This window comes from Rattus norvegicus, chromosome 8 (assembly GCF_036323735.1).
Source record: "Rattus norvegicus strain BN/NHsdMcwi chromosome 8, GRCr8, whole genome shotgun sequence".
NCBI lineage: Eukaryota > Metazoa > Chordata > Mammalia > Rodentia > Muridae > Rattus > Rattus norvegicus.
In genome coordinates this window covers 60,904,495-60,965,442 of record NC_086026.1, presented here as the reverse complement: position 1 = coordinate 60,965,442, position 60,948 = coordinate 60,904,495, and the positions used below count along the sequence as shown (strand labels likewise).

At 41.1% G+C, this 60,948-nt stretch overlaps 1 long non-coding RNA gene and 1 other non-coding gene across 2 annotated transcripts; one reads left to right on the top strand and one right to left on the bottom strand.

The window, feature by feature from the left end:
* Positions 1-14,330: 14,330 nt before the first annotated feature.
* Positions 14,331-20,160, bottom strand: LOC134480050 (uncharacterized). Its single transcript, XR_010054179.1, has 2 exons — positions 17,727-20,160; positions 14,331-14,651 (listed from the first exon to the last, which is right to left on the bottom strand). It is a non-coding gene; the product is annotated as an uncharacterized LOC134480050 (long non-coding RNA).
* Positions 20,161-38,308: 18,148 nt separating this feature from the next.
* LOC120094544 (U4 spliceosomal RNA) lies at positions 38,309-38,444 on the top strand. Its single transcript, XR_005488824.2, has one exon. It is a non-coding gene; the product is annotated as a U4 spliceosomal RNA (small nuclear RNA).
* The last annotated feature ends 22,504 nt before the right edge of the window (positions 38,445-60,948 follow it).

Here is a 60,948-nt window from a genome sequence, read left to right as displayed (position 1 = left end):
CATTTGAGGTGTTTTCTTTCTCTTTTCTCTCAGCCATACCCACAGAAAATTTCTGAACTACCCCTTAAAACTTTCCTGCCCCTATTCATGAACAGGGGAGATGTGTATTCTTGGTGTTGCCTCCAAAACGTAAACCTAAGTTACATTTGACTCAGCAGTTCTATTCCTAAGTATACACTTTCAACAGTTTGAAAACAATGACTCTAACACAGTGGTTCTCAACCTTCCCAATGCTGCCCACGTTTAACACAGTTTCTCATGCTGCAGTGACTCTAAAAGGTAAGATTATTTTCAGTGCTACTTTGTAACTGTAATTTTGCTACTGTAAATGTCTGTGTTCTTTGATGGTCTTAGGCAACCCCTGGTGAAAAAGTTGTTTGAGTCAAGTGGTTTTGACCCACAGTGAGAACCATTTCTTCAACAGTTACATGTGCACCAGCATTCTTTTTTTTTTTTTAATTGAATATTTTTTTTATTTACATTTCAAATGTTATCCCCTTTCCTGGTTTCCCCCCTATCCCATCCCCCTCCCCTTCTTCTATTGAGGGTGTTTCCCCCCACCCATCCACCCATCCCTTCCTGCCCCCCCCACATTCCCCTAAATGGGGTGGTCCAGCCTTGGGAGGACCCAGGACTTCACCTCCCGTTGGTGCCCAAGAAGGCCATCCTCTGCTACATATGCAGCTGCAGCCTTGAGATCCTTTGTTCTTTTTTTTCTTCTTCTTTTTTTTCCTTTTTTTTAAATTTTATTTTATTTTTTTTATTAACTTAAGTATTTCTTATTTACATTTCGAATGTTATTCCCTTTCCCGGTTTCTGGGCAAACATCCTCCTAATCCCTCCCCCTCCACTTCGTTACGGGTGTTCCCCTCCCCACCCTTCCCCCATTGCTGCCCTCCCCCCAACAATCTAGTTCACTGGGGGTTCAGTCTTAGCAGGACCCAGGGCTTCCCCTTCCACTGGTGCTCTTACTAGGATATTCATTGCTACCTATGAGGTCAGAGTCCAGGGTCAGTCCATGTATAGTCTTTAGGTAGTGGCTTAGTCCCTGGAAGCTCTAGTTGCTTGGCATTGTTGTTCATAAGGGGTCTCGAGCCCCTTCAAGCTTTTCCAGTCCTTTCTCTGATTCCTTCAATGGGGGTCCCGTTCTCAGTTCAGTGGTTTGCTGCTGGCATTCGCCTATGTATTTGCAGTATTCTGGCTGTGTCTCTCAGGAGCGATCTACATCCGGCTCCTGTCAGCCTGCACTTCTTTGCTTCATCCATCTTGTCTAATTGGATGGCTGTATATGTATGGGCCACATGTGGGGCAGGCTCTGAATGGGTGTTCCTTCTGTGTCTGTTTTAATCTTTGCCTCTCTATTCCCTGCCAAGGATATTCTTGTTCCCTCTTAAAGAAGGAGTGAAGCATTCACATTGTGATCATCCATCTTGAGTTTCATGTGTTCTGTGCATCTAGGGTAATTCAAGCATTCGGGCTAATAGCCACTTATCAATGAGTGCATACCATGTATGTCTTTCTGTGATTGGGTTACCTCACTCAGGATGATATTTTCCAGTTCCAACCATTTGTCTATGAATTTCATAAAGGCATTGTTTTTGATAGCTGAGTAATATTCCATTGTGTAGATGTACCACATTTTCTGTATCCATTCCTCTGTTAAAGGGCATCTGGGTTCTTTCCAGCTTCTGGCTATTATAAATAAGGCTGCTATGAACATAGTGGAGCACGTGTCCTTTTTATATGTTGGGGCACCTTGTGGGTATATGCCCAAGAGAGGTATAGCTGGATCCTCAGGCAGTTCAATGTCTAATTTTCCGAGGAACCTCCAGACTGATTTCCAGAAGGGTTGTACCAGTCTGCAATCCCACCAACAATGGAGGAGTGTTCCTCTTTCTCCACACCCTCGCCAGCATTTGTGGTCACCTGAGTTTTTGATCTTAGCCATTCTCACTGGTGTGAGGTGAAATCTCAGGGTTGTTTTGATTTGCATTTCCCTTATGACTAAAGGTGCACCAGCATTCTTAGCAACATTGTTCAAATATAAACGCGGTAATGCATATAATGGAATACTATTTGGTCACTCCAAGGAGCGGACTTTTGATGTACGCTGTGCAGCATACATCATGTTGAGTATCAGATGCAACCTGCAGGTCTCCCAGATCTTCCTGCCTGGGGTGCATTCTTGTTCCTGTCTGAACTCTACTCAAGCTTTCCCCATGCCCTCCAATTATGTATAGCAAAGAGATCACTGGATGATGCAGAGGCTGCTTTGAGGAGTCCGAGTGACAGCAGAAAGTCTTGTGATGGAGATGCTCACAAGACAGATCAAGATCAGGCATGAGGCTTTATCCACCTTCCTTTGGTTGTAATCTCATAAGAGGCTCTTTGCACAATGAACATAATCCCAGTCTAAGAGGTTTTAGGGAATAGGGGGAAAAGGATCTAGAGAAAGGAAAAAGAAAGAAAGATGCAAAAAAAAAATAAAAAGAAAGAAAGATGCTAAAAGAGGAGATGCTTGAAACCAAAGCTAGAAAAATAATCTGGGGCAAGATTGTGGAGGATTGTGGATTCTAATAGCAAGGAAGACGTTGATTTTCTAGGAAATGTGGAAGGAGACTGACTCTGTGGGGTCCCTATCATATGTTAAGTAGACTGCATACACATCACACATGATCTTCAGTGATGCCAAGGAGTAGCATTAGGACCTTTTAAAGAATTGGATTATGTACATGTGTGTGAGTCTATGGGACTATGACTGCCAGGGTTCATGGATGCCAGAGGCATTGGATTCCCCTGGAGCTGGGGTTATTAATAGCTTATAGTAGGAGAATTAGAATTTGAACCCAAATATGATGGATTCCTAACCCTGATCAGACTTTAAATATGGAATATCAGCAGTACCACAGTAATACTCATATCTAGTCACTTAGTGGGACGTAACTTTGCAGGATGGAGCTAGAGCATTGGCTGTTAAACACTGTAGTAAACATTTGTCATTCTGTCACAGATTTCAAGACACTTCCAAAGACTTGAATTTTTATGCTTGTTACATAAATGAACAGCTTGGCACTAAGAGGTACTTATCAAAGTCCATATAGCTCAGAAACACAAGAGCCAGCATCAAGTGTATGAGCCAAAGCCCATAATTTTCATCACTAGATCTGATGGTTTTCTTTTTGATTTTCATGACCATAAATTGGGATGCATCCATTTTCATGGAACATGAGACTTTAGGTATCCTATTTGGCTTTCTTGCAGGCCAAAGGCTTAGTGTAATCATTAAATATATCTATAATCCTATATCTATCTCTATCTCTATACACATGTATACACACATATATGTGTAAGATATACATATACATGTATGTATGGATATGTATACATACATGTATTTGCATATATATGTGTATATATATACACACATCTTACAAAAGCAACTTGGTTGTTTAACAAGAAACAGAAAAAGTTAGAAGAAATGTGTTTTCTATGACATTTTAGGTTACATCATGAACCAGACAATATTAATTTACCAATCATTTACCTCCACTGTGACTCATTTTCTTGCCTATTCTTCAGGGGAAAGCCCTATCTGTGACACTTCTCTCTCCTACAGCATGTCTGTTAGTTCACTCTACATACTTGTGATACAGTTCTCTGTAGAGGTTTATGGAAGAGACTCCTTCCAATATTACTCCTCTAATTCAGGGCTGTGTGATATCCTCTCTCTCTTAAATTACAAATGAAGGGGTAAGGGGGTGATCAGAGGGTGAGAGAACACTTGCTTGACAAGCATGAAGACCTGATTTCAGACCTCTCCCCTCTCCCAGAGCTCACATGAAAAGCCAAGTATGGCTGGCCCTGACAGTTACCCCAGCATTAGGGTTTGCGGAGACAAGGAGATCCCCAGAACTCACTGGCCTCACAGTCTCACCAAAATTGTAAGGTCCTTGTCCTGTGAGAGACTCTGTCTTAAGGCGGTATGGCAGAGAGTCTTAGAAGAAAGCCATCAATGTCTTGCTCTGGCCTTTGCATGCATGGGAATACCATACACTGTGTGTGAGTGTGTGAGCGTGTGTGTGTGTGTGTGTGTGTGTGTGTGTGTGTGTGTGTGTGTGTGAGAGAGAGAGAGAGAAAGAGAGAGAAAGTGTGTGTGTGTCTGTGTCTGTGTGTGTGTATGTGAGAGAGAGATTACCCCCACACATACCTTATACACATCCATACCCCATAAATAGATTAATAACAACTAAAGAAACAACCTTTGCTATAGAAAATGAAAGAAAACAATACTGGTAATTTGCAAAAGTGCTTATTACTTTAAAAATAGTAACAAATTAAAAGGAAGTTCGATGAAAATTTAGGTGAAGACATTCAGAAAAAGTGTTTCACTTTACAGCATATTTTAGAAAGCATGTCATATGCAACACTACTCCCTTAAGATCCTCTAGGAGAGTATAGAGTTTCGTAGTCAAGTATGTTTTGGAAAGTCTGCTCAAGTGACATTGTATGTTATTAAATGTGTATATGAGAAGCTTTGATAAACTCTGCAGTTTAAAGAAAATCTGCTTAATCTTTACTTAGTCTTTTTCTGTCTTACCATAATTAATGTGTTAATTCCACCTCATCAGGGGTGGGGATGGGGGAAAAGGGGGTTGCCCTCCCTTAATTACTGCTTCACCATTGGTTTTCCCCTTGGTTCACAGAACATTCGAGTCTTTTACATCTTTTTTATTTAATGCTTTTTCAAAAGTATTTTTAAAAGAGCAATTTTAGGTCCAGAGTAAACAAAGGGAAGGGTATAGAGATGTCCCTACTGTCACATTTACACCATCCCCCATTATCAGCATCCTTCGCCAACGGTGCCTTGGCTATTACAGATGAGCAGACCACAACCTGTAGTTTACACTGGGGCTCATTCTTTGTGTTAAGCATTGATTTCCTGTGTCTCTATTGCAGTGTTTCTCAATCTGTGGGTCTCAACCCCCCCCCCAGGGGTCATATCTATATTTACATTATAATTCATAACAGCAGAAAAATTACAGTTATGAAGCAACAAAAATAATATTATGCTTAGGGGTCGTCACAACACCAGGAACTGTGTTAAATGTTTGCAGTATTAGGAAGGTAGAGATCAATGACTCTATTGGTTTTGTTTTCAATTCCATTGATTTTTGTATAAACTCTTATTCTTTCTTCTCTCTGATTAATTTGGGTTTAATTATACTTACAACTATAGCCTCATTAGGCAAAAGTATACTTTCCATTTTAGATCCCCCCTCTTCCTTTTATCAGAGTGAAACACAATAAGTTGAATTTACTGCACCCCACAAATTTTTGTAGCTGTTTTTCACTTTTAATTAATTAAAGATATCTTAAAATTTCTAGTGAGACTTGCTCCTTGACTCACGTATCATTTAGAAATGTGTTGTTTAATTGGACTTGGCTCTTTTTCTATTGTTGGTTTACTCCACTGCAGACCTGAGGACAGTTTGCGTGTCTTCTAGACTTATACGTTTGTTAAGGTGTGTTTTTCGGCTCTGAGTGTAGCCTGTCTTGGTTAGTGTCCCATGTGAGAACTGGATGTTTCCAGTTGCTGGATGGTGTAGTCCAGGGATGTTTATTATTTCAGTCTGGTGGACTGACGGTGTTGCTGGACTCAATCATGCACTCACTGATTTTCACTTCAGAAAGGGAAGTGTTGAAGCTATGATATACTTAGATTATTTTCTTCTCGAAGCTGTATTTATCATTATCATCATCATCATCATCATCTTCTTCTTCCTCCTCTTCTTCCTCCTCTTCTTCCTCTTCATCTTCCTCCTCTTCCTCTTCTTCTTCTTCCTCTTCTTCCTCCTCTTCTTCCTCTTCCTCTTCCTCCTCTTCCTCCTCCTCCTCCTCTTCTTCTTCTTCCTCTTCTTCTTCCTCCTCCTCCTCCTCCTCTTCCTCTTCTTCTTCTTCCTCTTCTTCTTCCTCCTCCTCCTCCTCCTCCTCTTCCTCTTCCTCTTCCTCTTCCTCTTCCTCTTCCTCTTCCTCTTCTTCTTCTTCTTCTTCTTCTTCTTCTTCTTCTTCTTCTTCTTCTTCTTCTTCTTCTCATCATCATTGCCACATAATAGTTTGGTGTCCTGCTTTTAGGTACATATCTATTAAATTTTGTTTTGTCTTCTGGAAAAATGATTCCTTTATTGTAACACAATATCCTTCCAATTAACCTTGAATATCCCCAATAGCTTTCTTTGCTTTGCAGTTTGCTTCATCTGAAATCAGCATGGTCATTCATGTTTCCTCTGACTGGCATTGACTTGATCTAGTTTTCTTCATCTATTAATTTTTAACCTGTATGTGTTTTATTTGTTTGTTTGTTTTTTCTAGGCATTTGAGACTGACATGGAACTCTCAGCCCTCCTGCCTCAGTCTCCTGAAGACCAGTGTCATCGCTTACAGCACGGTCCTCTGTAGGCTATGTATAGTGTGTCTTATCTTCTGGACAGTCTGATGGCATCATTCAGTTACTGCATTTGCCTTTTTTCTCTTTTCTCTCGGAGTTGTGCTTTTAAAAATGTCTTAAGCATCTTTCTATACTTACAGTTACTTTTCAAATTAATTTGTAAATAACACCATATTGATTGCTTTATGGCAGTAATAGTGCTAACGAGGAAATAACCCCAACACCTCCTCCTGTCTGCTTCCCTTCAGGTAACTGCATCAGTGTAGACAGCAGTGTTTTGATAATTAAATATAAAAAGTGTCTTTGCTTACTTTTCCTTTGATGGTTGATTAGAAATTAGTAATTTCTGGGAAGGGGATTAAAAAACTTTATCCGAACTGCTTTATCTTATAAAATCAGTGTATACAGTTTTTACAAGACTAATCTTTCTCAAATGAAGAAAAATAGAAGTTAGCTTGTTAAATCTTCATAGTAATTCTATAAATAAAATCTTATTTCTTCTCCTACCTAGTTTCCTACTTCTAAAAACTGTTAGCAAAAGATTTTTAAAAATCTCTAGAAATTCATTAAAACAAATCACCTTTGTGAATAGGCATGTATTACTTCTCTTCAGAAGGAAAATTAAATTTTAAAATAAAATTTGTCCTAAATTCTAAATTGTAATAGTTGAACATTTGATAGACACTAAATGTAGAAAATGTTCAGTGGCAACGTGGAGAGATGTGTCTGGATCTGGAGAGAAAGCTAGACCAATGAGCACTCACAGATGCTCTGGACCAGGGTTTTTCCTCTCCTTTAGTCTTCCACGGTATCTGTACAGGGCAGGTAGTAAGGGCACTCCTGCTTTCAGAAGTTGGGAAGCTAAGATTTTATGGTTCTGAGCCTCTTGCCATGATTCTAACTTGGGCTGCATGACCCTGAAGCTCACGATATGCCCCCTCTCGTGCAGTCTCACAATAATTCTGAGGTGGATTCCTCCTTCGAAGATCTAAAAACAGATGAAAATAATAAAGACAAATTTGTTTTCCCACATTACAATTCGGGAATAGATGAAAGCCGGGCCTGCCTGATTCTCCTGCCCAGGAGGTTGCAGCCTGCCATTCTCCAGCGCGTTAGTGTGCGGTCCCAGGCTGTCACAGGGACAGCCTTCCATAATCACTTAATAATTCACTTGAGTTTGATTGTTTTCTTCTGTAGTCACCTTTTCCTTGGAAAACATGCTGTATAGGAGAAAGAAAAAACAAAACAAAACAAACAAAAAAACCAAAAACCAAACAAACCAAAAAAAAAAAAAAAAGCCAAAAAAACACGGAGTCCTACGACTTTCACTGCCCAGTTCAATTTTATGATCTAGTAAAACACACCTGGGGCCATTTCACTCCACATCAGCGTTGAACTTTGTAGCTACAGTTTATGGTTCCGCGCGCGCACTTTCCAGAAAGAAACGAAATTGGAGAAGGGCAGGGAGTACTAGGTCTTTCACAACACCACCAAACATTATTTTTCGACTTCATTCTGCAGCGGGAGACAGCTTTTCCAGAGGAAAACAAAATAAAACAAATGTAATGAGTTCTAGCTTGTATATCTCACGAAGCCTTCCATTCACTTCAGTTTCCCCCACATCTTCTCCCCTCCCCCCACACTTACTTTAAACTCCACAAAGAAAACAGATCTGGAGATGCTCTCCCTTATGGGTCAATGGAACAATAGCCAAGTGCTTGTGATTACTAATGAGGAAGCAGAGCACACAGAGTTGATATACCAACATGGAAATTTCGCAAAGCCCGAACCCTATATGAAGAACCTACAGGCAATTAATGACTATAAAGGAAAGAGAATCCATCTTCTCTAGTGACCAGTCCCCTGAGAGCTTACCCAATCCAAGTGATCTGCCCCAAACACTAAATGGACTCAGCAGACTGTAGATACAGATGTTTATATATAATATATATATGTGTGAAGATAATAATTAAAGAAGTCACGAATTGAGAGAGAATATGGGGCACAGAGTCATGAATATGAGGAGGTGGGGAAGGTGAGATGGAAATGATGTGATACAGTACTCATGTACGAAATTCTCCAAAAAAATCTAAAAAAAAAAAAAATAGAGAGTATCCCTGGAAAGGCATTTGGATAGAGTGTGAAATTAAACGATTTTGTTATATTTACAAAACTATATAAGACATAGAGTCAGGGTGCTTCTGAGATGATCAAATCTGGGAATATTGGTTTTATTTTTATGAAAGAGGCCAAAATATGACTTAGAAATAAATACTTTAACTTTATTCCACCTACTAACTACCACCTTAAAGTAACAGCCAGAGAGAAAACTGCCCACCATTGTAGGGATTCATTCTGTGGTTTTCTAGAGGGAGACTTTCAACCTCTAAGACTCATAAAGATGCAGACAGCAGAAACACTGAAGTGCATTTCTGGAATTTTAAACCCACAAGATTTTCATTGTTTCAGAGAAATGGTTCCATTTGGATTGTCCAGTGTTGGTCCAGTCATCAACACCAAACTGCTAATGACCAAAGGGCAACTATTGTCTGAGCTAGTGATAATAGCTCGTTCGATAATACCGCTAGAGTTTCTTTGCTAATTTATTACTTTTGAGTTAACTTAAAAACGTATCCACTACCCCAGTGAACACTGATGGCTGTCTTCAGGAGGGTAACTCCTCTGGGTTTATAGCTTTGAAAACAGACCCTTCTCTGGATAGCAATTAACCTCGAATCTGTCTACCTCATTACCTTTTATACCTATAAGAAGGCTGGACCAGCAGAAACTGGCCTCTGAATGGAGATATTTTATAGATGACTAAAAATATGAATCCTAAAAACTGTTTTTTTTTTCAAACTGACCATGGCCTGCAGGATGGCTTGGTGGGTAAAAGTGCTTTGCTGTAGACTCATGACTTGAGTTTTATCCCTTGGATCTGATATGTTGGAAAGAGAGAAATGAGTTCCAAAGATTGTTCTATTATGGGAAATATGTTTTACACAAACATGCACGCGTGTGCACGCACACACAAACAGGCACACAAACACAAAATTTAAAAAAGAGCCAAGAAGATAAAAAAAATCACAGAGTGTCTATGAGGGAGAGAACATTTTGTAGTCACTATATATTTCTGACATTTTTAATCTACTATATTGGATCTAATAGATTTAAGTGCCTAGAATTTAAAATTTAGTAACTTACTAATCTTTGAGTTTAAAATGTTTAAAGAGTGTCTTTTAAAAAAATCTAGGCTTATGAGTATGTAAAGAAAAATATTTCTAAGAACCATTAGCAGAAAGCAGAGAAATGGCATTTGGGTCAAAGAATGAACTGACCTGCTTCCTGGAGCCAGCCTTTTAAGTGTGTAAACACTGACAGATTACTTAACGACACCAAAATTCTATTCAAATATATTTAGCACTTAACCTCAGGGTTTATTGAGCTGCTATACACGAGATGAATGTGGGTAAATGTGCGTTATATAATGAACAACATCCTCACAAGTGACCTTTATTATTATTACCTAAAGTTTAATATAGAGGAGGGTGTTCCAGAAACTTGAGATCTGTGTTGGAGCTACAAGTTAATTCTCGAGTGCTTGATGCTCTAAGCCTTGTGATAGCCCTGTCTAAACCCCAGAAGGGAGAAGACAAGGGTAAGGGAGAAAGGAGGGATCCTTCTAGTCATCTTTCCAATGCCGTACAAAAAGCCCTTACACAAACCAGAGATTATGAACATAAAGGTGAAATGATAGGAATCCATTCCCCTGCAAATTAAACCTGAGAATGCTTGGCTTTCCTATGTGAGCTGATGGTTAAAACACTTGATGTCATCTTCAGTGACAAAATGCTGTAATGTTAAATTACTGGCAGGTGTTACACCTCAGGAAGTGGAGGCAGATGAGAGACGAAAACGCCTGTGTTGACATACAGAAATGTTTAAGCAATCATCAAGGAATAGAGAGAAATAAAATATACATGAACACTTAAAGGGGTCTTTAGCATATTAAATTTCACAGAAATGTGCTTAAGCATGTGGCATTGCTTAAGGGCTAGGCTCACCAGGTCAGGCGATCAGGAGGAGCCTTTTGTTTGCATACTGTGTGTGGCAAAGAAGGAGAGAAATGTACATTCATTTATGGAGGAAGACATCGTAGCTCTACTAAAGCAGTTATGCATGTTCTTTTAAGTCTTTGTGTGGAAAGAAATATTAGGTACAATATACATCGAATCCAACGACAAGGTGAGAAAAGGTTTTGTAGAAAGGAAATGTCAAGTGAAGAAACATATTCAACACATCACAGGCTATTGCTATAGGCACACTGTTGCATTGGGGGGGGGGACGCTAAGAAGAGACAAAATAAAATTCCAGCTGACACTGCATTTTTATGTTATCTTGACAAGAGCATCAGCAGGACTTAGCTTAACCAAACATTGGCACTCTTCCCAAATGCTAATGAAATATAAGTAGAAGAAACTGGAGAATTCTGGACTTAAGTATTTCATTGGCTGAAGCTTTACATGTGTAGCTTGTTCTGTACTGGAGCACATACAGACACAGAAGTATCTCCCTGTGTGTGCACATTCCAGGAACTGTCAATTAACTTGTATGTCTTTAAGCCTTTAGATCAGGGTTGGAACAGGAAGGAGACGAGAGATGGGGAAGTGGAGAGGGGTGCAGAAGGAAAGACAAGGGAGAGGTGGAAGGAGAGAGAATGAGAGGAAAGAAGGGTGGAAGAGAGGACAGAAGAGTCTTGCACAAACACATCTGGTTTGTCAAATCTTCCAGTATTACGCAAAGAACTGACCCAAGACTGTAAGGCAATAAAGGCTGGGCCTTTAATCAATTTTACTAAGAAATAACATACAATGGAAAAGAAGCATGCCAAGATGCATTAAACCCTCTTTCGTAGTTTATTGTGCAAACTGATTGTAATGCCCTTTAATGACTATTGCAGATGAACAACCTGATGACTAAGAGACTCTATAAGTGAAGGACTCAGCATAATTAAATTTCAAAAACATAATTTAGATTAAATCCTCATTAATAAAGACGATGTACTCGTTGGTCACATGACACAGAGAAACCAATCTGCAGCTGAGCCCTAGGGTTCTTCCCTACTGGCTAGCTTTCACAGTGCTAGAAGGTATTATGTAGACTTCCTGGTTTAAAAAAAAAAGGCATCAACAACTTGGTCTAGCTATGAATATTGCAAGCTGCAGTAGTGCTCTTCAGGCAAGATGTGCTTTCTAGTGAAATAGTGGCATGGACATTATGGAGTAACCAACCACTTTCTGATTGGATTTGAAGCCTGCTGGGCAGGAAGGAACTTATACCTTTTTCTGAAAACCGGGTCAAGAGATCATGGCTTGGGATTTATAGACCCCAAAGGGAAATCTATTATTGTTTTATAGAATGGTCATGTTGTCAAACTGCTTTACAAATATTCTCATTTATATGCATAGACTCGTACCGCCCTGACCTTCACCAGAGAATCTTCTTACCTCAGCAGGCAATGGCTCAGAAACCAAGTGACCAAAGTGCTGAGAATAGGTGATGTTTGACTGGCTTGGGGACATCTGGGAAAATGGGTGGGAAGAACGTAAGATCTAGAGTATGGGAAGATATTCAGTAGCATCATGACTTCGGCTGACAATAGTGCCCCCTACTCAGGAACTCACTGCAGCTGTGCTTATCTGCATAAAATCCACACAAGATTAGACATATCAACATTTCATCATGTATGGGGGGGAGTGTCCATGGAGACCCACACCTTCCTAGTCGACTACTGACAGTTAATGATTGTTGGGGGAGGGGTAGCATTTTCTACCAGAAAATGGCCTCCTGCTCATGCACAGATAAGAAACTTTAACTAAACTCAGTGAGTCCCACAAGAAAAGAAGACGTGGAAGTAGGAGGGAAAATATTTGGACACCAGAGGGAGAGGGAGGAAGATGAGAAGGGAATGGGGTATAAAATGTATTATGTAAACACATGAATCTGTCAAACAATAAGAGTTTCCCACATGGCAAGTGGAATCCATTACAGAAGAGGCCATCTTGGCTATACTGTTGTAGTGTATGTAAGTTATTTTCATACAAACTGGTCTGAATGCCTCGGATAGTTGTGTGCCAGTTACATTCTTCACGGTAACATAAAGATACCCGTCTTCAGAACAATAGCTTAGGTATATACCCAATAAAATGGTGGTCTGTTCTGTTAAAGATTTTCCTATTTATAAGCCTATCTGGTACATCATATAGTCAGATTCTAGCCCATTTTCTTGAAAAAAAAAGTTATAAAGATAGATGATCTTTTAGAGGATTCCTGCTTAAAGATTTCAGGTCTGGAAGTGGGGAAAGGAGAAGAAACCTTATTATTACATTCTTCTTCCAGCGACGCTAACCATAAGTGACTCTTAATGTGTAGAGACATCACTTCGCACGGATGGCTAATGAGCAGATACTCATCTCTCGACTTCGGTGTTTTCCATGAAACATATTAAAGTATATAATATAGTTTGATCACGTGTACTCCTTCTCCATTTTCCTCTTTTATCCCCTTCCCTGGCTCTTAGCCTCTCAGCCTGGAGTCGTAAGGTTTCTAGTGGTCCTCACACTCGTTGTCAGCTCTTTGCAACAGCACCATCGGTCTTCCAATCTCTCAAAGGCCTACGTGTGGCTCATACCTTAATGTGAGGGCATTGACGCAGAAGGGTATGTTACTGCTTCTTCTAAAGTGTCTTTCCAATATGTGTCCTTTCTTCCCGTGTGCTCCACTCTTATTCCCCTCATTATCCTAGGTCAGCTTTTATTATTAGTTTAACAATTTATCCTGCGACAATTTCATACATACATACATACATATTTCTAGCTGGTTCTCACATTCTTCTTTGCATGTTATAAGTACCCAAGCGTCCACTTGCAGTAGCCTTATATCCCCAGGAATAAATTAGAATTTGTTAGATTTGTGTGCAGCAGGTTAAACAGAAGATGCTCGCAGGAGCACATCGATGCAGTGAAGGGGGCAGAAGAGCAGACAACGTTGTAGGCTTGTGCTACAGCTGCAACAGAGGCCTCTAGACTCAATCAGAAATTCTGGTCTTCAGTGATGTCCACAGATGAGACAATAGAACTGGGCCCATGTAGCTATACTCAGATTAGAACTGTATGTGGATGTGCCTGGGGCCTGAAGAAAGGGGAATAACTTTGCACAAGTATCTCTCTTCATTGCAGCATGAACATGAGAACAGAGACATGGCTGTGCTTCTTTATAGGAAACACTCATGGTTATTGAAATATATATATTCTAAAACATATATGTCCTCAGATCCTGTTGCTTCATATAAGGTGTTTATATTTATACCATCTGGAAAGTTGCATAGGATTTTGATTGGTCTTTTTCTTTCTGGAAGCTTACAGGAGGAAGGTATGAGGTGTCTTGTATAGGCTTTGCCCTTACAGCTGACATGTAGGTGTTGTATAAAAATAATTTCCTGAGAATACACATACATCTCCTCACCACAGATACAGAGACATGTATAGGTAGGTACTATAGAAGTTTGACATGGTGAACCAACGAGGAGCCAATGTATTGAGGTTAATTACAGGGGTGTGGATGAGGGGTTATTCACACGTGCAGACGTGACTCAAAGCTGCATCATCAAAGCCCATGCGAGCTGGAAACCTGGAGCACACTGCACAACTTGCTCGCATCCCAGCAGGCTGGAGAGTGCCCATTCCAAGAGACGCAGTTGGTCCAACCCTCTTCTAGGCGGCTCTGTTTGCTTCTGCTTCTTTCAGCCAATTTCAGTACATCGAACAGCACTGAAGTATAACAACACTGGCCCTTGAAATCATTGTATTAATAACATTACTGAGTTAGTTATGCGGTTTTTATTTTGTTTGTAGGTAATGATGGAAAAGAAAATACTGGAAAAGTGTGTAACAGTGCAGCAGAGTTCTGTGAAGATGAGTCAGTCAGTCTGTTTGAGGCGCTATTTCCTCCACAGAATAGCTGGCTTGGCTTTGGTCAGCTGAGATGGTATTTTTAGAAAACAAAATTAGCCTGACAGCTGTGGCCTACTCTGCTCGGGCATCCCCTTTCCCAGGGTGCCGGTTATATCGGGATCCCATGTGCTTCCACGGCTAGTGCCGCCTTCCAGTACATAATCTCCTGGTGTCAAGGGGCTTAGCCTTAATACCTTGAGGGATATGAAAGCAAAAGGAGAGATTATTAAGGAAAAGGTTTGGGATCAGGGGAAATGGGCAAAGAGGAATATAATATGAGGTACCTATAAACTATAGTCCAGGTATGTGACTATATACTCATCCCAGATTCATTCTTTGTATAGTTAACATACAGTAATAAAATGGAGGATGAACCTTAAACAGAACTGAATTATATATGTAATATATTATAATTAACATATTATAATATATTATAATATATATGCCACAATTTACTGAAGACCATATACCATTATACCAATTATACCAGTTCTAAAAGCTACTCAGCTAGTAAACATTGGGAGTTTGCAGTGGAAACCAAGTCAACTCAAATAACCCCAAGTAAGTGTGCCTTTTCATTTTATCACAAAAGAGCACTATAGCAGACTCAGAATAGTTTCTCAAGGAAGAATGCATGCCACACCTGCCTTCTCCCTAGCTACACTCTCAAAACGTGGGACCTGTGGCTGTAATCCCACCATGCAGCCAATTCTATGAGATCCTATCCGATATGAAGAGTGTATGTGCCAAAATATTTAAAGGGAAAACGCTATTTCTAGAAACACTCTTTTTTTTTTTTTTGGTTCTTTTTTTCGGAGCTGGGGACTGAACCCAGGGCCTTGCGCTTCCTAGGTAAGCGCTCTACCACTGAGCTAAATACCCAGCCCCTAGAAACACTCTTGAAGATTGCATTAGGTCTTTTCTTGACCAGATTGCATTGATTGTTAAGATTATATTCATACATCACTAAATTTGAAGACATAAAGACACAAGACAGTTCCTCATTTGGGAGTTTATAAACTAGCGAGAGAGGAACATATATAAGCAATTGAAATTCATATGACAAAAGAAATAACATCCAGCACATTCCAGCGTCCTAGGGATTGAAATGATTGTATTTAGGTCATTAAGGTTTTCTGGGAGTAGCTCTTTAGCCTGGCTAAGTGTGGGGAGATAGGAGAAGCACATATATAAAGATCTGTACCCACAGATGATGGTCAACGCTTCCCATGGAACATACTATGGGCCAGTGATTTTACATACGACACCTCAACTGATCCTTACATCAAGTACACAGAGTGTATTTTAATTCCCTAATTTACTGAAGGTCATATGTCTATAGCTGTTATAAAAGCTACTCAGATAAAAGACATTCACAGTCTGCATTGGAAACCAAGCCAACTCAAATCACCCTAAACTCTTATGCTTGTAGCTACACCGCATATTTAATGTGCTCTGTTAAGGTTTTATACACTTCCTGAAAAACCCCAACTTTCATTTTATACTGCATTTGGTCCTCAGTCTGGAAAGTGAGATCTCTATTAGTTATTGTTATACATATTTTGTGAATAGATATACATGTAACCAGTATGATAGATAACTTTGACAGAGAGAGAAAATAAAGAAATTTCAAAGAAATGGTGTATTTTTCTTGCCTTAGAAATTTTGACTACTTTTTCAGTTTTTTTATTATAGTAAATTACACAGAACATAATTCACCTTACTCATTAACCAGCTTTAGTTGTACAGCTCAGGAGAGTGGGTGCATTTCTAGCACCATGTAACTGTGGTACCTTTTGACTCTGTACTCACTGAACAGTAAATGGCCATCCATTTTATTAAAGCTGGACCTCACACTGTAGCTCATCCCAGTTTCAAATTTGTAGTATTCTTCCTGGATCAGACTACAGATATTACTGGTTTGAGTCATTATACCCAACCCCTTGGAATCAAAAGCTATTTCAATAAACACACATATAAGTGTTATAGTCTAAAGATGATATAGTCAAATAATATAAAAATATCAAACACTTTAAACCCTGCCCAATGGATATTCTAGCTACGATATTTAAATTTGTGGAATGGATCCTAACTCTTTCCTTTCTGTATGTTCTTTTCAAGATTCAAGTCAAACACGCATTGCTGTAGTTGGTGTGTGTATGTGTGTGTGTACGTGTATGTGTACGTGTGTGTAAGTGAATGTTACATGTGTGTATGTATGTGTGTACGTGTATATGAACATGTGTGCATGCATGTACATGTATGTATACATGTGTGTACAGGTGTGATTGTGTGTATATGTATGTGCACATGTGTGCATGTGTGTACATGTATGTGTACATGTGTGTATGTGTGTGTTGGCCATTAATACACTGCTAAATAGAGCTGAATAAATGCCCCAGAGGACTATCCCCTTACTTTGTTGAAGTCCTTTGACAAGGGACTCAGACAAATATGATATCCTCAGGAAAGTCAGTAACCACAAGATGTGCTTTGAAAACAAATCTCAAGGACTGGTGGCCTTCCTACAGGCATCACCAGCTCTAATCAAAGATTCATCAGTTTGCTTGGAGGTAGGTGAATGTTTCATCCTGTTGGTGTCTCTGGAGTCATCTTGCTCAGAGGCAGACTTATTAAATCAAAATGAATTAAACACAGACTAGGAACCATAAATATTGCTGCATTAGAAAAGCGCGGTTAACTCTCTCCTTCTTACCTTGCCATTGCTTTCTTACAGTAATGGGACTCCTAACCTGAGAATAATTTATTAGTTCTTAGGAACACAGAGAGGGGGAGAAATCGCATTTGCCTCCGAGTCTTCGATGCAAAGGGCTATCAAGGAGAAAGTGGTTGTGACAGATTTAAATAGGTAGACCAAGAAGCAGAGAGAAGGAACAGGGGCAATAAGGAACACTTGAGTCTATTTCTTCATTGTTCTCATCATATCTTGGCAAATATGATGAACAAACCAGGCTAAGGGCTGAGCTCCCAGGCAGATTTTGGAGCCCTCTTTAAAGACATTCAAATACGTCTAACTGGCTAATTGTGTTTTTAATCTGGTATGAGGCAAGGATGTTTTGAATCTGAGTTTTCATCTAATATGCTTGGAACATTAAAATGAAGAGAACAAAAACCATGCATGAGACTCTTCCGGGACTTCAGTCATTAAGAGACGTAGCAACTGGGATTCCAACAACAAAGAATGGAGTCCTCGGCCGATCACTACTGAAACCCACCCTCGTCTTCCATGGAAGGTCATTTTTTCTTACCTGTGTCCTTTAGATTGTATCTGAAGACTATGAGTGAGTAAGAGTTGATGGTGTTATGCTAGAGTGGCTAGATAAGAAGATAAATGAATCTGGGCAGGAGGTACAGAGGACAGAGGTGTAGACGTGATAGGCCTAGAGTCTCCATGTTCATGAACTGACTGTTTATCTACCTACCTACTTATCTTTTATTTCTATAATTTCTAAAATTTCTATTCTTTATTTCTAACATCTCTACATCAATCTACCTACCTATAATCTCTCTTGTCATCTATCTATCTATCTATCTATCTATCTATCTATCTATCTATCATCTATCTATCTATCATCTATCTATCTATCATCTATCATCTATCTATCTATCTATCTATCTATCATCTATCTATCTATCATCTATCTATCTCTTATCTATCTATCTATCATCTATTTATCTATCTATCATCTATCTATCTATCATCTATCTATCTATCATCTATCATCTATCTATCTATCTATCATCTATCTATCTATCATCTATCTATCTCTTATCTATCTATCTATCTATCATCTATTTATCTATCTATCATCTATCTATCTATCATCTATCTATCAATCTATCTATCATCTATCTATCTATATCTATCTATCATCTATCTATCTATCTATCTATCTCTTATCTATCTATCTATCTATCTATCATCTATCTATCTATCATCTATCTATCTATCTATCATCTATCTATCTATCATCTATCTATCTATCTATCATCTATCTATCTATCATCTATCTATCATCTATCTATCTATCATCTATCTATCTATCATCTATCTATCTCTTATCTATCTATCTATCATCTATCTATCATCTATCTATCTATCTCTTATCTATCTATCTATCTATCTATCATCTATCTATCTATCTATCTATCTATCTATCTATCTATCTATCTATCTGTGGAACTAATATTTCAGACTCTGGTTCTACAGCTTCCGTGTCATCCTCGGTCTTCCACCTACCACGGATCCAGACTAAGCTCCCTGTGGCGGTTTCCTTGGCTATACTTTGGGTGGCACCTCTCAAACCATTCAGAATCTTGGTATAACCTCTGAGGCTTGATTGGTGACAACATAATGTGGAACTAGGGCAGGCATCTGAGGTTCAGCCAGTTCTTGAAAGTCCATCTCTTTGAAAACACAGACTTCAATCCTCATCAGAGAAGCTTCTTCTCACAGAAGTTGAGAACCAACACCGAGACAGTAGAGAGTGAGATTCTTCGGAATGCTCAGTCCTCAATGGGATATCTTCATCAAAGCCCTCCCTTCAAGCCTCAGGGATCTATGCAGAAGAGGAGACAGAAAGAGTGAAGGGACAGAGGTGGTAGATGACGCCAAGAAAACTGTCTTCCACACACAGAAGGCAAGGGCACATATCAATTTGTAGATACGATGACCCCATGAGACTTGCACAAGTTCTAGCCAGATGGGGTCCTATCACTGTGAGGGGTAAGTGGATACAGAGTCTCACTCCTAACTAACAATATACTTGCAATTGCTACGAACTGATAAACATAAAATCAGTTTTCCACAATGGAGTATCATTGGATGTATCAACCACACTCCAGAGAAGGCCTCATGCCCCGGAATAGTTGGATAACACAAAATTGACTCCATGTTTTTTTATTTTTTTTGTTTGTTTTTGTTTTTGTTTTTTTTTGTTTTTGTTTTTGGAGGGAGGGGGGAGCTTTTTGTTTTATTATCCTTTTAACTCAAAGTGATTTAAAAATCTATATTGCAAATAGTGTCAACTATCAAAATGGGTTTTAAAAACATCATATTGGTCAATGTTTGGCTTGGTATGTATGATTTATGTGCTTGAACAAGACTGTTCAGTTTGAGTGGGAAGGGCCAGATTTGGCCCACTTTTTATCATGTCCCTTGCAGTTAGCATAGTTTCTAAGATAAACAGGGGTGAGCAATTGTGGAACAATAGAATCAGTTGAGTAACATGATCAAAGAGAACAATAGGAAATAGGAATTGTACTCAAGTCTCTAAGACATCACTGATGTCTCTTCTGTGTTCCCAAACCATAGAACCACTGGAATTACATCCAGTGACAGGACCACATTTCTTTCAGGATTCTAGATTGCTGCTTTCTTTCTTTTTTTTTTTTAAAGATTTATTTATTTATTACATATCAGTACACTGTAGCTGTCTTTAGACACACCAGAAGAGGGCACCAGATCTCATTGCAGATGGTTGTGAGCCACCATGTGGTTGCTGGGAATTGAACTCAGGACCTCTGGAAGAGCAGTCAGTGCTCTTTTTTTTTCCCCCCTTGGGAACCATCGAACAGATTTATTTTCTTTTTCCCTCCATCTTTACTAAATTGGGTATTTCTTATCTACATTTCAATTGTTATTCCCTTTCCTGGTTTAGAGGCCAACATCCCCCTAACCTCCCTCCCCTTCTTTATGGGTGTTCCCTTCCCCATCCTCCACCCATTACCACCCTCCCCACAACAATCACGTTCACTGGGGGTTCAGTTTTGGCAGGACCAAGGGCTTCCCCTTCCACTGGTGCTCTTACTAGGATATTCATTGCTACCTATGCGGTTGGAGCCCAGAGTCAGTCCATGTATAGTCTTTAGGTAGTGGCTTAGTCCCTGGAAGCTCTGGTTGGTTGGCATTGTTGTACATATGGGGTCTTGAGCCCCTTCAAGCTCTTTCAGTCCTTTCTCTGAATCCTTCAACAGAAGTGCCATTCTCAGTTCAGTGGATTGCTGCTGGCATTCGCCTATGTATTTGCTATATTCTGGCTGTGTCTCTCAGGAGAGATCTACATCCGGTTCCTGTCAGCCTGCACTTCTTTGCTTCATCCATCTTATCTAGTTTCGTGGCTGTATATGTATGGGCCACATGTGGGGCAGGCTCTGAATGGGCTTCCTTCAGCCTCTGTTCTAAAAGTTGCCTCCCTATTGCCTCCCAAAGATATTCTTGTTCCCCTTTTAAAGAAGGAATGAAGCATTCCCATTTTGGTCATTATTCTTGAGTTTTGTGTATTCTGTGCATTTAGGGTAATTCGATCATTTGGGCTAATAGCCGCAGTCAGTGCTCTTAACCACTGAGCCATCTCTCCAGCCCGATTGCTGCTTTCAATTGCCTAATTAGCCATGTAAGATCCCCTAGAAGCATCTTAGACATCACTGGTACGGCTACTGTGGTTTTCTTTTCAGTAGTTTTGAACTGATTGACTTGGATTCTCTAAGAAAAAAACAGATGATCTTTTAACAGGTGCTACATCTTATTCATTTTATTTCAACATGGAGATATTTTTCCTTAAAAAGGTAGAAGTAAACCAGAAATTAAATACCATTTTCTCTGTTATCCATTGATAGTACTAAAGATGATTGGTATTAATAACCCATAACTAACTTAATAAATTCCAAAAGGGATCACATAGCTGCCTTATAATTGTTACTGAAATTTGGCAAAGGAACATTCTGAGTAAAAGTTGAATGTAAACCAAAATGGACAGATGGTTTCAGTCATTTATTCAATAGTATATTGATATTCAATAGTATATTGATATTCAATAGTATATTGATCATCTGTTACAGGTCATGAAGCACAGTAGGTATTGTAGACACAGAGTTACATTTCTGACCTGGAGGAGCTCAAGATTAGCTGGTGGGGAGGGAGTGGAAGGGGGTGCTGGAGAACTGAGGTGATTCATTAGACAAGAAGATGGTGGTCATTAAGAGCCAAAATTCAAAATATATTTACTTTTATTCTTTGAAGGTCTTGCTTGGTAGATCAAAGAAAATTATCTATAGGGAACATATCTTGATTTTAGCAGAACTCTATGGTCTCTTATCACCTAATAAGGCCTGCCAGTAACATATTCCACTCAGAAAACAAGCACCAAAGGAATAAAGCATTAACAGGAAGTGGCGTGTGTGTGTGTGTGTGTGTGTGTGTGTAAGTGGTGTGTGTGTAAGTGGTGTGTGTGTATGTGTAAGTGGTGTGTGTGTGTATGTGTATGTGTAAGTGGTGTGTGTGTATGTGTGTGTGGCAGTGGTGTGTGTGTGTGTGTGTGTGTGTGTGTGTGTGTGTGTGTGTGTGATGTGCCATAGAGCCTTGGCCCTCCTCTCTGCTGGAGAGGTAGAGGACGCACTCAGTAAGTCTGGGAGCACAAGAAGCAAGAGAAAGTCCCAGGAAGACTGCTGCTGAAGGTATAAAGCAAAGCTAACACATTGTGGAATGACAGGCTTAGAGCTGGGGGAAGACCTGACAGCTCCAGGATCGCTTATGGGAACTGCTTGAGATGAGAATCATTTCATGTTATTTCTCTATATTTTTGAATGTTTTCATATATCTAACGACATTTATCAGAGATGGGACCCAAGTTTAAACATGAAATCCACTCATGTTTCCTGAACACGTTATACATACACTTCACGGTAAATTCGTAAATTATTTTTAGTGTGCTTGTTCTTTAACTCCAACTTAAATGATTTTCCGTGGGGCAGTTCTGTTTGTAGTGCTTCAAACATTAGAAACATTTAACCTAAAAGACATAACATTAGCAATGTTTTGGATTTGTGTAATGTGGAATGAAGGAAACTGTGCAAATCCAGAAGTTACAGTTGGCCATCAACTTGATGGAACACACAGTCCTTCCCTATAACAAAAGATACATGGGGAGTGGAAGCGTGCTTGTGCACATTGATAATTTAGCAAATACAAGAATGATATGAAGATCATTTCCTTAGTGTATCTCCCACCAAGTGTGAAATTCTTGAATGTGGGGATTGTTTTATGTTTGTTTCATTTTGTTCGGTTTGTGTGTACTCTCAGGATTAACCCAGTTCTTGGAATAAAGGATTCGGTAAGTATGGGAAGGAAGATAAAAGAGAAAGGTAAGATGGGGTAGAATTCTTCCTCCTAATGGCCATGTGATTAATGGTTATTATTAAAGAGATCATAGAAGAAAAATTGAGGTGACAAAATTTGCATCATGAAAGAGTCCTAATGAGAAGGAAATGGGGAAAAATTACTTAGCATAATGAGATCCAGGAACACGAGCCGTTTCCCTTTTCTAAACCTCTTTCCAAAAATAGCCGGCAATTACGAGTATGGAATCCTACAGCATGGGCTCAGGGGCTGGCAGAAGTGTCCCATAGCTGCCTGACTTAATGTAGCTCTCTCTGGGTCACCGTCTACAAGGCAGTTTAACAAAAGTACCTGCACCATCGATCGGTCCACGGAGCAGATCAACTTACAGTTGTGTGGCTTGAGGCAGTCTTCAGTGGTACCATCGGCAGAGGACGAACAACTGAAGCATCTGCTCTCCCTCTGACTCTTGTTACAGAGAGACTGGATTCTTCGATTGCACTGCAAATTCCATAACAATATAGACTTCTAGTAAAGAACCAAGTGTGTTTTGTTGTTGCTGTTGTTGTTGTTGGTGGTGGTGATGGTGGTTTTTCCGTCTCATAACAACTAGAAACTCATCAGTACTTACTTTGCTGAGAGCACACTGTCAGTTTTGGAGCAATTCTGGCCACAACAGCAATGACCACAGAAGACAAAAATTCAACACAGGTTTGCCCTGTCAAGAACATCTAAGCCCAGAACCACCCCAAAGAACTTAGTTTAAATCAGCCCCATGTTTGAGAGCATAAATGGCTCAGGGTAGGCAAACATCCAACTGGTGAATGGTTAAGGAATCCCTGGGGATGGAAGGATGGCCCTTGACTCAGCTATGATATTCTGGGCAGAGGTGATGCCTCTAGGACCAGGGGTCAAGTTTATAAATTTCTTAAATTGAAAAAAAAAAGAGAGAGAGAGATGAAAAAGAAGCCACCAGGGCCACTCACCGGTTTTATTCTTACACTCACTTAACTCAGGGTGAAATTTTTAAAGTTTGTAATAGCTGCACCCCATTACACCATTTATAAAAATGAAGAGCCCTTATTTTAAGTTCACAGTGTAAGCACAGGATTGAATGGAAGACACCCATTCAACACCATTGTTAGTCTTTCTTCTCCTATGAGGGCATAGTCTTTCCTAGAGGTAAGGAAATATCTGCGAGGGTTCATAAGAAGAGAAACAGACAGACTTATTTAAAGCATCCTCTCAGCTAAATAAAATATCTGTGACACCAGAAACATGGCCCAAGAGGATTGACTTGCATGGCCTCATGCAGAGTAGACAGTAGACAATATTCTTCTACACTCATGGTGTTGCTTCGGCCCCAGAAAGAACTCTGGAGTTCACGCTAGATCCCATTTACCAAAGCTGCCCAGCAGTACAGATAACCCAGCAAGATGGAGTAGTTGAGGAAATTAGAAGGCAGTAAATGCAACTTTATTCAACTCTACCCAATTCAGCCTAATGGAACTGAATTCAGTTAAGCAAACATTTCTTGAGCTTCTTATTATTGTACAAGTATACGAATCCGTGGTTCTGGGGTCTGCCTTTCCTCTTGGGGTGTCTGGGTGCTGCCAGTACACTACTTGGGAGAGGTTGGGGGTGAAGTCTGGAAAGGGTAAGAACCACAGTCTGCCTCTTCCCTCTGGGGCATGAGACTTTTTGAACACCAGGCCAGGACGGGTGAAGTGGGGGTCCGGGATGAATGTTTGAGTTATGGATCTTCCAATTTCTCCCTCTCAGGGTGTTCAGATGCTGCTGCTTACTTGGCTGGTAGGATGAAGCAGAGTCTGGAATGGGCAGGATCCTGGCCAGGCTGGGAGCTGGTGTGTGTGTGTGTGTGTGTGTGTGTGTGTGTGTGTGTGGCCTTCTCTGAGAATCTTAACGTTATAGCTCTTTTAGGTGAAGGCTCTGATGATCTTCAATGAAACTGCTCCCTGAGACAACCTTGGCTTGTGTATATTTCTTTATTTGGGGTGGGTTTGAACACATATACTTTATTCGAGGTGAACCAAGGGGGTGAGAACATCCAGGGTGGGCAAATGTCATTGGCTGAAGGCTGAGGCTACTAAGGTGCCTCATTTGCATGGGAAAGCATTCCAGGTGCTGGCCTAAATGACTGATTACCTGTGAGCTCCTGGCTGGGGGTCACCTGGTCAAAACCTCCAAGGCAGGCATGGCAACAGGAGTGGAGTTAGCCCCACTCCTGCCAGTCTCTGGATGAGATGCCCATCTCAGATTTTGAGATTCCCTGGTTTTGGACATGCTCCACCTCACCAGCTCCAGGCCAGTTTTCTCAGGTGCCGCGGTCTGCATGCCCCACACTAATCTATAGAAATGGGAAATGTTCAGGGCATGGGAGTTAGTGCAAATTAAAGTAGCACTCCCGACTTCAAGGAACTGACAGTCTACTGAGATAGACTTAAATTAAATTAACAATAGCGGCCTAATTGTAGGTTTCTCAAAGGTGGCAAAAATAAATGGGCAAAGGGGGACACTGGTGCAGTGCCAGTTGCCATGCTCCTTCAGGCAGAAAGGAGAGGGCTGCTGAACTAATTCTGCCCTCTTATTTACGGCACTCACCTTAGGCAGCCAGTGCTTCTGAGTGATGGATGCCCAGGCAAACTGCCAACTGCTTTAGCCTCCCGTTAATAAGTGCTTCTGATTTGGTTACCATGGTTACAGGAAACTCCAATTCTGGCTTCCCTCCTTAAACCAAGGTCCAGTATTTTATTTGTGGGGAATGCTGAAGTCAGACCCAACCAACCTTCCAAACTTGCTCCGTGCAAGCAAGGCTCTGTCCTCCTATGCCTTAGAGTCTTCAAGGGTAGCAGGCTGAGCAAGGGGGAACCCGTTCTAAAAATTGATGGTGTACTTTAAAAAAAATTAAGCAAAATGTTACCTCTCAGTATTAGAACAGGATCTTTCCACCTCATGGGGGCTGGGGACCTGCTTCGGGAGGAGCCATTGTCCTCCAGTTGTGAGAAGCATCACAGTTCCTCAGAGAGAAATTGTTTTCTTTTCATTTTTCCTTCAAAGCAATCAGAACTTAGAGCCGCAGACGAGGGGGATCCTAAATACTGTGCTTGGTCTCAACTTGATCATTTCTTGTGGCAGAATCACCAGCAGTCCACAAAATTCCTTCTCATTTTAGCAGCATGACCTTTACAATGACTGTATTCAGAAAACTGCCTGGGGAATCCTCAGCCCATTCTGCTGCTTGGATTTTCTGCTGCCTCCACTCTATCAAGCTCTGCCTTTACAAAGGGTACCCGGTGAGGTTCTGGGAGTTTTCAAGCAAGTGGTTCGCAGATCCATAACCGCCTCCCTAGAGAGGTGCGCGGTTGTACAGGCTGTGGTTGTACATGTGGGCTGTTGGCAACTTGAATGCACACCTCGTTTTCCAAAACTTGCTCAGGCTGTTGAATTTTTGCCAATTCATCTGCAGATATACGTGGAGGAACAGAGGTGAGGAATTTACTCCAAATGATTGGGCCCAGAATCATGGTTCTGTGATCAAACACACAATAGTCTTTCTCATTATATGACCTACCAAAGCATTGCGACTCAACAATGTTTATGCGGGTGTCTTCATTTGAATCTTTCTGAATTGAATGACTTTGAGTATTTAAAATAGGAGCCCCTATTCAGTTCCACTAAAGCCCAGGCAGCAGGCAGCTCTGGCACTCCTCCAGAGCAAACAACAACTGGGTATTTCAATATTCATTCGGAGGATTGCCTATTCCCTTGGGCAACCGAGCACATGCTCTTCTGGAAATCAAACAGCAATAGAATCCAGTTAGAGCTGGTGTAAGTTAAGACATTTCAGGAAATATGGGCTCCCCTCCACCCCCTGCAAGCATAAATCTGACCACACCACTGTCTATACCCTCTCCACCAAGGACAAAGAACTTGCCATATGCACCAGTGGATCTGCCTGAAGGAAAAAAACAGGGGGTGGGGGAGGGGTGGACGTTAACTGTTTTCCTTCTGGACGGGATGTAAATATGGCTGTGCTCCAAACCAGGAGGGGCACCTAATGAAGAGAGGACAGGTTAACAGCTCTTATTTGGCTGCATGCAGCCTGCTTTTTGGTTGGCACGAGATTAATTTAGTGCTTGTGTGGGTGGCCATGTGCAAATTTGCAGAGTAACTTGCCTTAACTGTTTATTTACTCGTCCTTTGGAATTTGGCGGGCAGCCTGACAGCCAGTCCCTGGCTAACTTATGAAAGTGGAGAATAAGACAAGTTTATTTTAGACAACCTGCTGCCTCTCTTTGCTCTTTCTTTCTTCATCTGTAGTGTGCCCTACCCCAATGCCCCAAGTTCTTTTGCCCCCACTCCTCAGATATGCTCAAGAAAGATTTTAAATAAATCATTTGTTCCAAGTTTCAGGACACTGTCCTGGTGGAGTGATAATATCTTTTTTTTTATTCAGCCATATTAGGCAATGAGGCATTCCACATGAATTTCTAAATAAATGAAAACCCTAACTCCAAGTGCCAATTAAACCTTGATTGGCTTCAAGGGAGAAGCATTTAGACATTGTCCTATGTATCACTCTTCTCATACACAGAGGTGACGACATAGTAACTGACCAACACTGTGAGGTTCTACACACTACAAAATGTTTCCCTACGCACATTCTCGTTGGCCTTTATGACTTTAGAAGGAAGCCATTCGGTTTCTCTTTGTGGGCTTGGAGTCATGGTTTCAAGCATGTTGTGATGCTGTAGTCTGGGACTTAGAATTGCCAGTCATTATGTCTACAGAACTCCTGTGAGTTCGTGACCTGCAACTATAATACAAACTAGACCACATTGGGTTGGATGGTAGTGCAGCTGGTCGAGTGCTGGCCATAAAAGTAGGAGGACTTTGGATGGTCAGCACTGACACAAATGCCAGGCAGGGGAGTAGCCCACCTGAGGGGAGAGATGGGAAGTCACTGGAACAAGCTGGCTAACTAGACTAGAAATAGTCGAGATCTCTGGGTTTGAGAAACCCTGCCTCTGTGAATAAAGTGTGAAGTGGAAAGCAATCAGGGCAGGCTCTCAACACCAGCCTGGAGCTTACACACACCCATATCTCCCCCACAGGTCTACGTACGACATGTACGTACACATAGACACAGACACATAGAAAAGCAAACTATACAAACTTATAATTAAACACACAATTATTAGAAGTAGAGGTCATGCATTACTAAAGCTTTGAATCATTTTATTTTCTAATGAACAATGTTCTTTTTTAAAAAAGAGACTTAGTGGGGTTGGGGATTTAGCTCAGTGGTAGAGCACTTGCCTAGCAAGCTCAAGGCCCTGGGTTCAGTCCCCAGCTCCGCAGGGTGGGGGGGGAGGGAGGAGAAACTTAGTTATTATATGTAAGTACACTGTAGCTGTCTTCACACACACCAGAAGAGGGCATCATATCCTATTACAGATGGTTGTGAGCCACCATGTGGTTGCTGGGATTTGAACTCAGGACCTCTGGAATAGCAATCAGTGCTCTTAACAACTGACCATCTCTCCAGCCCTGAATACTATTCTTAAGGTTCTTTTTCCCCACCTATTGCCTGTATGGTAGAAATATTTTATAGTGAGAACCTCCTTGCATGCTTGTGTTAGTAACTGAGGTAATTCCTAATATCAATCACCTCTCCTCCTTCGACACAATTCTCTAGTATCCACGATGTTTGTTTCATTGCCTTTCTGTTTATCTGACCATTTTTCTTCCTTCTAATAACTTCACTCGTGTCACGGTCCTTGCTCTAATTTCATTTCTGTTGCTGTGATAAAAGCAAAACAAAAACCTGACCAAAAAGCAAATTGATGGGGGAAGAGAGTTTATTTCCATTTACAATTACATGTTACAGTCTATCACAGTGGGGAACTCAAGAGGGGAGCAACAGACATCTGGTCACTTCAGATCTGCACTCAAGAGCAAAGTGGAATAATTTGTTCACTTGTCCTCAGCTCAATCTCTCCACTCTTACATGGTTCAGGAATCCTGCTAGAGGATGGTGCTACCCACAGTGCACTGTGTCTTCCCACATCAATGAACTGCAACAAGCAAATTTCTCACAGGCATATCCACAGGCTGACTGAATGTAGATATGTCCTCGCCTCTTCCCATGCAATTCTAGATTGTGTGAAAACGACCAAGTTAACTATCACAGTTGTCTTAGGTTACTTTATTTTTGGTGATTTTACCCATGTCAGATGTGCCACCTTCTGTGTGCATACAAACATCTTTCATGGGTGCTGGGAAGGTGGCTTACTGGGTAAGATCACTTGATTTGAGAGCATGTGGACCTTCCTTCAACTGTGCAATGCCAATGTCAAACATGGGCATGCATGCCTGCCATTTCAGCACTGCAGGAGCATGAACAAGGGGGATCTGGGGGCTTTCTGGCTGCCAGCCTTGCTCCAGGTCCAATGTAAGACCCTGTATCAAGATTATAGCAGAGCATGATAAAATAAGACACCTGATGTCTTTCTCTGCACTCTACAAGAGTACACACACACACACACACACACACACACACACACAAATACACAAATTCACACACAGACACATACACACAGACATACAGACACACACAAACAGACACGTGGGGGAGAGGGAGAAGAGGAGGGGGAGAGGGGGAGAGGAGAGGGAGGATGAGAGAGAGAGAGAGAGAGAGAGAGAGAGAGAGAGAGAGAGAGAGAGAAGGAGAGAAGGAGAGTAGGGTCATAGGTATAAAGGGAATTGAGACAATCAAAGCATGACTTCACCATTACTGTGGGGCCATAAGCTAAGGAAGCTGGGAAAGCAGGGAAACAGATCCTGCACTAGATTTTGAAAGGTATGGGGATTTGCTGACATCATGGTGTTAAAACACAAATTGACTTTGAACTTCTGCTCTACTGAAATGAAGATAACAAAACTGTGTTAGGTTTAGTATTTACCTTTGTGCTATTTTAACAGTAGCAGCAGAAACTTAAAAGCAAATTCCACACTTGCTAGGCCTATATGGTGAGGCCCTTTCTCGGAAACAAAAAATTTCAAGTGTCTTTTTTTTACATATCCTCTCACTTGAACATCATAAAAACATTGTGAAATATGAATTTATTGTTATTGTTGTTGTAATCATTTATAGTGGAAGAATGTGAAACTTGGTGACCTTAAGAAATTGGTCGAATCCTGTCCCAGTGGCTACAAAGTAATTCTCCGCTTGGCCTCTCTCAGCACTTTTTGTTTCACTCGAGTTTCCTTCCCCCAGAGTGCAGACAGATGCCCTTGCTCTTGCAAGTCCCTGTTTCCTGCCTGCACTTAAAGTCAGTAATTGCACTGCAGACATGGGAACGCAGTGTGTGTTGGTCATCTGAGCTATCCGAGGTGCACTGCTAGGAACTTTGCTGATGAGTTCTCTGGGATGGAAACTCATTCATCTTCATGTTCTTTTTCTCCACACATTTTCACAGGCCTTGATTCTTGAGTTTCTTATCCCTAGCTGTGCTATCTTGCTCAAGGTTTTCAATGTGAACTACATCCTCAGGGCTCACACATTCTGTCACTAGCTCTGAACTCTCTCTGGGACTCCATAGTCACATAGTGCCCAGCAGGTATGTCCACTGGCACCTGAAAGTCGGCCCAGATGCAACTGAATCTTTAGCTTCCTTTTCCCACGAACTTTCTTCTGGAACGTTATGAATAACACCAGTGTTCACCTAATTGCTCAGACTAAAACTCCTGGATTATTTCTGACTTCTGTCTGCTATACTTCGGTATCAGAAAATTCTAGCAGTTTTACCTTCAAAACCTACCTGCTACCTACTACTTCTAGGCACCTCTATCACTACCCTCCGACCTTCCTGGTCATCCTCTTGTCTACTCTGTTCTAATTCTTCCTGGACTTCCATCTGGCCACAGCTACATCCAGTTCTTTTTCTAGGCAATGGTCAGGGTGATAGTTTGCAAAGAGAAATCTCTGGTCTAACTCCACTGCAGAATAAAATCATTTCCTGCCTGACCTGTCTTTCTTGATATCCTTCAACCCCAGAGCTAGCCTAGCTTTCCCCTTAGATACTTGGATAGGCCAAACATGCTCCAAACTCAAGGGTTCACATTTCCTTTCCCCTCTGCTGGGTTGCCCCTCCTTGTGGTCTGCCTCTCCCTTTCTCTCCAGCATGTGCTTTAATATCACCTCTTTAGAGAGACCTCCGACCATTCAAATTAGAACGAGACTACTCTTTCACTGCTCGCTCTCTGCCTCTTAAGCAACCTTATTTTTTCTCTGCAGCACATACTGATGCCTGCTGTTCTCCATATTTACCGGGGTAGGTTTGGTTTTGACTAGCTCCTTCAGAAAAACACGGGCTGTAGCTTTTGTTTAATTAGATGGATAGTAAATACTTAGTAAAGATTTTCTGAATGAATAAATTCCTTATAGCAATATCCAGTTTCCACTCTGACAATTCAAATGCCACCCAGGACTATACAATAATACTATTTGAACATTGATTAAATGTATTATTTGATAATTAATTCATGTATAAAATGAACTCTGATCACACACACACACACACACACACACACACACACACACACACACACCACAAACATACATCTCACTCTCAATTTCTTCCCATCTTCCCTACAAGTCCTCTTTCTGCCATTTTTGTGTCCTACTGAATAACTGAATTGATATATGATTGTTGAATTATGTCAATTGATTGTTAATTTGAGATGCAAATATTCTTATTTTACAGAGAGATTATATACACAGCTGGGCAGAGACTTGATTCCTGATCTCTACAACATCAGAGTCCTAGTTACTTCCACTTCCCCCTAGAGTGTCCACTTCCCTCTGCTCTGTCTGGGGTCCTAGAATAGCTCAGACAACAATGAAACGGTCTCATTTACATGTGTCTTCATACAGGAGATCTCAGGTGGCTTGGATTTGGCAAATTTCAAGTACCAAGTCCTGTCAAAGGCACAGACAACAGAAGTCCTGCCCTGGCCCCAAACAACTATCCTAGCAACATACAGTGAGGGGATGCTAGTCAGTCCACAAACACCTAGGAGACAATCCCTGGAGGAGGACCCACCCTGCTCTTACTCAACATGGCACCAGAAGTCTTAACTGGGGAGATGAGACCAGAGAGAGCTGCAGCAGGCATACAACTGGGAAGAGAGGCAGCAAAGTCATCCCTGTAAGCTGATGACTTATTATATAGGGACAAAACTGAAGAGTCTGACAAAAGACTGTATGGCTGATGAACAAATTCAATAGGCTTGCAGAATACAAAGCCAGGCCTGAAATGTAAGTATCATTTTAAAATAAACTAATAATGAGATTTCTGAAAAAGGAAAAGAAAACAACACCATTCACTATAATTACAAATTTCCCAGGGATGAGACAAGCCAATGTTTTCAAGGTCTTCTATATTGAAAAGCAGGAAACGACGATGCATGTGCTTGAAGAATACAGCCCACTCCACTCTACACACAATAGAAGCCCTCCCACACTCACAGACTCAAAGACTTACTATTGATAAAGTGTCCACACTACCGAAGTTGTCTATGGGTTAAGTGCAATTCCCATCACAATACCACTGACCTTCTCTCCTCTTCTGTGCTCATTTCTAGTACTGGAACTGTGGAACTTTAGCCTTTGAGAGAGTTCTACCTCAGTCTATGTGTGCTTTGGCAAAGGTCCATGATCCCAATGTTGACTTTACGTGTAAGCATTATACTGTAAAATGTTAATAAAATGTTAAAGCTTCTCAAAAATCCATTAATCACCTCATTTATTGAGGAAGCTTGAATTAGCGACAATAGAAATCCCCTCCGTGGGCAACTACTGTGGATAACACATTCTGGGCTCGCTTTCATCAAATGATTAGCACAGGGTTGCCAGGTAGGGGATTCAGGGGACAGCGATAATATACAAACATTAAGTAGCTAGTTTCTAAATTCTTTTTATGGTTGTTTTACAGATGAGGTGTCATTATGGAGCCCACCAAAGTCACGTTCCTCCTGCCTCAGTGTAAGAACTGGAGTTGCTAACATGTGCCACCATACCCAGCTTGGATCCATGTTTTCATGAGCGTAGTTAGTAAGCATGGAGCTGCTGTATCTACACAATCTCATTAGAATACATCTTTACATTCGAGAAAAGGTATGTTAAAGTTGATGACATGTTCTGTCATACTTTTATGTCTCTCAAATAAACCCCACCTTTAGAATATAAATAAATGGGTTGTTTTCTAGACATATTGATTTTAGATCTTCTGGTATCTCAGGTTTTAGAATCTGGCATTAGCATCTGTGTCTTTCAGGATTATGAACCTAATTGCTTCACTGTTTTTACTTACAGATGGTTTGGTTTTCCTTAGATGTTCACCTTCTCCCATCTCAGTTTTCTCTATCTGTTCAGAATGCTTATGAAGATTAATTAAGCTGGGTGTGTATATGTGTATGTGTATATGTATGTGTATGTGCACATGTATGTGCACATGTATGTGTATGTGCATATTTATGTGTATATGCATATGTATGTGTATGTGCACATGTATGTGTATGTGCATTTGTATGTGTATATGCATATGTATGTGTATGTGTATATGTATGTGTATGTGTGTGTATATTCTTAATCAGGATTACTATTACTGTAATAAAGCACCTTGCCCTAAACAACTTGGTGGGGAAGAGTTTATTTGGCTTGCACTTCTACATTACTATTTATCATCGAGGGAAGTCAGGATAGAAACTGAAGCAGAGTAGAATCCTAGAGGCAGGAGCTGATACAGAGGTCATGGAAGGGTGATGCTTAGTGGTTTGCTCCTCATGACTTGTTTAGCCTGCTTTCTTATAGAACCCAGGACTACCAGCCTAGAGATGGCATCACCCACCATGGGCTGGGCCCTCCTCCATCAATCACTAATTAAGAAAATGTCCTATAGGCTTGTTTGCAGCCTGGTATTAAGGAGACATTTTCTTAATTGAGGGCTCTTCCTTTCTGATGACTAGTTTATGTGAAGTTGACATAAAAATAGTCAACATGTTTACATGTATTGCTAGTCTATTTTTCACTATTTGTAAGATCACGTGGTCCTATCTAAGTGTGAAGGTCCATGAGTCAGTTAGATCAACAGTGAAAATGGAGTTTTGATTTTATGCAAATGCTACCTTGCTCTTCTAGATAGTAAGAACTTAACGCTGTAAAGAAGAAAAGAAAAACAAAAGTATGTTTTCACAGGAAGATGACCCCAAATCAAGGGTTCAGGTGCAAGTATTTTACTTAAGAAATGATTCCATGAATCAACAACAGGAGAGAGGGGGCAGATATGCAAGCAAAGAAAGCTGTGATTATAGCCTAATCTTGTAGGAAGGTTCTACAATACTATGCAATGCTAGCCTTAGAGCTACCTAATGTGTAGTCACCAGAGCTGAGAACATTTGAGCACTCATTCCCACTGTTCTAATGCTTCTAGAGGCAAGGCATTCATTGTTGGTACTCCATCTCTCTCTCTCTCTCTCTCTCTCTCTCTCTCTCTCTCTCTGTGTGTGTGTGTGTGTGTGTGTGTGTGTGTGTGTGTGTGTGTGTGTGTGTGTGTTGGGGAGGTTATGTAAGAATGCTGACTTAGCCATCATGCAGCCTTCCAGAAAAACTCTTAGATACAGAACCTCTTAGATAGAGAACCAAAGAGTTAAGAATTTTCTTCGAGCAATGAAGAACTCAGGATTCAGATAGTATAGCTATTTTCTGATCTGTATGTTATTTCAGATTGGCTTGTATCTTATGTTCATGATGCTAAGCATTGGACTCCTGTGCCTGAAAGATGATCCTTCAATGTTTAATGAACATGCTGCTAGTTTATGCAGAGCAAGTAGTTAATGGGTGAGAAATCACAGTTTACGTCTAGGATTTAGTCAAATCTGAGTCTCCTAATGAATTTAAGTTATTTATGCACAAGTATAATTATATTGCGCCACATGGAATAGATGGGAAATCGGACTCAAGGACATGAGGTTAAAAGGCACAAAATAAAGAGTTAATGGCTTTGATCTGGAATATATAATTTACAGAAAACTTGCAGTAATGAGCAAAGATTCCAGGATTAACAATGCCTGGAAATCAGAAGCAAAATTCTTTCATATTTAGTCAAAAGCATTTATAAAGGGGGCCTTTAAGACTGGTTATATGTGGCTTAATTGTTCTTGACCTGTTTTTATAGAACTCTTGCCACCTTCCAGACTTTTCATGGAAACTTGATGGGAAAGAAACCACCCTGTGAACTTTTTCTTTTCTTATTGTAGCAAGAAAATAAATAAAGATGAAACTGTGTATGTATCTGAAGTCCAGATAAGAGTTCCTCTGTGGCTCTCACTAATATAGAAAAATCTATTTAAATTTTTTCACTTCCCCTTTCCTTTCAAAGCTGGTCCAGTTAGCCTTGGCTTCCAACCCTCTTTCGACAGTTATAAAACAAAATGGAATGTTTGCACCGAAAGGACAAGTCTGAGCAGTGACTCAGAGGAAACAAGCATTTATAAAACATGCTTTCCTGAAGTCTCAGAACAAACACGGCCATGGCTTCGTTCCAGATTGGACAGGGCAACACGCTCACTGGGGTGGCCCCGTGGCACACTGGTGTTACAGGGGCCTTACAGAGGCAAGACCTGGGCTGCAAGTGGCCTTGAGACAAGAGCATTCCATGGTGATCTTTCATGTCTAAGAGTCAAAGCAACAGTGGCTGGATTGAAATCAAACAAGGAAAGGGGGCTTTGTTGGAATGGAACATTCTCCAGGCTGAAACTTCTGAAATAGCAAATACCTTCACTTCTGTCTTCGTCATACCATGTCTTTGCCCTAGGATCAAGGTTGCCCATATCTCTCTAGACTACAATGTATTAAAAGGATGTTTGGTTTTAGCTCTGGAGTCACTGGGATTTAGTTTTGAATCCTGATTTGCTAACTTTGTATTTTCACTTGACTAGTGTTTAGGAAGGACTGAGTTTTGTGGTAGGCATGGCTCTTACTAAGTGGCCAGGATAAGCGTGAGGTTGTGTGCTTCTGAGCTTGACAGACAGGGTCTCTCTTCCCCTGTGGTTATTTTCTAAATGAAAGGAGAAAAAAGAATCCCCAAAGAACAACCAAGAGATGAACTGAGAGGGATGGCAACATTGTTACGGGAACAAATTAGGGCACTGTGCGGAATGGCCAGAGAAAGCTTTCACAGATGGCAAGGGGGTGTCCTCTATGAAATTCCATTTGAAATCTCAATGATAGGAAAGTCATCCATGTAAGACCAGACCTGGCATAGGCTTGTTCATGAGCAAGAACAAAGCCCATGCTGTGAGTGAACAAAAACATTGAGGGGGAAATTGGGAAGTATAGAGGATAAAGATGGCAGCCATCCTTGAGACACTGCCCATAGAGAAGCCAGTCTATTTCTACCCTTGAAACTAAGTGTTGTGATCATGAAAACATGTAACAATCCCGAGTCCAGGCTTATAGGTTCCTGCCAGCTTCTGTCTTGGTTTCTCTGTGGTTAAAACCAAATGTCTTTGTAACATAATGTAGTCTAGGGAGATAAGGGCCGCCATGTTGCTAGGACAAAGCATGCTGTGAAGAAGACAGAAGGGAAGGTATTTGCCATTAAGGGAGTTTTTGTTTTTTCTGCGTCACAGCTCCTGCATCTAAGGCTCGGGGAGCCTCACGGAAGAGAGGGTAGAAAGGTTGTAAGAGCCGGAATCCCAGAAGGTCTGCTATGAAATCATCACTCCTACAAATGGCTACGTAAACAAAAATAGAACAATGGCAGGATCCAAAGGTGTACTAATGTGGAAAGGGTGAGGGGGTGGGAAATGTCACCTGGACAAGAACTGATATTTGCAGAGACTGCTGGGGGAGGGAGAAATAGCCTCTCGCAGAAATGAGCCTCCTTATTGGTTTTCTATTATTGGTCAGTGCTGACACTGTCTACACACAGATAACAAAAACGGACTGGGCAGGTTTACTTATGCATGTACACATGTACAAACACATATGAACGTAACAATAATAATCAAAGAGAAGGAAGTCAACAATCTGAGAGGAGGTACATGGGAAGGTTAGAGGGAGGCTATGTGAGAGGGGCCGAAAGAAAGAAAGGGAAGGGATAAAGGGATGTAATTATATTTTAAGTAAAAATGTAACAATCTTTCAAAAGCGACATTCACGATTTATGTCCTATAAGCACTACTTGCAATCACTGTAATTGCTACAGCGCCACTGTTATTATTTAAAACCAGACTATTTGATATGAGAACGTCACTTGAGACATAGTTGATCAAAATCAAATTTGTGTCACTTGAGTTGAAACAGGATGCTGTTTGGGGTTTTAATTTCCTTCTGAGAGATTCCAGGGCCGTGCACATGTGGGTATGTGCGCGGCCTCTGAGCTTCGTCTGCAGGTCTCTGTGCTTTGAGCCACAGTGCTCTAAAGCATAGAGATAGGTGCTATGTTAGTTAATCCTTACATGGCAGAGCCAAATGCTAGTTGAATGGCTTTCTTTGCTCATCCCTAAATCTCTGAGATGGCTTTTGACATGACCTTCGCTATTTCCAAGCATGATTTCCAATAGTAAACACCAGTTACTGTTACAGTAATAGTCTACTTAAAGGACAACCGGAAGTGGAGGGTGCAGCACATGGACAGAGCATTTGCCTGGCATGTACAGGGCTCTGAATGGGAGCCTTGACACCATAAAGTACAAAATATACTTAAAGTAAAAATTATAAGTAATATCTAAGCTTCACATTCCTTAATTTTTATTCTAGTCATTTAGAATTCTCACTCATCCATTCTCATAAGGATGTGTATATGAAGCCTTGAAGGCATATGTAACTTTTTTTTTTAACATATCTCCAGTAGTGGCAATGAATAGTTATCAAGGGGAGGACATTGCATGAATTAGTGGTCACTGCTAGTGTTCTTCTGTTGGAGAAGTGAAAACCAGCCTTGGAAAAGGATAACAACAGCCCCTTAACTTGAACTAGCACAGAGCTTGCAAAGAGGTCATTCAAGTAAAAAAGGGAAGATCAGGGTTGAACCGAATGAAGATAATTGCAACTTTATCACAAACCAATGTTCACTAGAAAGGAAACACAGGCAATACAGGGTCTTCAAACCTTATCCATATGGTGGGCTTTCTTAGACTATGTATATAGACACCTTCCATATTTGTGAGTTATCAATGCACAGACATAAACCAATGCAAATTGGTACGCGGATCAGGATTTATATTTGTACAACAATATACTTTATTCCTTGTCAATATTCCCTAAACAATATAGTATAACAACTATTTTCACAGCATCTACATTGTATTAGAAATGATAAATGGCTTAGAGGTGGTTTTAGGAATACATGAAGAACACACACAGGAGGAATTTGGAGTTTAAGACCAAATTTAAGATACATATTCATGAAAACCAGGATCTGGGAATGTAGCTTGATAGCATAGGACTTGCCCAGCATGGCCAAGGTCAAGAGTTCAATCCTAAACACTGTTAAAATAGCGGGATTATATGAGAAGACATGCATACTCTGTATGCAAAACTACAATATCTTATGTGAGGGAGACCTTTAGAAAATACAGAGGGGTGAGGTCACTACCATTATTACTAGTTATTATTATTATCAGAGCTTTGCGCAGTGGCAGTATCGTAGCCAATGAGGTTTATTCAAGGTGCCATTACTGCTAATTGAAAACTATTATTATCAGAAGAAAACAGGTTAGATAACCTACTTAAATTAACATGCCTTGTCCTGCAAACAGCTGCTCAGAGATGATTCTGCCTACTAGAGAGCATTTCAAGCTAACATTGGAAACTTAAACCTATAGGAATGTCGAACGTACAAAGAACAATCATTTAGTAATCAACGTCATTGTCCTTGTAAATGCTCTGGACTAGGAACTAATGGAGTTCTGGGCAGATGCTCTTTTGACCAATGTGGGATCAGAAGAAGGTTGTAAAACAAAGCACGAGTGTTCCTTACAGAACTGTCATTGTGGTTATTTGAACTTCTTGATTAAATCTTTTCCATCCCTGATTAGAATATGATGTTCACATGACAAACAGGAGCAGGAATCCTAGAAGGACACCACCCCATTGACCAATGGACAACAAGAAGCGAATAAATGAAGGAGTTAGCAAAGTGGGCTTCTTTTTCTTTGAATTATTCACTGAACTATTTGGAGCTTAAGTTACTGGCAAAATTTGATTATCTGCTTTGCCCAGGCACTGAACAGTACTTTAAAAAAAAACAATTATAAAATCAATTTGGAGCCTTTAACGACTATTCTTCCTAGAACTCAATGTGTGATTTAAATCTTCTTTTCAGCACTAACCACCATGAGGACAATTCCACGTGTCTGTCAAAGCAAGAAGACAAACATCTCTCAAATGCAAAGCAGACAAATTGCCTGCAGCTACACACCGTAAAGGAGACAGAATGATCTTAGTTTGTACGTCTACATACATAAGAACACTTTTTAAACCCCAGGACAGACAACTTCCCTAGAGTGATACTAAATAATTGCTTGACATCTCTTTGTTCACAAAAAAATGCTAACACACACACATTCATGCATGGCCTTTATATTCTTTTATACAAAGTCAAACCATAAAATAAATGTTAGTGTTTATAATATAAATGGCTCTTCACGGCCACAGATCCTCTGCAAAAATTATATCCTGAGCTTTAAATCAGAGGTAATAAAAATAATGTTATACAAACATAGCCATTGGCCGTGCATTTTCCCTTTCTTTCCTCAGAGGCAGAGGGTGAAAGAGGACTCGATGTGACTGTATTTGATAATTTACATAGGATATCTTGGGATATTTTTCTACAAATGATCTTATGTTGGGGAAGAATCTTCCTTATGTAAACCATACATTCTGGTTTTACTAGTGGAGTTCTGCCTTTTTTTTTTTCTTTTCTTTTTTTCGGAGCTGGGGACCGAACCCAGGGCCTTGCACTTGCTAGGCAAGCGCTCTACCACTGAGCTAAATCCACAACCCCCAGAGTTCTGCCTTTTAATTGACCTGCATGAAGGAAAGAATTGACATCTCTGATAATTTTGAAATACAGTCATCTGGGAAAAATTTAAAACGACCAGAAAGGTGTTGCCATAGAATTCAATACATGCAAAATCGGCATTGGGCTTGTTTCTATGTACGTATGATTTTAAGTTAAAAGATTCTTCATGAAAACGAGATAGTCTCTAAAACCTCAACTAAAACTGTATTCATCAGCTTTTTTGTTTATTTTGTTGTGTTTTTGGTAATCAGATCACAAACTACAGGTCAGCTTTGGAAAACAAATCTCAGTCTCTCTCTCTCTCTCTCTCTCCCTCTCCCTCCCTCCCTTCCTCCCCCTCCCTGTCCCTCTGCTCCTCCCTCTAGCTCTTCCTTTTTCTTTCTCTGTGTGTGTCTGTGGTTTTCTTCCCAAATCAAATTACTACTTTGCAAAATACAAAACATGGGATATAAGGGAAATGATAACTTGCAGACAAATATCTGGTTCCTATATAATAAGTACAGTTCATTAATTTAGAGCATTTTTCTATATAAATTTTTTGTAATCTAGAACACACACATAGACACACATAGACACACAGACACAGATACACACACACACACACACACACACACACACACACAGCTTCTTTTACAGTATTGACTAATGTCCTAGACTCTCACTAGAGATCCAGTGCAGGCTTAGCCACTCAGTGCAGGCTTAGCGTCCTTGAGACATGATCATGGCAAGTGTCCATCTCATGGTACTCAGAGTGAATAGACTTAAAGGAGACTACTGGTATACCCACATGTCTACACAAGCAAATGTCAAAGATCCCTGTGATGGTGATGATGCAGGGAAGTGTGGTTTTGTTCCTTAAAACCACCTTCGCCGTTTCTCCTCTCTTGGATGTCACTTTAGAAATCCTACCCTTCCTTAAGAATTAACCCATGCCCACCACCTTCTGTAAGAAGTACATCCTTAAAGTAGAATTGGCCACTCCCAGCCCTGCAATCTTGCTTTTTGTTCTATGTGCTGGGAGTTAATCACATATGGTTCAATTAAAGTTCATATTGCACATAAAAGGGGGAAAATGTCCTCAGTCCCTGCAGGGCCACACTAGACCTTTTGTGTCTTGGGAAACATCATCACAGCCGCAAGAATACCGGCATCTATTCACTGTATCAGCACTCAAGGTGCTTATTAAATGGATGATTGCACATAGAGAGCTTGAAATGGAATCATGGGATTGAGCAAAAGCTTCAAGGATATTTATATTATTTATAAATACAGCCTACCAAGATATTTATAACACATTACATTTCTTAATTCTGTAAGGCAGGTAGTACCATCATGAGCATGTGTGTTGGTTAGCAAAGGACCAAAGACCCCAGATAGCAAGTAAATCACACACCTGATATATTGTAGCATATGGATGTAGATTATGGTGTTCCATGATATTTCATTCTGAGATCATCCATGCAACACTCACCCATCTTCATTAGCATGAACATTTGGATTATTTACAGTGGCTTTCTATTAAAACCATAAAAACTAAAATAGCTATGATCGATCAAATCTTATACTTTCTAGGTCTATGGGAGTAAGAAATTTCATCTTTCTGGCCACACTGAGTTAAAAATATTTTTTTATTTTCCATGACAAGTGGGCATATAATATGTATAAAATGCATATAAGTATGCATTTTAATAGATTTTTGACTGTACTGTATACTCTAAACTCACTTATTAATGTCTGTTTTCTTAGTGGATAGATTAGAACATATGATGCTAAGGGCTCAGAAAATACTTGTTGAACAAATGAATGAATGCATGAATGAAAAGAGCTTCATTGCTTGATTTTTTTTCTTCTTTCATTAATTAATGTATTCACTTTACATCCCGATCACAGCCCTCTCTTCTCTTCTTGGTCCTCCCTCACACAGCTCCTCCCTAACCTTCCCCTTCTCCAATGAGAAGGGGGGGGCCCCACTGGGTATCAACTCACCCTGGCACAGTAAGTCACACTTCAGGTCTAGGCACATCCTTTCCCACTGAGGCCAGACAAGTCGTCCCAGTTAGGTGAATAAGATCCACAGGTAGGCAGCAGTCAGAGACAGCCCTTACTCCAGTTGCTGGGGAACCTACATGAAAACCAAGCTGCATGTCTGCTATACATATGTACATATGCTATGACAGGGGCTAGGTCCAGCCTATATATGCTCTTTGGTTGATGGTTCAGTCTCTGGGAACCCCTAAGGGTCCAGGTTAGTTGACTCTTGGTCTTTCTGTAGAATTCCTATCCCCTCTGTGTCCCTTAATCCTTCCTTCAACTTTTCCACAAGATTCAGTGAGCTCCATCTACGATTTGGCTATGACTCTCTGTATCTGCTTCCATCAACTGCTGGGTGGAGCCTCTCGGAGAACAGTTATGGTAGGCTCCAGTCACTAATAATGTCAGAGATTGGTTCTTACCCATGGTCTCAATTTGGAGCAGTCATTGGCTGGCCATTCTCTCAGTCTCTCTTCTATCTTTGTACCTGCACATCTTGAAGGCAGGACACATTTTGGGTCTAAGGCTTTGTGGGTGGGTTGCTGTCCATATTCCTTCACTGGAAGTCTTGCCTGGATACTGGAAGTGGCCACTTCAGGCTCCATATGCCCCATTGCTATTAGTCTCAGTTACAGTCACCTCATAGACTCCCTGGAGCCTGCCCCATCCAGGTCTCTGGCATATCCTAGAGAAGCCCCACCCCTCAAATTTCCATTCACTTTTTCAGCCTCTTTCTCTGGCTATCCTGATACCTGACCCATCACTCATTCTACTCCTCATCTCTTCTCTCATCTAGTTCCCTCCATCCATCCACCTTCAATGACTAATTTTATTTCCCCTTCTGAATGAGATTTAAGCATCCCCTCTTGGGTTTTTGGAGTAGCCTGGAGTGTTTTGGTACGGGAGACAACTTCCTGAACAGAACACTCCTTGCTTCATCACTAAGATCAACAATAAATGGGGCCTCATGATACTGAAGAGCTTCTGTAAGGCAAAGGACACTATCAGTAGAACAAAATGCAGTCTATACATTGGGAAAAGATCTTCACCAACTCTATATCTGACAGGCTAATAACCAAATAAGTAAAGAACTCAAGAAGTTAGGCACGAACAACCCAAACAACCCAATTAAAAAGTGGGGTACAGAATAAAACAGAGAATTCTTAACAGAGGAATTTCCAATGGCCAAGAAGCACTTAAAGAAATGTTCAATGTCCTCAGTCATCAGGGAAATGCAAATCAAAAAGACTCTGAGATTTTGATTACACCCATCAGAATAGTTAAATTCAAAAACTCAAGGGACAGCACAGGCTTGAGGACGTGGAGCCAGGGCAACCCTCCTCCATTGCTGGTGGGAGTAACAACCACTCTAGAATTTAATTTGGTAGTTTCTCAGAAAAATGGAAATAGTTCTACCCCAAGACCTAGCTATACCAATCCTGGGCACAGACCCAAAAGATGCTCTACCATACCCAGGACACTTGTTCAACTGTGTTCATTGCTTGATTGTTAGAATTTCCAATGAGAGAAGGAATCATTGTGGATATTTAAGAGATACTCAATGAACTATCCAGAGAATTGCATTCTCATCTAAGATCTGACAGTTCCAGGGTGTAAAATTCTGTGAAAATCATGCAGTCTTTCTAATTTTGAGAGGCAACATTTATAAATGGAACAACAATAATTTATGAGACTATAATCTATGGATTAGCCTAGTATATTTATACAAAGGTTTCCAAATTACAAATCCATACATATGTCACCTGTCATTATTCCTCATAGTAAAAATCCCATGCACTTGTGGATATTAAAAATGAGCCTGAAGTAAATTAATTGATTTTTTATCAGCAGCCTTTGAGGTCAGGCACAGGGCATAATAATGCAGCAGAGATAAGAGTCAGGGAGAGAGTTCAGGGCTTTGGGCCGGAGCTGGTAGGCTTCATATGGTGGGTGTGTGGCACCAAGCTTTTGCTGCAGAATCCAGCTATTTTTAACTTTAAGTCTAAAGCATATCTTTTTAAGTAGGGCAACCAAGATAGTGCATGCATTACCCTTCCCCACCAGCCTGCTGCCTAGATGAAATATTCATCTTTTGTGTCAAAATAAGAAGTGAAATATATAGAGAGAGTTTGGCACTAAGAAGGGATAGAGTCTTCAGTGGGTGAGTCCTTTAAAAAGTCCTGGATATAAAATAACCATAGCAGAAATATCCATTTATATTGAAGTAAGCTTGTAGAGTCTAGAGAAATGAGACCCTTTTAGCTTGGACTCACATGGACAAGCACAGACTAACTGCTAGAAACCTTTTTGTCAGCCGATTTCCAAAGCAGAGTAATAGAAATGACTCAGGATTTGGAAGTGGCTTTTCCCTGCCTTGCCCAGAGCTAACGGCCTTGACCTCTATTGTGCATTCTGTGAAATGGAAGACTGACAATATTGTCCTCCTGATGTATGAAATTACATTTGGTTATCTGAGTGAAGGTCATGGGTAAATGTTATTGTCTGGTACAGATTTCAGTGTTCTGAGGTCCTAGTTACAAAGTGGCCTCACTAGACTAAGGGGAGACTGACATTAATGCTAACACTAAGTAGTAGTGACTGTCTCTTTCCTGCTGCTCTCTAAGTGTCCCCTGCCTTCCTGCCTTTGTCCTGCCCCCAGAACCCTAGCATGATTGCCCAGCTAACTGCTGAAGGTGTCTTGCGTCAAAGCTGGGGACATTACTTCCCTCACTTCCTCTGAGTTATCTGCCTCTTCTTTTCACGTTCTTCTCAGCTGAGGCTCTACTTCATCTTTCTGAAATACTAGGAAGTCCTAGCACAGTGGGAGCCACAGGACTCTTTATCTTTATGCTCCCCCAGAGCTTCAAGATGGGCTTTGATGTGGACTCTGGGTAAAATGTACATGGCCACAGGAATCCACTGAGAACACTAAGGAAGCAAAAGCCCACATGGCAGTTTTCACTTCTCTCCGAACTGCACTTGGGTGTTATGACAGTTTCACACAGCTTTACATATCCCACAAATCATCTGGAAAAAGCACAAACCTCTCTCGCCCTTTGGCAAGTTCCGTGGGACAGAGCCTGGGCTCACCATTCACAGAAGCCTATGGAGAAGTATCTGTGGCTTTAATTGTCCTACGTCCACAGTGAGAACGTAATACATTATTCAGAAGAAAACAAAAACCAGTGTGTTCTTTAAGAAAAATAGTGCTTAAAAATTTTTAATTGAATATGGAAAATGTGCGTTGATTGGTGCCAGGAAAGAAAGCCAGCTGGGGGAGCTTTTTCACTGACTTTTCCTATAGGGCCCCCTATATGACTCTATGTGGTCTTCTTATTGCATGAGCTTTCTGTTCCTCTCTGCTCTTTTTTTTTTTTTTCATGTTTTCCAGGTTAAATCTCAGAGGAATGTACCTTGTCTGGTCTAAGTGGCTATGACTACCCTTGTTGAATGAAACACTCTGCATAAAGCTTTCCTGCCTCCTATTAACCTGCCCTTAATTCAGATAGCAGCTAGTGCTTTGTAGAGCCAGCCTGGCTCATCCTGATTCTTTCCAGCAGAAGAGAACGTGACTGGCAGATCCAGGACACAGAGGTCTCAGGACCTCACTGAACAAGAGGGAGAGAGATTGCATTGCATAGAATGTCTCAGTCAGAGTCACCCCCACAAGTCTCACAGTTGCAGCCCTCACCTCCTCTGACCTCTACTCCCAGCAACACGGCTCCTGTAGGCAGGCATATGTAACTCCCAGAGTCATTCCCTGCCTCCCTCTCTAAAATACACATTCAGTTTCTCAAATCTCTAAAAATAACTGAGAAAACCATTCTCATCAGGCCATGGTGGGTAGGAAGAGAAGGCTCTAATAAAAAGATAGGAGCCCAAGGAATTTCCCCTAAGATCGTTGGAACTGGATCCAATACTGAGTGTTATTTCCCACTTCAAGACCCGCATCTCATTCCTGTGCTTACCAGCTATGAGACCCTGAAGAGGCAAAGCCTCTCTGCTTTTCATGTGTGTAATGTTTGTTGACCTCTGCAGTCCTGCGAGGGTTAAATGTGCAATGTGTTCAGCTCTGCTGCAGGCACATCACAAGTGCTTCATGTATTTCAGCCATTTTTATAGCATCTACACAGTTACTTCGCCCATGAATTTCACAGATGTGATTCAATCAACATTTCTTCAGGGCTCACGCTATGTGAGGCTCTTTGCTAAAGCCACATGAGACACCACCAATGACTCAACATTTCCCAAATTAAAGTCATTCATTAATTTTTACATTCTCTTGAATATGGTTTCTATTCTTTATCTTTACCAACATATATACACATATATGTTATGCTGTGTATACATGCATATATATAGACACATATTTACATACATACATATATACATGCATACATTATATATTATTAATCATAAAGGCAGACTCTTAAAGATCAGTGACTTTAGACACTCTAAGTAAGAGAAGATTTTAATAATACATAAATGCAATTATAATGGAAGTTAAACAATGATAAAAGTTTGGAGAAATATACCTAAAGGTCATCATCAAGGCAGGGCATCCTGCTTAAAAGTTACTAGTCTGTGTAATTCATACATGACATTTCTTCTCAAAACAAATGTACCCTTATTTTGCTTGAATGAAAATTCCGTGCCAGCTCATATCCTTCCAAACTCTCTCTGCTGTAAAGAAACTTATCAGTGTGTGTACAGGACAGAGAGGGGGAAGCAAGGAAGTGCTTTTCAGTTCCAACTTTCCAAAGGGATTCTGTCAACAACAGCGACCGTGCTTGAACAGTGTGCTTCCCCAGCCAGTTTAACTTCTCACCTGCCCTTCACACAGACACTTCATCTTGAGCCATGGTGAAACGTGCTACATGGCGGTGAACGTACACACGTTGTAAACGGGGGTACTTGGTAATGAGCAAGGATCCCCTGTAATGAGCCAGTCCTCGGGGGTGTGTTTAGGAAGAATTTGTTGACTGACTGCACTACACTGTATGTGTTCACTGTACAAAGAAGTGTGTAGAAGACAGGCAGTCCCAAGGTCATTTTATAGAGCACAGCATTTTCAAATACTATTTACTGGAAACTCACTTTCTATCGTAGTCCATTGGCAATTAAGTATGTGAACAGAAAGGGAGTAGACTCAGATAAGAGGGGAGGTGGGAAGGAACTTGGAAGAGTTGAGAGAGGGGAAAAAGTAATCATGATATATTATGTTAAAAAATCTATTTTAAATAAAAGGAAGAATGTTCGTAGAACCTTTGTTTTATGCCTGGGAAAGCAGGACACACGACATATGCAACAAAAGGTTGTATATATATTGTTTATTATATATATATAAAATAAAATATAATAAATACATTTTATCAACAAATAAATATGTTTACACTAAATATAAATTAAAATAATAATAAATTAAAATTATAATAAAATAAATCAAATAAAATATGAGAATACATATTTTAAAGTATGAAATATATTATATATAACTTAATTTATAATTATTGGTGTCTCTCATGTTTCCTTTGTACATTTGTTTAGAACATTATAAATAAATCTTGAAATTTGGAGATATTTAATATTAACCTTTTAATAGTTATGTAACTCAAAGGCAATTCCACTTTGCTGACTGAGGTCTTCTGGTTTACACAACACACACCTTTTTAGATTATTTGTGAGGCCAGCATTGACCACACAAAAACCAGATGCTAAACACACAGTGTGACTGTGCTCCTTTACTGTGTATCTAGTAAACAGAGACAGAGATTCACTTCTGGCATTAATTTAATGCACATCTTCCAGAGACAGAATCCTGTACTGTTTCCTCATGGATGAGCTTTACCCAAATGTCATCAATTTTGACAATCTATAGTGTTGCCCTCTAATCTTACAGGTAATAAAATACTTTGCTGTTTATTAATAAATACATCCTTGAAGAAAATCTTGCAGAAAAATATCTTGGAAGTAAATCCTTACCAGCTACCGTGCATTCTGATCATTTGCCCGTAGCTATGCTAATCGTGTTTTTAAAAACAAGAATGCTATTTTGGCTCATGATACTGACTTTCTTCTCTATCAATGTATCACGGCTTTTGGTTTTAAAAAATGTGTTGTTTTTGGTGTCAGAAAGAAACAGACTGACTTGCCTGAGTCACATACATAGGAAATAGCAGAACAAGGACAAAAATCCAGGCAGCCTGATGCCAGAGCCTATGCCATTAGCATAGAGCACTCACACATGAATGCATGGACCAGAACCTGCCTGGGAATAGTTCTACTGCATCCAATCCAAAATCCATGCAATGAATAGTCAACCTCCCCCTGTCCCCGCCCGGTGCCAGCTAGGTGCGAATCCCTGCGTAAGGTGCTGTGAGCAGGCAAACAGGACCATTCCTGCATAGCAGAGAAGGATCCACGGCGCCATCATGATGCGGGGGGGGGGGGGTGTGAGGTGAAGTGGTGATTACCACAGGAATTGGGGCTTGCTAAGGGGAAGGAGTGCCTGGTGTTGGCAGCTATTAGGTGGGGGGGGGGAGAACAAAGGGACAAGTCAAAAACACTGCTGATATATTAAACAGAGAGGGATGCAGAGAACCAGTGTGGCCTGGGGTGAACACAAGTTTGTAGGCAGACCCTGCAGGATGGAGCTGGGAGTGTGGTTGGCCAAGCTGAGCTGCTGCCCCATATCTCCCAAGTTAGGTCATATACACAGTGCTATTTACGGGCGTGAGCAGCAGTGAGCGTGTTTGTTCTCCATTAATTCATCAACAAGAGTTTAGTAAACATTTATTTTGTGTCATGGCTCTTGGGCAGGCTCTGAGATCTTGGCTCATCCCTGGAGTACATGTTTATGTGGTTTTGGAGAGTAAGATCTTTTAATTTAACAGTCTTTTATAAATTTTTATCTTCTTTTTCCCTCCATCATGCATTTACTTAATACTATCATGTTAAGTATCTCATACTTAACATTAATGGTGTCCGAGGCAAGGGTATAAATGAAGTCTAGTTTCTTATGCCTGCCCCAGTTTGAAAGTTAAAGACTGGAACAACCAAATATTAAGTTAAATATGTCCTATCTCCCTTTTTGAAACCTGTCCAATAATAACTTGGGAGGCGGGGATTGAGATTTTAGCGCACATCTGAGGGGAAGCTGTGGGACACGGCAGCTTGGAGGGACCATCAGCCTCCCCTGTGTCTCCTGGTGCTTCATGTCCCCAGGAAAACATCTTCAGAGCAGGTCAAGTGACACATTCATGTGGAAGCATGTTTGCCTGTCCACACCTCACTAGGAACTACTCTGTGGCTATCTTGAAGGTATAACCTAGCTGCTGAGAGAAGGGTGAACACAAGTGAGCTGCTTTGGCCCTAGAAATAGGATTGAGGTAATCTATGAAGGAATTCCAGCTCCCAAGTATCTGAGGCACAGTCTAGAAGTGGAGTACACAGGTAGACATAGCTGTGCTTCCAGTAGATTGGAGTGGATGGAGGAGGCTCGAGTGTCAAGTGGCAGGGAACACTTCTTCTTCAACAGTAATACCGACCAACCTGCGAATTCTGCTGTGTGCCTTGGAATTCTCAGGGGGGATAATGAGATTGTGGATGATGTCCCTAAAAGTTGGACGGTCCCTGATCTACCTTTCAATATCTGTCTTAGCTCAGAGTATTCAAATATTTACTTTTGTAGATCTTGAAGAGAAGAAAAGGAAGCAGAAATGTATTGAAAACTCTGGCCTTATGAAACAGGCATTAAAAAAAAGATATATTTTTTTAAACAATGTAACCCAAACCAAAGCAGACAGGACTCGCTCTCCTGGAAGCTCTGCAGGCTGCTGTCCTGTCAAATAAACCTAGTGACATTTCTAATGCACAATATTGCAGTTTTAGGTATTTTTCATTCCTTCTCATTGGTACTTTCCTTTATTTGTATTTTTTTTTAAGACTGAAAGCTGCTTATATCAGATCTCTGTTTGAGGTGGTTCTAAGTCTAAAAACAGATAAATTTTAGGGTATTTTTATTAATACTCCTAATGAGGACTTTGCCAACACAGACGCATGTACCACCCTTGTTATACCAGTCATTTCTAAGAGAAGAAGACCTGGTTATTCAAATTACCCACAGTTTAGAGGTTAAGACATATAAGGATATCATTTATAAGAAAGCAAAATGCTATTATAGAGAGATGTGAGTACACTGTCGCTGTCTTCAGACACACCAGAAGAGGGCATCGGATCCCATCACAGATGCTTGTGAGCCACCATGTGGATGCTGGGAATTGAACTCAGGCCCTCTGGAAGAGCTGTCAGTGCTCTTAACCACTGAGCCATCCCTCCAGCAGAGGCGACCGAGGAGCTGATGCTGCATCAGACATCAGAGGGGGTTTTACTGAGAGATGGGTGGATTTTTCAGCTGGGGTTTACAGATTGGTAGGAGTTTGCCAGGAAAAGAAGATTCCTTTGTTTCCAGTATTAGATTTTGCTATTTGAACTCATGATAAGTATGGATTTTATGTTAATTTTAATGCTTAGACTTTCTGTGTTTTATACACAATGTATCACACGTGGGACATAGGTGTTCCTATTAATATTCAGTGTCACCGTCTTTAAAATGAGGGAAAACCCATTCCCTACAGTTTAGAGCTGTTTTGAAAATTCAAAGAAGCAACATGTCCAAGTGTTTTGCACATGTCTGTGTTTTAGAGGGAACTGTGTGGTTCAGCACAAGTGGCTGAACCGGTGTTATCCTTGGATTTTAGAAGGTCCAGAGAAAGTAGTGTTGGTGACGAGTCCAGGCAAGCATCCTGGGCTTGGCTCACTTTCTGCTTTGCTTTGCGTATCATGCTGTGTGTCAGGAATGGATGTTGTATCTCCAGTCTCATGCCTTGTTCAGGAAGAATGATAAGGTGGGGTTTTTATCAGGAAAGCAAAAATTAATTGCAAAATCTCTATTAGATCTCTGTTTATGTTTCATGTGCCAGTGCTTCCCATGTGGCCTCCAAAAACTGTAGGGGAACTTGAGAGGGTAAATATTTTGGTTAGGTGTTTGGGCATCCTAAGCAGGACAAGCAACCAGTAATTTACAGCCTGACACACAATACTTGGCAGTTGATATTGCTATGGAAATAAACTCAAAGGTTTATATTAAGTTGAATTTAATCATCTCCATGGTACTCTTCTGATCCAAGCTACCATTAACTCACCTCTTACCACAAAGCAACCTTCCTCACTTGTCTCCCTCTCTATAATCTATTTCCCAACAGAAGTCAAAGTGGACTTTTAAAAATGTGAAAAAAATGCAAGATGACATAAACATGAAAGCTAAAACTATAACATTTGTATAAAAGTGCACTAGTGGAGGGGCCCGGGAGATGGTTTAGTTGGTAAAGTGCTTACCTCATGACTGAGGAGCTGCTCTCCAGCACCCATGTGAATGAACCAGGCTTGGTGGTGTGCTCTACAATCCTAGTACTGGGGAGCTGGAAAGAGGAGGAACGGGGGGCTTGGTGAGCAATTAATCTGCCCTGTCAGCAAGCTTTGGATTCAGTGAGATCCGGTCTCAGCAAGTATGGAGAGGGACAGAGGAACATACACACACGAGAGAGGGGGGAGAGAGGGAGAGGGAGAGGGAGAGGGAGAGAGAGGGAAAAAACAGAGGAAAAAGATACATGATACTGGTTTCATCAACTTGGTTATAACAGTAAGAGATTAATCAACTAAAGAGAAGAAGTAGAACAATTAGAGTACATCCAATGAAAACCCTTCAAGGACCAATCAACATAATTAATGGAATGAAAAGGCATTCCACAGGAAGGCAGAAATATTTATAGATCATGAGTTCCATAAGAGTTACTATCCAGAATAAATAAAGAACTTCCAAATAACCCTATCCAAAAGGAAACAAACAATTAGAACAGATGGAAAATAAGTTACATGTTCTCTGGGGAAATAATACCCCCTTCCTTGCCACAGAATGGCTACAAAGTAACTAAGTCGGATGACATGCTAAGTGAAGTAAGGCAACGAGCCAAAGTCACTCACAGGGTGTGTGAATCTGCTAGCCAGCAGTGAGTTTGCACAGCCGTCACTCCAGGAGGAAAGAACAATGGTGATTTCCAGAGGTGGGGAGATGGGGCAATGGTGAGTTATATAACAGATGTGGGCTTTAGTTTTACAAGATAAAACAGTTCTAGAGTTTGGCTGCAGAACCCAATAAACACACTTAGAAGTACTAAATGGTCTACCGGTTAAGATGTCAAGTTTGATGTTATGTCTACTTTGCCAGGAATAAAAAAAATAAATGTCCAATTGCATCATTTACGCATGCACACTTTTTTTTTCCTGGTAACTCCTCATTTCCTACCAGAACAGAAATCCAAGTAGTTTCTCTCAATACATTTGCTCCACTAGTTGGCCATTGTCTACCTTGCCCTTCAGTTTTCAACCCGCTAATCCCGCTCCTGCCATAGGGTCTTCACATCACTTTCCCCTGGGATGTGATGGTTTCTTCTTATCATTTAGATCTAAGCTTAAATATTTTTTTAAGCAGCCTCTTCCATCGTCCCAAGGGAGTCCTTCTTCCACCTCACCTTACTCCATTGATTGTCACCACTGCCTTATTTAATTTAATTATAGGCTTTGTATTATGTGAAAATTTGAACTTTATTACCTATATTATTCAGGGTAATATTTCCCAGGAGAGACCAGAGACTTGGTGTAGCACACTGCTGTACTCTTCAGGTAGAAGGCAGAACAGGTAGTAAAGAAACACTAGATAAGGAAACAACTAAATTTGTCATTCTTTGTTAGAGTCACATTATATCCCAAGCAATATCCTTAACCAAACACAAGAATATACAAGAATTATGTAACCAAATATCAAACCATTATAACATAGGATATGTCCCCTTTCAGGACTGGCTTGGATGCTTTAAGTGCCTTTGCATAGTGAGGGCCTTCCCTGGGCCAGGGAGAGCTACACGATACAGAGAGGTTTTGAACATTCATCTGAGCCCCTGCATCAAACTTCCCTTAGGTTATCATGCCTTAGAATTCTGAATCTCAGGAGACAGGAGAGTTCCTTGTATGCTTATGTCAAGAAGAGCTGGATCTCTAATCCTGGGGAAATCAGTCATCCCACAAACAGTAGAGCTGTGACGAGCTGAGTATCACTCTTACGATGTCAGTGTGGTACACATGAGAAAAGAAGGGGGTAATTTTATTTTCCACCATGTCTTTTTATAAACCAGATATAATCTGATATAGACAGACTTGAGGGAGCTGGGCCATAAATGTTTATCATGTGAAAGGGTGTATTTTTTTCCTTATTCAATCTGGAAGAAGAGAAGGAAGAAATAAAGAGGGTAGGTAATGTCAGAGGCATGAGGTATCAAGAGCACCAAGTGCATAAGCCCCAGGTCATTGGGAAAGTGCCTAAAGATATGCAATGATTACATATAGGTGGATGTGAGAGGTAGGGAGACAGGAATGAGAGAATTTTCCAGAAAGACAGGGGTGAGTAGCTGGGTTGACATGAAATTGAGGCAGTATGAATTAGAAGCAAGAGAAGGGCCTGATGGAATGTTCTCCCATGTGACCTTGGTACTTGACAGCCCCCAGGCTGTAAATTTGGGATTTAGATCATGCTGGTTCATATCCACCCAAGGGCAAAAGGGCGAGATAATATCAAGTACATATGCATATATTTTATATTTTAAAATAGATTACCACGTCACTATACTTCACTCATGTATTTAAAAATGAATACATATTCATGCACATAGATATGAGCTATCCTTCTGGCTCCATATGTGAAATTCTTTTATATTATACAGAACCTTATCACCAAAGCTGAATTTTCGTCTTATTGTTAGCGGATTACATCTATTTTATAAAATGTGACCTATATTTGAGGCATCATGCACATCTTCCATAATTGTCATGAGGCTGTTATGAACAACACTTCATGAATGCTCTCACAGGAAATTGTTTTCCTTCTACAAACATGGCTTCTTGCCAGAACTTGATACAGATATCCAAACCAATGATCAGTATCAACTCTAGAAATAAGTACTATGGAATTCCAACATATTGTATAATCCAACCTTTCTGAAATGATTGATGCTGTTCTAAAAAGAGAAGCGACCGCAGTGTCTGCTCTGCTCTGGCTTGTCACTCTCCCAGGACAAGGGGAATGACATTGGCCAGATGCTACCTGAGCACAAGGTTGCTGTCCTTGGTGTGAAGCAGTCTTTAGTCTGCAGGAGGACAGGACTTACAGGGGTTGGTTGGTTCTATCAATCCCATCCTGATCCTTTAGTCTGAAGATGAGCTTCTTTGCGCTCTGCTGTGTGAAAAGGCAAAGAAAAGGCAAGCTTCATGGGAACAGCTGAGAGCAGTTAAAAGACATTGAACTGAGAACGGGGTCCCCAATGGGAGAGTTAGAGAAAGGAGTGAAGGAGCTAAAGGGATTTGCAACCCCATAAGAACAACAATACCAACCAACCAGACTCCCCAGAGTTCCCAAGGACTAAACCACCATCCCAAGAGTACAAAGGGATGGACCCATGACTCCAGCTGCATATGTAGCAGATGATGGGCCTTGTCCAGCATCAGTGAGAGGAGAGGCCCTTGGTCCTGTCAAGGTTTGATGCCCCAGTATAGAGGAATGTCAGGGCAGGGAGGTGGGAAGGAGTGGGTGAGTGAGTGAGGGAGCACCCTCATAGAAGCAGGGGGAGGGGGGATGGGATAGTGGGTTTCTGGAGGGGAAATCAGGAAAGGGGATAGCATGTAAAATGTAAATAAAAAATATCCAATAATGTAGATCTCTCCTGAGAGACACAGCCAGAATACAGCAAATACATAGGCGAATGCCAGCAGCAAACCTCTGAACTGAGAATGGGACCCCCATTGAAGGAATCAGAGAAAGGACTGAAAGAGCTTGAAGGGGCTTGAGACCCCATATGAACAACAATGTCAACCAACCAGAGCTTCCAGGGGCTAAGCCACTACCCAAAGACTATACATGGACTGACCCTGGACTCCAACCTCATAGGTAGCAATGAATAGCCTAGTAAGAGCACCAGTGGAAGGGGAAGCCCTGGGTCCTGCCAAGACTGAACCCCCAGTGAATGTGATTGTTGGGGGGAGGGCGGTAATGGGGGGAGGATGGGGAGGGGGAGGGGTTAGGGGGATGTTGGCCTGGAAACTGGGAAAAACAATTGAAATGTAAATAAGAAATACCCAATTTAATAAAGATGGAGAAAAAAATAGCCAATAAAATTTTTTAAAAATATATACAGATTTTGGCTTGTTGTGCTTTTTTCACCACTTTAAGCCTCTTTCTTGTTTACCTTTCCTCTCTATTCCCCAGTGTCTTTGTAAAGTGGTGCTAATATCCACCCTCATGTAACTGTCACAAGGAGTAAGCGGAGGTGAAGCATATAAGATTGGCTCAGATGCCTCTCAATAAAGGAAGAGGTGGCCTGTGATTACAGCCCCATCAATGCACCAATGAAGGTATTTCTATAAAACACAGTGTATGCACGAAGGGCAATACGTTACAGTAAAAACAAGTAAAAGCAGCTGAACGCATCTACACCAAGAGTGACACACCAAGAGTGACGCGCCTCCTGCAGACAACTGTGGCAGAACACATCCATGCAAGACCGACATGCATCCCGCAAATAATCACATGTCAATGTTCTGATCTCACTGCTGTATGCTCAATGACCCCGCACGTCTAGGAGGGAAATTTAAATTTTATGAAAAATAAAACTCTCACAATTAGTATTTAAGCCCCAAGGAATTTCATGATCGTTTTTAATATCATGGTTTTACACATGATGCAGCTTAGCTGTTCATCTGCCTTTTGCCCTCCACCCCGTCTGCTCAAGGAAGCAGTAGATACTGTTACTGTTGATAGAGTTCTGCAGTTAGGAAGTAGACAGTAATTAATACGGTGATTCAAGAAAGTCTAAGGACATGTGATTGTGGGTTCTCAGTCTTAAGTGGAGCATCTGCATAAACCCCTCCCCCGTCAAGGCCCAGGGAAGAGGGGACAAAGCATGGGGGGGAAGGAGTGCTGCGAGAGGCCACCTTCTGGACAGGACATCGCTGCTGTATACATGAAGCTGTAGAAACTGCAGTTATCTGCAGGAAACCTGCACAACATCAAGAGTTTAAAATCTATCACAGGTGGGGGAGGGGCCCACAAGACCCCACCCCTAGCTATGGAGCTGTTGGCAGCTGACAGCTGGCTGAGGGAGGGAGAGTCACTTCTTTGTGGGAGTTGGCCATTTGTAATTTGCCCACGCCCAGTGTCTGACCCACACCCATGTATAGGTCCAAAGCCAGCATGGACTACATAAAAGTTCCAGGCCAGCCTGAGATACACTTAGAGCTTGCCTCAAAATAAAAAACGGCCTTTGCTCATGGTGACCAATAGAGTGTCTTGTTGCTAACTTCTCCACTGCCAGCTGCTCTAACCATGCAATGCCTCATACATGCCTTCCCGGGAATAAACATCTTGCTTTCTTCATAGAAATTGACTCAGGCGCCCTAAGACCAAAATGCATGAAAACCATTGGCTCTGAAGTAGTAATATAATCCATAGAATATGAGATATTACGCTATCATTAAAATCTCACAGAAATATATTTGCCAGTGTGGAAAAATACTCATCATCTATTAGGAAGATAATATCATCAAGTTGCAGAGAGGTGTGTGGCATCGGATGTTTGTTTAGCTGTACACTGTAACTGATGCATATGACTGACGGTTCGATTCTCCAGTGCATATGTTCTCTTGTGGTCACTGTCGTTTCCCGTCACGAATATTTCTTTAATCCTAGGGGGAAAGAATCCTTGCTTCTGAGAAGAAAAATCAGCCCCCCCAAAGTACCTAGAGCAATGGAGGCTCACCTCCCCGACGGTGTTTATCTCCTCCCAGGGCTGGTTGGGAAGCAATAGTCTCAGTTCCAGTTACAATCAGTTTCATGGTTTCAAAGTGATGGATTTGCAACATTTTGAAGAGACAGCAAAAATCTGGTGTTCAGTGGGAAAAAAATCTTGAAATATGACAAAGTGTTTTCAGATGGAAACCAAGTTTAACATCCTCAGAGGACAACAGATCCAAGTTGTTTGCTGTTCTTCCTGTTTGAAGGATTTATGTTTCTTGCCCTTCATATGATAAAATGGTGACTTCTATCATTCTTCAATGTGTGTGTGTGTGCGCTGTGTGTATTTGTATGGGGTATGTGTATGTGTCTGTGTGTGTCTGTTGCTGTGTGTATACGTGTGGTGCATGTGTGTGTTTGTGCACGTATGGTATGTGTGTATGTGCATGTTGCATGTGTGGTATCTGCATGTGTTTGATGAGTGAGTGTAAGTGTGTATGGTGTATATGTGTGTGTAGTGTGTGTTCTGTGTGCATGTGTGTACAGTGTGTGGTATGTGTATATGTGTGTGCTCTGTGTATGTTTGATGTGCATGTAGTGTATGTGTGTACTGTGTGTTGTGTGCTCAGTGTGTGGTGTGTGTATATGTATGTAGTGTATATGTGCTCCATGTGTGTTTGATGTGTGCATGGTATATGTGTGTGTTGTGTGCTGTGTGTGTGTGTGTGTGTATCAGTACAGTGAAATTCTACTGTCCTCCAGAGCAGAGACTACAGTCCCAGAGCCTGGTACAGCATGAATATACATTGATAAATGATGGGAATGTCTTTTCTCTTCCAGTCCCAGGCACTGAGGGAGCTGCCACTTACCACATGGCCAAGTCCAAGAACCACACCACACATAAGCAGACCTGCAAATGGCACAGAAATGGCATCAAGAAACACCGGTCATAAAGATATGAGTCTCTTAAGGGAGTTGACCCCAAGTTTCTAAGGAACATGTGCTTTGCCCAGAGCACAACAAGAAAGGCCTGAAGAAGATGCAGGCCACCAAAGCAAAGGCAGTGAGTGCACGAGCAGAGGCCACCAAGGCCCTTGTGAAGCCTCGGGCCATCAAGCCCAAGATGCCAAAGGGCCCCAGCCGCAAACTCAGCCGTCTGGCTTTCATCGCTCACCCCAAGCTTGGGAAGAGGATTCGAAGCCACATGGCAGAAGTCAAACCTCCAGCTAAGGCCCAGGTCAAAGCTCCAGCCCAGGCTCCCAAAGGTGCTCGGGCCCCTGGGAAGGCCCCATAGAAAAGGCTCCTGCCAGTGTGAAGACAGACGGACTGCTGTGACACACCTACCTACACACTATTTGCAGATGACCAGCGTCCTATGCTGTTTTTACAAATAAACTTGAGGCAAGAAAAAAAATGATGGGACTGTTCTATTTTTTTGAAGATTCCTCACTCTGTTTATTCATTCTCATTCCTTTTAAACCTCACTGATACCCTCACCCCTGTATGGTGACAGGAGTCCAGAAGAAGCATGAGAGTACTTAATAATAAAATAGTGATTCCAGGAGTTTATGAACCAGGGTCCTCAATTATGATAAGGAGGATATTCATATCTAAAAGGAGATTCCTGGGCCCACAAGGTGGAAGGGAAGGGCCACCTCCCCCAAGGTGTCCTCTGACCTCCATACACATCCTATATAGCATTCACACATCTCTACTTATAAACACATGTATTCACATTACAGACCCACGTGTATATACACATACATACACACACACCCTAAACAAATGTGATTTCAAAATAAAAATAACAGAAACAAATAGGAAGAATAAATTCGTTCTGTAAAAAATAAAATTATTGAAAGTATAGACATGTCTTGCATTTAAAAGTGTCTTCTACTATGGCTATAATTTAATAATGACAGAATTAACACGTATTGAGTTGTCAAAATATATATCAAATCCTTTCAGCAATACACAGTGATCCACAGTGATAGCTGGCATTACAAGAATTTTACAGACAATACAACTGGAGCAGAGGAAGTTGGCTTTTAGGCCGTTCGTATAAATAAAATAACCTTTCTCTTCTCAAAGATTAAGTGGTCTCTGGTCGTTTCAGTTTGAGTAAAATTGGACCCTCTCACTTTGGCCTACAGGTTACATATAAAATAGCCTGGCCTGTTGCTTGCTGCTTAGTTTCCCCTCTTTAACTCTGCCTCAGTCTTGGTCTTTCTGTTCTGAATCCATCAGTATTGTCTCAGAGCCTCCAAGCTTCTGTTTTCTTGGCTCCATGTCTTTGGATGTCTAGATCTTTTATTTTTGCTTTATTTAATTTAATTTAATTATTTTATGTGTAAAGGTGTTTTGCCTGAGGGTATGTCTGTGCACTAGATGCTTATATGATACTCATAGAGGTCAGAAGATGGTATTGTTAGATGCCTTAGAACATGAGCTAAAGAGGGTTGTGAGCCACCATTCGGGTGTTAGGAATTCACCCTGGGTCTTCTGGAAGAGCAACTGATGATTTATATTGAATCTCCAGGACCTAAATGGTAGAAGGAGAGAACTGACAAACCGACTCCCACAACTTGGTCTCTCACCTAAATATACACACACATATACGCACACACATACACACACACCACATAAAGAGAGAGAGAGAGATCAAACTCAAAACATGGTCAAGGTGAATAACTACCCATATTAGTGAATTTCAATCTGGTGTTTGAACAGATAGGCCGTGTGTACTAAAGTGGAAGTTTTTTGCTTGTGTCTTGTGATGCAGACTCACAGGTTTTTTTGCTGAGGCTAGACCCCTGGGAGGACAAGTGATGTTTAGAGAGGGAATCAGTGGTACTCAACAGTGACTGTGAGCTTGCATAGCTAGCCTTACAATGCTTCACTGGTCTCGCCGATCTTCACTTCAGTGAGAGAGGCACAGCTGAGAACTTTTTCTGGCCTCCCGATTGGTTCTGGTTGCTCCTGCTGACCTGTGCGGCGGCCTGGCTATCTCTGCTTTGGTATTCTGACACTACTGAACTGGACTGCTGGTATCCTGACAGTGGAAATTGAAATCACCCCAAAGAAGTATTTTTAAACAGGTTCATATCCCCTTGTCCTGTGTACCATCCCCCCATCCCACCTTCGGGCAGTGGGCTAGAAGGGCTGTTGAAGCATTTGAGAACCATTATTAAATTTTTTTTTAATCTAGGCCTACAGTAAGTACACTACATATACCTAGCCTCCCTTTTCCAGCCCTATGATTCTTTTTTTTTTCCTCCATCCTGGAATCACTCACTCTTCCCCGGAATATTTTCTTCTCAGCAGTTGTGACTCATGGGAATTGTGTTGGCCATTTATTATATCTCTTATCTTCTTCTAGGTTGTAAATTCTGTGAAAGTGATGTCCATATGTGTCTTATTACTGCTGTATTACCAGATCTGAAAACAGTACCTGACACACAGAGGCTGTTTGGTAAATATTGCCAAAAGACGGAACAAAGAAATGATGTGACCCAAGGGACAGGAAATAGCAAAGCTGTTCCTCAAATTCATACCCATTTTTCTCATATCAAAGTAGATTGGAACCTTATCTATACAATTGATGAGGTTTCCATTAACAATAAATGATGTTTTGACTCAGAAACATGCCTAGAACCTGAAGACAAAGCCCTTTTGGCTGTTGGGGCTAATGTATCTACTAGAAGCTTAATTGTAACCCTCACATTCATATACAGACATGCTAGCTCCTAGCATCATAAAAGCGATTATATTTAGAGATTTGGAGACTGGGTTTTCAAAGAGATAATTTATTGAGAGAGAGAGAGAGAGAGAGAGAGAGAGAGAGAGAGAGAGAGAGAGAGACTATTAAAGTGGCTTTTTAGTCCCATATGACTAACGTTCTTAGAAGATGAGGAAATGGACACTTGAGACCCTTGCGAGATGCTCTTACATTAGAAGAGTGACCTTGACATCCAGACGCCAGAGGAAAACACCAAACGCCATCTGGAACCCTGGTGCACGGAGGCTCCCGGAAAGAGCAGCGCAGATCTTCCCGGTTGCTGCCACAGCGGAGAGGATTTAGGCAGTACCCCACGAGCAAACTTGAGCCTTGGAACCGCAGGTAGGACCAACTTTTCCCCTGCAAGAAACCTGCCTGGTGAACTCAGGACACACAGAGGCAAAATTCCTCTAGGACCGGGCACTTCCTGTGTTTACCGGAAGTCCCACACCCGAGGATCCCGGCCCGCAGCAGCTCTCTGCTCCCAAACCCCGTGGGAGAGAGACCTCACCGCCTGATCAGGTGGGCACTCCTG